General features: G+C 48.3%; 2 protein-coding genes and 1 pseudogene across 10 annotated transcripts in view; 1 reads left to right on the top strand and 2 right to left on the bottom strand.

The window, feature by feature from the left end:
• Positions 1–5436, top strand: part of INSYN1 (inhibitory synaptic factor 1) — a 28881-nt gene extending 23445 nt beyond the window's left edge. For 4 of the 7 annotated variants that reach the window (XR_003681924.2, XM_028495814.2, XM_028495813.2 and 1 more), the window contains exon 10: positions 4048–5426. The gene's annotated coding sequence lies outside the window, so the exon portion shown is untranslated. Of the gene's footprint in view, positions 1–4047 lie in introns of all 7 variants that reach the window. The other 3 variants (XR_003681925.2, XM_028495816.2, XM_028495817.2) reach the window with 2 other exon arrangements.
• Positions 5437–12855: 7419 nt separating this feature from the next.
• Positions 12856–42135, bottom strand: CD276 (CD276 molecule). Of its 3 annotated transcripts, XM_055088098.1 has the most exons (12): positions 42051–42135; positions 31192–31376; positions 25932–26058; positions 25380–25421; positions 23584–23931; positions 23087–23401; positions 22148–22486; positions 21668–21964; positions 17901–18035; positions 16782–16823; positions 15332–15367; positions 12856–13119 (listed from the first exon to the last, which is right to left on the bottom strand). In XM_055088098.1, exons 2-12 carry the CDS (start codon positions 31216–31218, stop codon positions 13097–13099), a joined length of 1731 nt encoding a protein of 576 aa, XP_054944073.1. In that variant the 5' UTR covers positions 31219–31376; positions 42051–42135; the 3' UTR covers positions 12856–13096. The 3 variants fall into 3 exon arrangements, with proteins under 3 accessions (XP_054944073.1, XP_054944074.1, XP_023984598.2); XM_055088099.1 differs by lacking the exon at positions 25380–25421; XM_024128830.3 differs by lacking the exon at positions 31192–31376 and having other exon boundaries at positions 42051–42123.
• Positions 42136–55231: 13096 nt separating this feature from the next.
• Positions 55232–55606, bottom strand: LOC102991417 (NADH dehydrogenase [ubiquinone] iron-sulfur protein 6, mitochondrial-like; annotated as a pseudogene).
• Positions 55607–71170: the final 15564 nt, after the last annotated feature.

Raw genomic sequence — 71170 nt, 5'->3', positions numbered from 1 at the left:
TAAAAATTAGCGATGTTGAGCATCTTTTCAAGCTCCTCTTGGCCATCTATATGTCTTCGTTGGAAAAATATCTATTTGTCTTCTGTCCATTTTTTGATTGGGTTGTTTGTTTTTTCAATATTAAGGTGCATGAGCTGTTTGTATATTTTGGATATTAACCCCTTATCAGTCACATTATTTGCAGATATTTTCTCCCATTCGTAGGTTGTTTTTTCATTTTGTTGATGGTTTCCTTTGCTGTGCAAAAGCCTTTAAGTTTGATTAGGCCCTGTTGGTTTATCTTTGATTTTATCTCTTTTGCGTTGGGAGACTGACCTAAGAAAATATTGCTACCATTTATGTCAGAGAATGTTTGGCCTATATTCTCTTCTAGGAGTTTTAAGGTGTCATGTCTTATATTTAGGTTTTTAGACCATTTTGAGTTTATTTTGGTATACAGTGTGAGGGAGTGTTCTAATTTCATTGATTAACATGAGGCTGTCCAGCTTTCCCAACACCATTTGTTGAAGAGACTGTCTTTTCTCCATTGTATATTCTTGCCTTGTTTGCCATAGGTTAATTGACCATAGGTGCATGTGTTTATTTCTGGGCTCTCTATTCTGTTCCACTGAGCTATATGTCTGTTTTTGTGCCAGTACCATCCATGCTGTTTTGATTACTGTTGCTTTGTAGCATAGTCTGAAGCAGTGCCTCCAGCTTTGTTCTTTTCCTTCAGGATTACTTTGGCAATTCTGGGCCTTTTGTGGTTTCATATAAATTTTAGGATTATTTGTTCTAGTTCTGTGAAAAATGTCATGGGTATTTTGATAGGGTTTGCATTAAATTTGTAGATGGCTTTGGGTAGTATGGCCATTTTAATATTAATTCTTCCAACCCAAGAGCAAATGGATATCTTTCCATTTCTTTGAGTCATCTTCAATTTCCTTCATCAATGTTTTATAGTTTTCAGCATATAGGTCTTTCATCTCCTTGGTTAAGTTTATTCCTAGGTTTATTCCTAGGTATTTTTTTAATGCAATTTTAAATGAGATTGTTTCCTTACTTTTTCTTTCTGATATTTCATTATTAGTGTAAAAAAATGCAAAATATTTCTGTATATTAATCTTATATCCTGCTACCTTGCTGAATTCATTGATTAGTTCTAATAGTTTTTGTGTGGAAAGTGTTCTCTATATAGAGTATTATATCATCTGCAAATAGTGACAGTTTTACTTCTTCCCTTCTGATCTGGATACCTTTTATTTCTTTATCCTGTCTGATTGCTCTGGCTAGGACTTCCAATACTATGTTGAATAGAAGTGGTGAGAGTGGGCATCCTTGTCTTGTTCCTGAATTTAGCAGGAAGGCTTTCAGCTTTTCACTGTTGAGTATTATGTTGGTTGTGGGTTTGTTGTAAAAGGCTTTTATTATGTTGAGATATGATCCTTCTATACCCACTTTGGTGAGATCAAGATTCTTAATTTACATCTGCAAAGTCTTCTTTACCATTGTAAGATAATATTCACAGGTTCCAGAAATTAGGATGGGGATATTGGGGGGGTGCATTATTCAGCCTACCACAATGCCTTTCTAAAGTGGCCAAGGTAACAGCCTCCTGGCTGGTCAGTTCTGTAGTATTCTGGGAGTCATTCCTGGAGACCCAGCCTCAAGCCTGCTCCTTCAGCCCTTCCAATGATTTTGTAAACACCCAGGACGCTGAGTTCAACCTCTTTCTGCTTAAAATACAGTAGCTTCTGTTTCCTATACCCAACCAAGACTAAAATACCAATTATCCTTCAAGTCTCAGTTCAAATGTCACCATCTTTGGTAAGCCTACCCCAATTCCTCCAAGGTTCCTTCTCCCTACTCTGGACCCCACAGGTCCTCCTAGATCAAACCTCCCTAGTGGATTATGGCCTGTCTATCCAGCTATAGCACGGGATCAAACATAAAGGAAGGCTTCATAGAGAAGTGAACCAGAGGCCATCAGCTGAGAGCAACTTCCTAAGCATTAAGCCTTGGATGTGGACTGAGGCAGGCATGGCCTGGGAAGGACTGGGATCAGCCAGGGTAGAGCCAGGCTACCTGGGAATCTAGCAACACAAGGAGGGAAGCCTGGGATAGGAACACCACCTCAACCCTGCAAAACTCCCGGGGCTCAGAAGAAAAACAAAAGGAATCGTCAGATACAGAAGCAAGCCAGCAGCTGGACACACGTGAAACAGTACATTTTTCAGCTCCAGGGCTGCTGTCCAGTCTGGGGCTTCATGGCCCTGAATCCAGAAATGCAGAAACAATGGCATGTGACAGAAGGGACAGGCCCTGATCCACAGGAGAATGTGGAGGGTCAAATCTAGAAAACAACCAATAAGCAGAAGCTGAATCTCCCTTGACAAGGCAGAAAAGGAAACAGGCCAAATGATGTCCTCAGTCTACGGCAGGCCCTGACCCTACCTCACCTGGGACAGGGCAAGCAGTCTGGCCCCAGAACCCAGAAGGGCATGCCCATGCCTGGGTGTAAATGGAGCAAGCAAACTGTTCCTTAAAAGTGTCAGGTGCATGCAACGCATCAAAGAAGACTCTGCATGCCACCTTAGATGACGTGAATATGAAGATGGGACAATAGGGAAAGACAGCCCTGCAGAAGACCATCTCCACTGGCAGGCAAGAGCTAAAGAATCCAAACTAGAAAATGCAGAGGTTCTGTCCTGCCTGTCGCTGTTGTGTGCTGCGACATCAGGCAGACCCCATGTCCTCCCTGGGTCTCAATCTCTTCCATCTGTACGGTGGGAACGGTAGACTCCATGCCGAAGGGTTTAGGGAAATAAGGAAAACAAGAGAGCTCTGTGCAAAGTAGGGGGTTAGGAAGGGCAGAGGAGTGGGAGATGCAGATCCTGCACCATGGCAGGACAGAGGATCTGCCTGAGGAGGGAGGTCTGGGAGGCCTGGGGTGTCACTAATGAGGTCCCAGAAGACAGGGCTGGGCATGAGTGAGCTTAAGGAACCAGCCCTCCTCCATTCTGACACTAGGCATACTTCAAATTAATAATTAAAATGCTTCCTGTCAGATTCCAGCCTGACACATAATTAGAGCAGCTCCAGGCTTTAGGCGATGGTGGTGAAAACAGTTCTTGTTAGAAAGAGGCTTTTCTGGGGATGAGCTGGGTGAGGATAGAACCCTCCTCCCCAGATTTTGCCATCACAGCCTCCCTCCATCCGCATTCCAAATAGATATAGACAGGGGTTTTCCTTCCAGCCTGGGGAGGGGTGGAGGTGTGAGAAGGAGCATCCATTTCCCCATCTGCCTGCACCGGGGGGTGGGGGTTGGACAAGGTGCATCTAGCTGACATGAGAGGATAGCGCAGGGGTCTGTGCAAGGAGGGCAGGTGGGGACTCCTTGGACTTTCAAAGTCCAGACAGAAGAATCTGGGGCCAGCTGCAAATCCCGAATGCCACCCCAACCTGTGTATACAAGGTATTGCTATCATATCCTGTCTTCCCAGGACTGCTGGAGAGTAGCTGAGCTCAGCCACCAACTCTTTAGTGGGCAAAGCATCCCAGGCCCCTCCCCACCCACCCATGGCATCCATCACTTCCTTCTAGAGCAGAGCCCTTCCTATCAACAAAGTGGGGCATGGACCCAGGAGTCCTAGCTCCCAGCCCCTGGACTTCTCAGCCCCCCAGGAGCAAAGCTTGGAGGGGCTGTCCATGGTTCCAGAGAAACTTCCAGTTTTCAGGCTCTTCCCCTATCAGGAGTTCTCCCAGAGCCTCACCCAGTCAACTCCTTCCTCCAGAGTCCAGTCCCTGAGCCCTATCAAACCGTCCTACCTCCTCACCTGCCACCAGGCCTGGCCCCCCAAGAGAGGGAAGGGACCATCACAGCTTAGCTCATTCAGGGAGAGCCATGAGTGCCAACCCTGGGGCTTCACCCTGAGGGGTCTGCCCTTAGGAGCTTAGCAATCAGCGCTCTTGCCAAAGCTACCTATTAGAAGAAGAAAATCATTTTAGAGTAATGTTGTATTGCTTCATTGAAGTTGCCTTCATAAATATTTTAAATGTGTTTATTAGGAAAACCGCAGGAGCAGAGAAGAGGCTGCTGAGGCTGGGAGGAGAGATGGCTTGTGAGGTCTCAGCCGCCACTGCCACCACCACCAATGAAACATCTACCCCCTCAGAGGGGCTGGCCCTGTGGGGCTTGCAAAGAGGAGAAGCCCACTTTGTTGGGCTGCCCTCCCCCCCTTGTGAAGGTGGCTGCTCTGATGCCATGTTCCTGTCCTCAGATTGAACCCCAGAAGGCAATATAACAGAGTCCTATGGACCCAGTGCTGAGCTGGGGCAAGAGCCCTCCTCTGAATGCTGCTCTGAGTTGCTGGGCAACTGCTCCCCTTCTCTGACTCAGTGGTACAGGGGAAAGAGCTGGGAGGTCCCTTCCTGGGCAGGCTGAGGTACCCAGATTTGTGGATGCTGTCCTTCACTCTCCTCCCCCCGACTCTTTCATCTACTCCCTTCTCCCCATGCACATACCCATCCAGAGCCACATCAGACCAGGAGCAACAGAGCCACAGCAGGTGCACAGAGCCAGACAACCATCCCCAGGAGCCCCTCAGCCCAGGCATCTCAGCCTAGCCTTGTCCCACTCCAGTGCGCAGGGAGACCCCAGCTCAGGGACCTGGGGAAGGGGTAAGAATGGTATCTCCTACCCCATTATCCCTCTGTGGGGGTGGGGCAGGGATGGAGGTGCCATGGCTGCCTCTGACACAGCTCCTCTCCTTGGGTAAGAGCCTCTTTCTCTTCCCCAAGCCAAAGCCAACAAGCCAATTAAACCCTGAGAAAGTAGAATCGATCTGCAGGCCAAGGGATTACATTGATCTGCAGTGCTGGTACCCAGGGGGCCATGGCTGCCTCCCCCTCGAGCCTGGTGCTCCTTCTACTGCCATCTTCAGCTGAGCAACGAGCAATCCTCCCCATGCTCACCTCTATCCTCCTGCACTCCTCCACCCCTGCCACACCCTGTCTGACCGCCTATCCCCTCTCTGTTGGTCTGGGCTGAGCCTGAGGCCATCTGTTCAGACCTATTCATTCACATCACATAAGTGCAGGTGAGGTGACACCATGAAGCCTCTGTCCTTTGGGCTATCTCTCTTCATCTCAGTCAACCAGGGAAGGGGGCTACTGCTCTTGACCTCAGTTTGCAGGACACAGAGTACCCAGCACCCCAAGGGTTAGCAGGTAGCATTCCCCACACAGAGGGTGGGAGTGGGTGAACATGGAGCTTAGGGAAACTTCTCTGGTAAATAAAAAAAGACATGACTTGCAATTACCATATCAATTGTTTCTGGGTAAATAGGTGCTGTCTAAGAGATTTTTAAAATAGATTATTCCTTTAAATAGGTTAAGTACCCTTTGGCAGCCTCATTTACATTATTCATTTGCTGGGAAATCCTTTTTTCAGGGATGGTGCAGAAATAAACTTCAGCCTCAGTCTGAATTCCATTCAGAGACTGGATTAATGTGGTTTGGGTACTTCCCTGCCTGCAATGTACCAGAGGACAGGGGCTGCTCTGTGCCCTGGGCTGGGTGGGGGAAATCCAGACCTGCTCTAGGGAGGATATGAACTCCCAGAGAGCAGCTAAGGAGCCAGTGCCTTATTATGGCTGTGAAACACCGAGATGCAGTCAGGGATCCAGGGGGATACACAGGAGGGAGTACATAGGATTTCCATAGACAGAGAAGAGAGAGGGCAGACCCAGTGGAGGAAGAGCTTGAGCAAAGGCTTTTATAAACAGGATTGAATATGATCCATACAACTTCTTCTGCTCCGTCAGTCACCTCTGTCCCCTTCTCCCTCATCACCCATCCTCCAGAAAGAGCAAAATGGACTCCTCTCCCAGTATTGCCAAGCCCACTCCACAAATGCCCCAGGTCTGGAGTCCCTGGCCACCAGCACATTGTCTTGTAGGGCTGGCCCAGATCCTTCCAGCTGCAGCGGACGGGCGGACACTCAGAAGGGCAGCCTGGGTGGAGATACCAAGGAAATCAGCACCCTGGCCATGACTCCCCGGTCACCAAAGCCCTCAGCGTGGTCACCCAAGGAGGCTGAGCTTGCTCTGCAACCTGGCCAGCTTCAGGTTCTCAGAATGTTTGCTGAAGCTGTCACCAGTGAGCACGTGGACTTCAAAGTAATTATGAAAGCTATAGGAGCAAGAAGTAATGCGTTCATTCATTAGCAACAAATTACACTATATTATCTTAGCAAATAAGGCAAAATGTTAGCTCAGTGGCTGGCAGAGACACATGTTGGTCCTTACTCCCAGCGCCCTGAGAATGGGGTCACATTCTGCAGGAACCGCTTAGGAGAGGATATTGAAACACAAGAGGCAGGAAGGGAATGGGATAGGGTGCAGACTAGGACCCTGGGAGCCTGACAGTCTGTGAATCATGCGACTAGACAACTAGACTCCAGAGAGGTAAGTTTTGAGACTGAGGAAGGACTAGAGGCCAGAGACCTTGCAGGAGGGTGGTGGAAGACAGTGGAGGAGGAAAGATTCTATACTATTGTCACTCCGGATAGAGCAGGTCTGCAGAACCACGGAGGCCACAGAATATCCTGGGGCAGAAGCAAGTTTGAGGCAGGGAGGAAAGAAATCAGGAAGAGCGTGAAGGGTGCTTCCTTGAGCCTGGCACACGCGCACAGACTGCTGGGCTGCAGCGAGCAGGACAGATGGTCCTTCCCTTCGTGGTGCTGGAGGGAGGGAGGGAGCCAGAACCTGCCATGTGACTGTGCACATCTGGAGGCCTGGGGGCGACAAGGGAGGGAGACAGAGGGAGGAGGGGAGGCAGTGGGTGGAAAAGGAGGGAACCCCCTTTCTCCTGTCCTCAGGTGAAGGGGGCTGAGTCATCATCCCTGACACCCCATCTTTTCTCACTTCCCTGGAGCCTGGGTGCCTGGTCTGACCAAGGGTAGGAACTCAGGGTTCCTGCTCTCCTCTGGGTCCCACAACACAGGGAATAGGGCCCCCCTCTTCTCCACACTAAACAAGATCACTTCCTTTAACCTTTCTCACACCTGTATTGTCTGTGATTCCTTCAGTGAGAAAACAAATACCCTTTGGTCTGATTCAGTCATCACTGAGAACAGCTGGCTTGTCTCATGTGCCTGGTCTCCAAAGCCTCGGCTCAGGGCTGTCTCTCTGAATCCTATTTCGCATTAACTTGTAAGCTAGGCAGGAGCCCCTGGGGTACGCACATCAAATATTTAGCAATGATCTCAACCAGCTGCCTCAGAACTTCTGCGGGGGAGGGGCCCAGGCACGACTCTTCATAAAACTTTCTTAAGTGATTCTAAGGTGCAGCCAGGGTTGAGAACCACTGGATGAATGTGATCTAGAGCTGTATCACTAGGAGCATGGTGCTCAAGGATCAAGGAGGTGAGAGGCTGATCTGCGAGCTGAAACATTTTGATCCATGGCAGGGCCTCCATCTGAAAGGGACAGTAATGAAACATGTCCAGAGGAGGGCAATAGGGGTGAAGAAATCATATCAGCTGAGGGAAGTTGAGGGGAGGGGGTTCTTTTGCTTCTCAGGTGCTGGGGAAAGGCTGGGGACAAAGGTCGCAGACCCTCTGTCTCTGAGGGCTGGGATGTGCACGCCCCATGAGACCCAGTGCTTCCTGTGCTCTAACGAGCACCACCTCATTAGTGGTGAAATAGTGTCACCATAATTACCTGGAGCTGGTGGAGCCAAATGGCCAGGTCATGAACACCCTCAGACACAAGTGCAGGGAATTTAACTTGCCCTGAGGCACCTGCATCCAGTGAGATGCTGATGAACGTGGCCCCATTCCTGTGGTCAGGTGTGGTGGGTACAGGATGCAGGGCTCAGCCCAAGGCCCAGCACACACTCAGACGGCTGCTCCCACCCCACCCAGCAAGAGGCAGACGCACTCACCTCCAAGACTGGGGTCCCAGAACCACGAAGACCGCTAGCTCCTGGGGAACTGAGGCAGGGCCACCACAAGGTAGGTGATGAAGGGGAAGGCGGTGCAGGGAGGGTGGGGGAGAAAGAGAGGCCCACAGGCCCCGTCTGCTGCTGAGTCGGGCTCCGCGGCAGAGTCCCTGAGAGCCTGGCTGGGGCGGCAGTTCCCAGCACCATTTTTGCCCTGTCTAGAATCCATTTTGCTAGTGGCCCTAAGTGTTCTTCATTTGCAAGTTCTTGCTGCCACAGGGACTGGCTACAAAGGCAACCCAGGGGCTTCCCTGGTGGTGCAGTGGTTAAGAATCCGCCTGCCAATGCAGGGGACACGGGTTTGAGCCCTGGTCCGGGGGATCCCACATGCTTCAGAGCAACTAAGCCCGCGCACCACAACTACTGAGCCTGCGCGCCCAGAGCCCGTGCTCCGCAACAAGAGAACCCACTGCAATGAGAAGCCCGCGTACCGCAACGAAGAGTAGCCCCCGCTTGCCACAACTAGAGAAAGCCTGCACACAGCAACGAAGACCCAGGGCAGCCAAAAATAAATAAATAAATTTATTTATTTTTTTAAAAAAGCAGCCCGACGCAGTGGTTGAGAATCCGCCTGCCGATGCAGGGGACACGGGTTCGTGCCCCGGTTCGGGAAGATCCCACATGCCGCGGAGCGGCTGGGCCCGTGAGCCATAGCCGCTGAGCCTGTGCTTCCGGAGCCTGTGCTCCGCAACGGGAGAGGCCACAACAGTGAGAGGCCCGCGTACAACAACAACAACAACAAAAAACCAAACAAACAAACAAAAAAGCAGCCCGAACAATTGGCAGCTCTACCAACTTTTAAAATCCACGGGCCTATGACACCATGATCCCACTTCTGGGGCTCCATACTGTAGAAACTGGAGCACAAGTCTGCATTATTTGTTTCCAAACTATAGAAACTGGCAAAATATATACTAGAACAGCCGTGCCATGAGATACTATGTAGCCATTTTAAAAGAATGAGGTAAGTCTCTTGCTAGGAGCTAGACACAAAATAGTATATACAGTAGGACTCCACTTACATGAAGTTCAGGAACAAACAAAACCAATCCATGGTAAGGGCAACCAGAGTAGTACCTCTGGGTGGGGCCATTGACTGGGCAGGGGCAGGAGGGAACTTTCTGGATTCTGAAAATATTCTATATCTTGATCTGGGTGATGTTTACATGGGTAAATACTTTTATAAAAATTCACGGAGCCATACCCTGAGGACTAGCATCTTTTTTTTTTTTTTTTTTTTTGCTGTACGCGGGCCTCTCACTGCTGTGGCCTCTCCCATTGCGGAGCACAGGCTCCGGACGCGCAGGCTCAGCAGCCACGGCTCACAGGCCCAGCCGCTCCACGGCATGTGGGATCTTCCCGGACCGGGGCACGAACCCGTGTCCCCTGCATCGGCAGGCGGACTCTCAACCGCTGCGCCACCAGGGAAGCCCTAGCTGGCGTCTGTTACACACTAGATGTATGAAACACCTCCATATAAAAAGTAAAGAAAGAGAACTGACTTGAGAAAATGGTAAAGAAAACAGGAAAAAAAAGTTGCAGAACTGTATGTACGATTTCATTTTTATAAATGCATAAGCCTGGGGAAAAGTCTGGGAGGATATCGAACCCTTAGCAGTGCTTCCCTCTGAGTGGGGGGACTGGAGGTGAAGACAACCACTCTGTACATTTCTGTATTGTTTGCGTTTGTGGTGTTTGAAGCCTCTGCCCCCCCGCCCCACTCTCTACGTTCCGGCTGCTCACTTCACGGCAGTTCCGCTCCTGCCCCTCTGTGAGTGCCCTGCACTTGGAGGCCTGGGTTTTGGACTCCTCGGAGCAAACTTTGGCTTCATGTCTCAGTTTAAGACTTGGGCTTTGCATCAAGATCTTTGGCCATTGCCCAGCTCAGAATCTGCCAGGTTCTCTGCTCATTGGCCCACATGTATCAGCAGCATCCCACTGGGCAACCACCTCCCGGGATGAGCAAGGTCAGGTGCCTCTCCGTGAACAGGCCCCATGGAAGGTGCCATCCCTGCCTGTGAGTGGAAGCAGAGCGCCAAGCAGGTAGAGAAAGGTAGGGCACCCCACACACACACCCAGTCCCCTCCTCCTGAGTAGTCAGGGCCACTAACTGGTCTTCACAGCCTTGGTTACATATGGTCCTGGAGGTGACTTCTGGTCACACCTCAAGCCAGGAAAATGAACCCTTGCTCTGTCCCCTCTTTAATATGGATGTGACACCTGCAGCCTACAGCTTGTCACACTGTGAGAATTATTTCTCCATTAAAACGCAGGAGTTGGAGTTTTGCCCAGGAAGGCAGCTAAAAGTACTGCTCTCTGGGGCCCCAGTCACCAGGGGACTCAGTGGCCACCTTCCTCACTCTTCAGCCCCCAGGGAAGTCCCACACCTGCCGGGTCCCTCCCTTGAGCATTTGATACAGCATCATGTCTGAGCCATATTCCAGCCCTGTCAGAGAGAAAAAGCACCGGTTAATGTGCCTGTTTTACTGGTGGGCAAACTGAGGTTCAGACAGCTTGCTCTGGGTCACTGTGCTCCATCTAAAAAATCACGGAGGGAGCAAGAGTGTGCAGCCCGACTGCGGGGAGGGAAAGATAAGCCGTCACGCGTGCCCCGCACTTTACAGTTTGTAGTGTCTTCTTCCTGCTTTGTCCGACCCTCGCAACGATCCTATGAAAAAAGAACTACTATTGTCCCCACCTTACAAGTGGGGTTGATGCCTGGTGAGGTGAGAACACGCTCAAGGGCACAGGGGGAGATAAGGGGCAAAGGCAGAGCCTCAGCACAAGGCTTTTGATTCTAAAACCCACCCAGAGGACCAGGGGTGGGACTTCTAGCAAAGGTGACCGGTCTCATTCCCAGGGTCATCGACTTTAGAAGAAGCACCCCAGTTTGTAAAGAATGCCACATACTTTTCAGAAGAGGACTCGTCACCCCTTCTTAATAGATAAGGAAATGAAGGTTTAGAGGGGTGAAGGACTTGGTCACAAGTTAGTAGCAGAGCTGGGAAAAAAGTGTCAAGTGTCCTGACCCCCAGGCCGGTCTCCTCCAGCTGCCCCAGGGCCTGCAGAGCTCGGGGACTGACTGGCTGGCCAGTTCTGAGACCCTGGCACCCGGGTCAAATGAGCACTGTGCAGGCTCCCACGTCCCTGAACCCAGTTCTCTGGAAACTGTTTGCCTGCCACATTCAACCCCTCTTCCCAGTCTTTGGAGCCAGAAGGTGGTGAAAACCTCGGGCCCATTTTTCATATAAGAAAACTAAGGCCCAGAGAAGCTAAATGCCCAGCTCAGGATCACAGGGTAGAACTAGGTCCTGGATCTGGACCTCTGACTCAGGCCTGGTGCCCATCCCACTGGGTCAGCCAAGAACAGCACACAGAGCTCCTTTCCTGTGTCAGCTTCTTATTGGGTCTCAGCTTCCCCATCCATGAAATGGGGGCATTAGCCCTTAAACAAGCCTGGGGTCTGAGTCTTCTGAGACAAAGCTCTTAGTCTTCTGAGATACAGCTATTTCGGGCTGGAGCCCCCAAAAGTGACCAAAGGGCCTGGCTTTCTGGACAGCCAACATCACTTTACCAAGGGGGACACTGAGGCTAGAGAGGGGGTCATGGAGACCCAGTGACTTAAGGACAGTGAGAGTAAGGAGATCCAGGTATCCCTACTCTGGCTTCAAACGCCTAGGAGGGAACCCTTCCCGCCAAGTCCTGCTGCCTGCCCTACTGCCACACATTTTGCAGAGAAAAAGCTTTCTACAAAGGCATTTATTTTTCCCAATATACACCCCCAGTTAACAAAGTTCCTCAGAGTCCCACATTTAAATTAGAAATCCCCACATCTTTCATTCCTGGTGAAGGGAGGGATGTCAACAGGAGGACATCAGATCATCAGAAGTTTACTCCACTGGAGGCTGGGGAACCAGCCAGAGACAAGCCAGGAAGTGGCTGCCCAGCCCCAGAATAGCACCATGGTGGGACAGGGGGCTGTCCCTGCCCGCAAGCTCCAGCCAGCGAGGAGAGGTCCCAGGCTTCCCCTATGCTGCGGCTCTCAGCTTCCCGGTGTCTGTCAGGCCTTGGCTGCCTGCCCCCCTGCTCATGCCTGGAAAGACACTCTGGAAACCATCAGATTCCCCAGTCGTGGTGAGAGGCTTTGTCCCTCTCTCCAGGTTTCGGCCCCCACCCTCTGTTCTCGGTAAGGATTAGGGATGGGATGGGAGTGAGGTATCCAGGGAAATGCGGTACAGGAGTACAGTAGGGAGCCAGGCAGGAGCCCCTCACAACCACTCTTTCCTCACGGGTTTCCCAGCTGAAGGGCAAGCTCCTTAGGGAGGGGATTGTCTTCTCACGCAGGGTCCCCAGCACCTAACACAGTGCTGACACCCCATAGATGCTCAGTGAACATTACTTGAGTGGATAAACGAAAGGGAAGTCAGGAAAAGCAGAGGGGACAGAAGCTGACCCCAAGGGGGCCCACGCAGCCGCCCAGAGGCCCAGTGTGACCAGCACGTGCTTCCCGTGGGGAGGGCGGGCAGAAGGTGGGGCTCCCAGGGCACAGCCCAGGGCGCCACGGAAGAGACGGGGCCAGGGGAGGTCCTCACGTGTTCCAGCACGTGCAGCTGCATGTCTGCATGCCTGGGGGAGGGGCCCTGTCTTCACTTAGTAGGACAGGGGAAAGGCCAACTTTAGGGACACAGCCGAAGGAGAAGCTCGAGGAAATGCTAAGGCTGCAGTGGCCCTGTCAGAGGACACAGAATTACGGGCAGGTGGGAGAAAAGGCTGAGAAGTGATCATTGGTGACTGTGTATCACATCTTTGAAGAAGAAAGGCAGCCTGCTGGTCCATGTAGCATATCCATTGGAGAAATAAGGCGGCAGGATGACTTATGTATCGTGTCACTGGAGAAATAAGGCAGCAGGATGACTTGGGAATCATGTCCATCGGAGAAATAAGGCTGCAGGGTGGTCTGTGTATCGTGTCCTTTGCAGAATGAGTAGACCCGCTAGAGTAGAAGCCATCTGTTAAGGGCAGAGAAGCCCCCAGCCCAGGGCTCACACTGAGACCCCAGTGCAGCCAGAGGTGGGAACCCCAGGGCAAGGCAGCAGCTCCCTGGTCCTCGTGGTCAGGCTATTTCTGGTCCATCATCTGCATTTCATGATGGGAAGGAGAAAAAGGGGGGAGAGCATTAAATGCAGGAGTTCTACTGTCGGGAGCATGCCAGAACCCCAGGGATGTGGTCACATACTCAAGGGGAAGAGTATGTGTGACAGGGCCCAGCAGTCTGACTAGCAGCCCCCTGCATCAAGCACTGCCCTCAAGGCTCAGACAGACAGACAGACACACACACACACACACACACACACACACACACACACACACACACACACACACACACACACAGCAGCTGGGCATCAGACAGGCCACGAGGGTGCCTGGGGGAGACTGCCCAATCCTCGCCAGCCTCTTTCTCAATCCCCAGGGGTTCACCCACCCTGCACACAACCCTCCCCTCTGTCTGGCACACTCTTCCCTTCCCAACTCTGCCCCCACACCCTCCCTGTCCTTTGATCCAACACACACACACACACACACACACACACACACAGCAGCTGGGCATCAGACAGGCCACGAGGGTGCCTGGGGGAGACTGCCCAATCCTCGCCAGCCTCTTTCTCAATCCCCAGGGGTTCACCCACCCTGCACACAACCCTCCCCTCTGTCTGGCACACTCTTCCCTTCCCAACTCTGCCCCCACACCCTCCCTGTCCTTTGATCCATCTTCTTCACCCCATAGATTCACACCCCTGGCCTCACTGCACTCCCTGACCTGAACGGAGAGTTTAGATGGTCCGGGGCATGTGTGACCCTGCCCCTCCCTCTCCCACCCTTTGGGCTCCGTCTGTCCCTGGAAGAGTAGCTCTCCCTTCTGGGGACTGCATCTGTGCTTGTCCCAGCCTGGCCAGAGACCAGAGGGCCCCCTGCTCCACACATCCAGGCTGACGTCTGATCTCCATCTGCTCGATCCTTCTATGCCTCATTTGGTTCAGGACAACAGGGAGGCGGATAATTTATCTCCATCCCTCCAGACGCCAACACAGGCCTCCACTCCTGCCATGGAACGTTCTACAGCATTTTGAAGGACTTGCATTACAGAGCACTTCTGCATTTGGCACCTTGGCATCTCGTAAGGGAGGTGTGACAGGATTTCACTCTATTCCACAGATGAGGAACCCCACTGGAAGGTTATGGGCAGAGACTTAAAGCGAGGTCTCCCCTAGGGGGCTCCTTCTTCTGCATGATGCTGCCTTTCTGAAGACCTCTCACCCAGCTTTTATCATGAATTCTGCACAGGTTTCTGAGGGCCCCACTGCCCCCCACCTCTGGGATTTTCCTGAGCACAGGGCCTATGTCCTTCCTTCCTTTCTTCCCAAAGAAAAGCTAAATGCAGGGATGAGCCTCCAGGGACTTGGTGAAAGTTTATTTCCTAACAGGGACAACAAGGCGACCTGAAAATTATTTAAGGCTCCATAACCTCTGGCCAAAAATTAAGGTCCCAAAACCTTTGATTTTCTAGCTGGAAGCCACTCATATTTAATGACAAGTCTGCATCAAGGAATAGTTTGTGCAAAATACACACGCGCACAGACACACACACACAGATACACATATATTTATACACAAATACACATACATAGGTGTGGCTCCTGGTTACTTTTAATAAGGAAAAATCTCAAACTAAACTAACCTCCAACCAACCACTTGCAAATATAACTGCTGATGTTACAGTAATCTAAATAATAATGATTGCTAACACTTACTAACCACTGACTATCGACCAGGAACGTGGCTGTCTAGCTGAAAACCACATTTCCTAGCCTCACTTGAGTTAGGAGTCATGTGACTAGGTTCTGACAAATGGATATAAACGGGAGTGACAGGAGCTATTTCTAGTCAAGCCCTAGAAGAAAATGTCCCCTCCCTCTCCTTTTCCCCCTTACTTCTGGAGGGCGTGTGGGAGCTGGAGCAGCTACTCTGGACCTGGGGCTGGAAGCTTTGAGTGGAAGAAGACAGAAACCAGGTAAGCGGAAGTTGGTTCCAGGGCACCAGTGGCCTTAAGACAACCTCGACTCCTGTCCTGGTTAAGCCTCTATCATATTTGCGTCCTGTTAGAGCAGCGGGGACCTTGGTTTCTCTGCCATTTCAACAGGGGTTAATCGAGGCTGCTCTTCTGGGGAGGGAGCCTCAGGGCAGCAGTGAAGGGTGATAATCACCCCAACCAACAACAACCCTCCCCAGCCTCCTACACACAGGTGCACAAACACACAGATACACAATCCCAAACACCACGTGTCTTTACCTTCTTTGCTTTCAGAGTGTTTCAGAGGCCGCAGGGCTGCAAAAAAAGGAAGGAGTACACAGTGAGGGGGGCACCGTGAAAAGTGGTGGGGTAGGGTGTTGGGCAGAGGCACAGGAGCCAAGGAAGAAATAAAGACTAGAAGAACTGGGAGGAGAAGGCAGGAGGGAGAGTGGAGAGGGTGAGGGCAACATCACAGCACCAGAAAAGGGGCCCTTGGCTGCTATCCCAAGTCCCAGCTCCACTCTGTGGCTTGTCACTCCTCCCCCGGGCCTCAGTTTTCTGCATCTCTACAATGGGAACAACTCCCCGGCCCTCCTATGAGCTGGAGATGGGAGAGTACGCTGAGCCGGCTCTACAAATAGGGTGAAGTGAGGCACTAAAGGAGGCTGCAAGTGTCCCCCGGTGGGCCTGGGATCGTGCAGAACTGGGACCCAGTGCTCTCTTAGCCTCCCTCTTCTCCCCACCCCCTCCCTTCTGCCAATTATACCTGCCTCCGAGCATGAAAAATGAGGCCTGACCCCAGGGCTGTCTCCACACTGGCCACACCCGGGGACACCAAAGGCAGAGAGTTAATTGACATAATTTACAGCAGTCCCCAGGGGTCAATTTTCTGCCCTTCCTTCTGCGGGTGTTGGGGGGAACCTGTGTCAACTGGCACCATCCCAAATGGCTCAGTGGGAACCTGCCTCCCCCCGCCAAGAAGCCCAGGGAAGAGAAGGCAGTGAGGCCTCCAGTGACCGTGGGGCACCAGTACCTTGGCACCCAGCCCCCGCTGGGCTCCAGGCTCGTGCCATGCCCTTTGCAAAGTCACTCGAGATAGCTTCAAAATGGCCCTCTGGTGCCATCAGGGCAGGATGACATTTTACAGATGAGAAACTGAAGCCCAGAGGAACAAAGCACTTTGACCAAAGTCACACAGCCTCTAACCAGAGTGGGACTGTGTCAAGCTGATAATACAGTCCTAACAACAGGACTGCAAAGTATGGAGCCCTTACAGGCGCCAGGTATGATACTAGGCCCTTTAGATACATGATCTCACTTAATGTAACCCACACAACCTATGAAGGGAGCAGTTAGGAGGAAACTGAGACCCAGAGAGGCAAAGTGACTTGCTCAAGGCCACTCAGCTTACATGAGCTGGAGCTGGAACTAAAACCCAGGCTGCCCTGTCTCCTGAGCCCTCACTCCACCCCTAGGAAGCCACCAGACTCCACAGTGCAGGTCCCTCAGGGTGGAGTGGCCTGGTAGGCGGGTAAAGGCAGAGGCAGGAGAAACGAATCAGCACCCGGGAGACCTGCCTGAGGTCTAACGCTGAGCAAAGACAGACGCACCTAGGTTGGGAGGCCTCAGGCCCCGGGACACACTTCATTCAAACCTTCAAGTGAACGTGGCCCCTCCAGACTCTGGAGTCCTCTCCCCTGTTCAGTGCCACCTCTTAGCTCAGACTTACCCGTCTTGGATCCTTCTCCATCCCCATCCTGGTCCTCAGCGCCTGGAAGAGTGAACCAAAACTTCCTCAGCCCCACTTTCTTCATTGAACTTCTGCTCCCGGGAGTGCGAGAGCAGGTAAATGGGGCTGAGCAGGCCTGGTCTATGGTCCAAATGCTGGACACAGGGTCAGAGCCCGAGACCAGCACAGAGCAGAGCGCTGTGGCAGGACGAAAGGGACCCCAGCCTGGAGCCCACCACCCACCTGGCCAAGGACCATCTACTTGCCCCTCCACCATCCACCAGCCCCATCACCCACCATCCACTCACTCACCAACCCAGTCAACCACCACCTCCAACGTGCATACCCACCCGTCTATGGTTCCTCATCCTTCCGCAGCCTGCCCAGCCACCTGCCACACAGGCAGCCACCCACCTGTTCCAACTGACCAGTCACCTCTCCGTTCACATACGCTCTGCTTCCTGACACCCAGTCATCTCCCACCCCTCACCACCTACTTTCATGTTCACCCACATACCACCCACCAGGGTCAACTCACCCACTCACCAATGTCCACTCACTCACCCACCACTCACTGGAGTCAACTTACCTATCAAGGTCAAACCACCTACCTATCGATGTCGACTCACCACCTACCAGTCACCAAAGTCAACTCCTACTGACCCCCCAGCCCAAGCAAACAGCAGCTGCTTCAGACTCTGCCCACTTGGAGGTAGACACACCCTCTCACGGTGACACGCAAACCCATGAAGCATTCACACTTGTGCTACTCGAGTTCCATGTGCTTTCACTCACAGACACTCCCATGTGACATAGGCTCTCCCAGTCAGGCTTGTTTGCACAGACACATCCATCCCCTTGTCGCACATCCACCACTCACTCCGAGTCACACTCATATCCACACTCATCCTGCCATGTCTGCACAACCACGGGCAGGCTCACACTTGTTTACAACACATGTTCGGCCTCAAGATCACACACACACACACAGTCTAGCTGCATTTGCACGCCCGCACTCATTCTGTCACTGGGAAGTGGCACTCGTGTTGATGTCACAGACACACTAACATACCCAGAGACACACGCATGCACACACGCACACCCCCCTCTCTCACTCACCTGCATTCTCCTCCTCACAGCTCTGTTTGATCTTTCTCCAGCACACGAAGGCCAGGGCCACCAACAGTGCGACGAGACAGACAGAGAGCCCCACGGTCACCCACAGGGCCTCAGGGGGGAATGTCATGGGCTGCCCTGGGAGGGGAGGTGGGGAGAATGGAGAGAGACTGTCATGCCTGGCCCCCAGTGGCCCTGAGGACAGCCCCTCTGCCTCCAAGGTGTGAACAGGGGCTCCTACCCTCACTGGGCCCCGACACCATGAAGAGAGCTTACTTAAGTTCCTGTGCCCCTTCCCTGCCCATCCATACACCCTCTAAACCCTGAGAGCCATGGCTGCCGTGGACATGCCTCAACCTGGGAGGGCTGAAGTGTCTGTGGTTGATGATGCTCAAGAACCTTCCATGGCTCCCTACTGACATGAGAATAGTGCTTCAATCTTCTTCTTTGTAATTCCACTGCTCCAGCCAAACTGGTGTCCTAACCATTCTCTGCAGAGGCTCCTTCCAGCCCCCTCACCATTGCTGTCAGTTTCCTCTACCTAAAAACTGCTCCCTAACTCTCCATCTAGCTTACGATTCCTCCTCGGGAAGCCCTCCCCGATTACCCCAGTCCCACCTGGTGACATCCCCCCATCTTATAGATCAGGAGTTGGCAAACTACAGCCCGTGAGCCAAATCTGACCTGTGGCCTGTTTTTGTAGAACCCTTGAGTTAATGATGGTTTTACGTTTGTAAAGGGTTACCAACAAAAGGAGAAGTGGCAGCAACAAAGACGGTATGTGGCCCACAAAACCTAAAATATACATTAGCCAGCCCTTGACAGAAGATGTTTGCAGATTCCCGTGTAAAGATGAGGGCGGACAGCGAGGGTGCCAGAGTGAAGGTTCTGGGTTTACCCAAGAGGAGGAGACTTGCCAGGGGAATGTTTCTGTGAAACACTGAGGGCCCCCCTGTTAGCTATCTCAGGGCAGAGGAAAGGAGTTGAGCCACCCTCGACTGGATCAGGGCCAGCAGCTGTTCTGAGCACACCATCCTCCAGCCCAGTCCCAGGACCCACGCAGGGTCCTGAGCGGAGGCCCTGGAGACAACAAATCTAACAAAAGCCAGGGAGAAGGCAGCTCCCGCAGAAGGTGCTGTCAGAGCAGACAGCAGTGCCATGAACCCTTGGGCAGTGGAGACCGTGACATAGATGCAGGGATTTGCAGCCGATGTCACTTTCAACGGGCATGGCTGGCAACGCTGCTGCTCTGGATATTGGCAGCAAAGGGACCCATCACCCTGGCGAGCAGGAGCAGGGAGGAGGACAGGAGCTGATACGAGGGGCCTGGAGGGTCAGTCCCTGAAGCTCATGGAAGGGACCTCTGGGAATCCCAGGGTGGGGCTCCTGCAGGAAAGCAGAGACACGGAAATACCCAGGAGGAGGGGCTCTTGCTATGTCCACCCTCAGGCTGGTGTTGGTGCCTGGAGCACAGGTCAGACTTGCCCTCATCCCACCAGTCAAGGACAGAGCGGGGCTCAGACCTGCATCTCCAGGCTCCATGTCCAGTGCTTGCCCCATAAAATCCCCTCCACATACAGCACCCCCAGGTGTGGGAGAGACCAGGCTGGAGGACTGAAAGTCTCAATCCCAGAGTGTTTAACAAGGCTCAAAGCTGCCTGAAGCAAAATACAGGCCAAGGGCTCCAAAGTAGGCCAGACCTGCTCTCACAAAAACAGGAGGCTGGGAGGTGGGGAGGAAAGGAAATTAGGCTGAGAGGCTAAAAGTCTGATTCTGGTTCTGGTTCAGCAGGCTGCCGGAGCCAAGGTCCACAGACCCCCGTGTGTGAGTTTAGATGGGCCACAAACCCTCAAAACTTAAATGCAAGTGACTGCATTTATCATGTATCCAATTTTCAAAGGGGTGTCTAATCACCAAAAGAGTCAGAGCCACTGAGCTAGCCTGTGGCCTTGGGAAAGTTCTCTCTTCTCTCTGGGTTTCAGTTTCCTCATCTGCGAAATGAAAGCACTTTAAATGTCAGCTACTAAAATTTTCAATTAAGATTTTTCTCTTAGGTGGGGTAAAGGTCCCCAGTGAGCAGGAACAGGAAAGGAGGATGGCAGCTGACACGAGGGGCCGGTCCATGAAGCACACTGAAGAAACCCCTGGGGATCCCAGGGTGGGGCTCCTGCAACAAAGCAGGGAGCAGAGCCACAGAAGTACCCAGGAGGAGGGGCTCTTGCTATGTCCACCTCTAGGCTGTTGTTGGTGCCTGGAGCACAGGTCAGCCTTGCCCTCATCCCACCAGTCAAGGACGGAGTAGGGCTCAGACCTGTATCTTCAGGTACATTGAGTATAATAACCACATTTATATTCACAAGCCCTTTCTACACAGTGTGGCGAATATCCAGTTCAGCCCAGTGTGCAAATTATCACAGCGTTCACCAATCCTTCAAGGTCCCCTCAACTCCCACCTGTCCCTGAGACTTCTCCTGAAACTCCAGCCCATTCTGACTACCCTGCCTTCTCTGAAAGCTTCACATTCTCTGTCAATCCTGCTCTAATATTTCTGATTCTCTCCTGTGGATACATCAGACCATATATTGTTCTCTAAAAGGTCAAAGAGACCCCTTGGGACATCCAACAGCCCAGGGCAGTGACTCCTCCATAGAAAGTACAGACCTGAGGGTCTCCAGAAAGAGGAGGGGATCAGCCTTGGGGAGGGGCTGGGCAGAGGGAACACAGCCTTGCCAGAAGGAAAGCCCTAAAAGAGAAGGAGGAATGAGCCTGAATTCCTAGAAGGCAAGTGTGATGGGCACTGCCTCTGAGCTTGCAGAAGTGAAGGCCACGTAATGTTCATGTAAGTGGGGGGAACAGGAAGATAGGAATAAGTCTGTGAATCCAGAGGCTTATGCAGAAACTGGCCACCAGGGGGATCAGGACTTGCATGGGCTTGTGGGTCGGGTGGAAGTCATGGAAGAGAAAATAGGAGAACCAGATGGACAGAACCTGCTGTCCTGACCCCAGAGAATGCAGGGAGACCCATGGGAAAGCTTAGTTGGCCCATGAGGAGGGACAGAGGAGCCAGAATGAGGTCCAAACAAGGATGAAGACTGCCTCCCCTGGCCTGAGTGTGGGTCTGAGCCCTCTTCACCTGAGTGCCACTCAGGTGGGCACTAAAGGAAGGGAAGTGTGTCTGGGCTAGAACCCCCAAACCAGAGATTGAGGCAACTGACAAAGGGGCGGCATTGATCTAGTGTTTGACCACATGGGGGCAGCAGAGAGAGCCAGGCTGTTCCAAAGGCTGCCTGGGTCCCGCTCAACTCCATCAGGATAACTGACATTGATGGGGTGAGGGGTATGGCCACCTAGAGAGGCCCAGCTGTCTCTCAGGGCCTCGCAGTCAGATGGTGCCCAGCATCAGATGGTGATGTAGCAACACCTTCCCAGCACTTGGAGAGGTTCCCGTAGGAAAGCACTCCAGAGCCATGCCTTCTGGCTGCTCCAGAACTCCCGCCCACACCTCCAGATCCAGGCAGGTACTCAGTCCCTGTACAAGAAGCACAAGTACCACCTAAGACACTCTTAGAAGGGCAAACACTACAAATGATTCCTATCAGCTCGATAAAGCAAGTCCCTTAAGGACTTCTTGGGGGAGAGTTTGAAACACCTGAAATGTATGAAAATGTTTTAAGTCTTCTGACCACCCAAGCCTACCTAAATTCCAGCTCAGGGTCGAAATAAAAAGCAATGGCCCCCTCTATCCTTCCCAGCTCTTCGTCTGCCCCTACCTGTGATGGTGACAGAGCCATGAGCGTCCTGCTGCAGCACGGGGTTGCGCACCAGGCAGCTGTAGGTGCCATTAGCGCCCAACACCACCCTCAGGACACTGCGCACGTCGAACAAGCCCTGCTCGTTAGCCATCTGCGACGTGGTTACGTTGCCGGTCAAGGGCGCACCCTGCCCATCCTGCCAGAACACTTCAGCCTCGGGGTAGCCCCGGTAGCTGGAGCACGTGATGGTCACCGTGTCCCCGGGCCGCAGGTCCTTGTTGGGCTCCAGGGTCATGCTGGGCTTTGAGTAGGGGGCTGGAGGAGAGCAGAGGGTAGAGGGCAGAGGTCAAGGTAAGGCAAAGGCAGTGAGACACAGTGGAGGGAAAAGGTGCCTGGGGCTGTGAGGACACGGGTTAGCACTGGGGCAGTGGGTAAAGGAGCTGCGGGAAGTATGAGGGGTGTGCCAAAGGGAGGGAACACCCCCTTCGCGGCTCTCACCTGCCACCTGCAGGCTGACCGCGGCGCTGCCGAAGTCCCGGATGCTCACGAAGCAGGTGAAGCTGCCCTCATCAGCCACGCGCACGCGCTGCAGCCTCAGGGACGCGTTGCCCTGAGCCAGCAGGTCTGGGAAGAGCGCGGTGCGATTGGCATAGGCGCTGCCCTGGTCGCGGCCCTCGGCGAAGCTGTGCACCAGCTGTTTGGTGTCTGTCAACTGCCAGATGAGGTTGAGCTGTGCCAGGCTGAAGCCGGGCTCGGGCGAGAAGGAGCAGCGCAGGGTGGCGTCAGTGCCCACGAGGGCTACCACGGGGTCTTCGGGAACCTGGACGTCCACAGCGCCTGAGGGCGAGGTTGGAGCGGCAGGTAGTGAGGAGGGGCGCCGACACTCTGGGCTACCACCCCACAGCATCCTGCTCCTCCTCCATCAACCCCCAGGTCCCGTTCCATCTTCCCATTTTCTCCCCAGACCTAAAAACAGATTAAGTCTCAGCACTTCCAGACGTGGAGTCTCCCTAATCTTCTGACAAGAATCACAGAAGTTTGGCCTTGGCCTGACAAGGTCCATCCCCGAGGGGGGGACCCGGCCTGGAGCAGCCTCCAGCCCTAGCAAAACTCCCCTTTCCGCCAGGATCCATTTCCCTCTCCTATCCTTCCGCTCTCTTGTGAGATATGAATGCTTCTCCATTCTCTCCAGAGGTTTCCAGAGCCCTGGAGTCAGGGGACCCAGAGAGCTGAGAGGACCTGTAATCATCACCCTCACGCACTCCCACCACGGTTAGATTGCCGCCTATGCACCCTGTGTATCTTTTCCGTTATTATTATTAGGCATCTCACTGTTCCGGGAGACTGAAGGTATGCAGCTAGATTCAGATACCGTGACCCCTGCACACAGGACCACCACCACCCCCAGGGGGACATTTAAGAAAACAAAACAAAAACCTGTGGGGCTTCTATGCGGTGTAATGGTGACAGAGCCATGAGCGTCCTGCTGCAGCACGGGGTTGCGCACCAGGCAGCTGTAGGTGCCATTAACGCCCAACACCACCCTCAGGACACTGCGCACGTCGAACAAGCCCTGCTCCTTAGCCGTCTGCGACGTGGTTACGTTGCCGGTCAAGGGCGCACCCTGCCCATCCTGCCAGAACACTTCGGCCTCGGGGTAGCCCCGGTAGCTGGAGCACGTGATGGTCACCGTGTCCCCGGGCCGCAGGTCCTTGTTGGGCTCCAGGGTCATGCTGGGCTTTGAGTAGGGGGCTGGAGGGGAGCAGGGGCAGAGGGCAGAGGTCAAGGTAAGGCAAAGGCAGCGGGACACAGTGGAGGGGAAAGGTGCCTGGGGCTGTGAGAACACGGGTTAGCACTGGGGCAGTGGGTAAAGGAGCTGCGGGAAGTATGGGGGGTGTGCCAAAGGGAGAGCACCCCCCCTTCGCGGCTCTCACCTGCCACCTGCAGGCTGACCGCGGCGCTGCCGCTGCCAAAGTCCCGGATGTTCAGAAAGCAGGTGAAGCTGCCCTCATCAGCCACGCGCACGCGCTGCAGCCTCAGGGACGCGTTGCCCTGAGCCAGCAGGTCTGGGAAGAGCGCAGTGCGATTGGCATAGGCGCTGCCCTGGTCGCGGCCCCAGGCGAAGCTGTGCACCAGCTGTTTGGTGTCTGTCAGCTGCCAGATGAGGTTGAGCTGTGCCAGGCTGAAGCCGGGCTCGGGCGAGAAGGAGCAGCGCAGGGTGGCGTCAGTGCCCAAGAGGGCTACCACGGGGTCTTCAGGGATCCGGACTTCCACTGCGGCGCCTGGGGATGCGGTTGGTGGGGTGGGACGGTGAGGAGGGGCCGGGACACTCCGGGCCTCCCTAGTCCCCCTCCCCTTCCGGGTTAACTTCAGGCCCTGTCCACCCCCCCCGTTTTTTTTTAAGGCCTAAGAGTTTATTACCTTTGGTTCTAATTCAATCGGCAGGAATATAGTAAGCACCCACTATGCCAGGGTTAAGAGTTAGGAATGCCACGGAGAACAACACCAGGGTCACACCCCTACAGAGCTTACGTTTTAGTGGGAGAGAGGGACAAACTAGCACACAAATTCTTATTAGTATGTGATTAGGGGTATGAAGGAAGAAAGCAAGACAATGGATAGAAAGCAAGGAGGTAGCTTTTCAAAACTCTGGCAGGTATTTTACACCTGTCTGTGCTGGTTGCATTTCCCAAATATATATTATCTTTATAAATTGTAAAAAGGGAGTCTTAAAAAAGTATGCACCAAAATGTTATTAGTGGTTTTCTCTGGATGAGAAAGACTCACAAATGTTTTTTCATTTTTCTTTTCCTAAATACACATGATTAGTTTTCATGCAAGAAAGAAAGAATGAATACCCATGCATTTAAATATGATGGTGAGCCATTTTCTCCATAAAGAGATATTAAGCTGAGATTGAAAGGGAATGAAAAAAGAGTACGACATAACCAGAGAAAAGCCCGGTGGGGCAGGTTCCCCCGCTCCTACCCCTGCCCTCTATCCTGTGGATTTACCCTGCAGCCTCCCACCCAGTCACCTCTGCCTCCAGTCCAGCTCTTCTTTTAGAGCCCTGGAAAGTTAAGTAGGGGTTCCTGATAGCTTTTCTTTTGGTGAGATGTGTCCCCTAGCCTGGCACTGCCATTCTTGGGTAATGATTAGTTTGTGTGCTTTGGGCACCAGCAAAGCAGGCACACTCAAAAAGTGTGAAGATCAAACAGTCTCGAAATAAAGCTCACTGAATACTGCACTCATTAAAGGTTTCTCACACTTAGAAAAATAGCATTTTATAGTTAGTATTTTCATCATGAATAACATACAGGGAGTAGGTGTCATCATCTTTGCAGCGTGTAGTGATCTCTAAAGGTCTTAAGGGGGCATTGGATCTCTTGCCACAATGCCAGGTGCCACAGGCCAGCTCTCCAGTTGGAGACCAACAGGGTGCCCCTTGTATCGGGCATTTGGGGGATGAAACCGGAGGAATCACCCAGACAAAGCCCTTTGTCTAAAGAAATCAAAGGATCAATAGCTCTGGGTAAAGCGGTGCTTCCTCTTTCCGACCACCAGATGGCACCAGACACTCAACTTTGTCTTCCCCTTGGCGGGAGAAGGCAAACTCTCCCTTAGAGCAGAAACTGATTAGGATTTGAATTATGATGATGTTGTTATTAAAGTAGCTGCCATTATTGAATGCTAACTCTGTGCCAAGAACTGTGTGGGAAGATTTACACACCTGCTGTGTGGCTGGCATCAATCTTGGTCCTGGGGATACATCCTGCTCTTGGAGCAGAGCAGGCAATAAACAAGCAAACATATAATATGTCAGGTGGAGACAAATGTTGGGAAGAAGCATGAATAAGGTCAGGGAAAGGGAGGGAAGATGAGCTATTTTATACAAGGTAGCCAGAAAAGCCTGGGGAAGGTGGCATTTGGGCAAAGGCCTGAATGAAATAAGGGATCAAGTCATGCAGACATTCAGGGGCAGAAAGTTTCAGGCAGAGGGAGCAGTATGTGCAAAGGCCCTGGGGAAGAAGCACACAGTTTGTTCGAGAAACAGCGTTATCACATTTAGTGCTCACATTACCATTTTACAGAAGAGAAAACAGAGTCTAAAAAATGTAAAGTAAGTTGCCTGTTGGATCCCAGAGGTAGGAATGAGGTGGACAGGGCAGAGGGGAGATTGGGAGGAGGTTAGCCAAAACCTCCCCAGCCCTGCTAGACAGAGAGGCTTGGTGGGAATGGTCCCCTCCTCCCCCACCTCCAGGCCCCACTCTGCTCCCCTCACCTGCGAGGCAGAACCACAGCACTCCCAGGGCAGTGGCCACACGCATGCCCGTGCTGCCCGGTCCGCACAGCATCTTCCCGTGAGGCAGCTGACAGCTGGGCTTTCCGTGATGGTAGGCTGCCCCTGCCTGCGAGGAAGAGGAAGTGGAAGTGAGGCCTTTGTCTCAAAATGTCCTCCCCAGGCCCTCTCTCACCTCATCTCCCCTGGACCAGCTTGGTGGAAGGCAGCAACTGCCCGCTGGGAGGTCCTCCCTCCTATACCCGCACAAGGCTCCCTGCTGAGGGATATCTTGAGAGATGCTGGCAGGAGGGAAGTGAGTCACTGGGGAGGCTGGATCAGGGGAGCAGGGCAGGGGGCAGCTGGGACCCACCCCTTCTAAGATGTTGCTATGCAAACAAAAGGAAGGAGAGGCAAGGCAGCTAGTAAAGGCAAGTCTGCCTGCTCAGGCCAAGGATGTACACGGATTGGTTTGGCTCAAGACAACAGCTGGTAGGGGAGAATAAGACTTAGAGATTGGCTAAGAGGTTGGAAGTTTATCCTAAAGGCAGCTGGGAGCCACTGAAGGTTCTGGAATAGAGGAAAGGATATGGTCAGAGCTGTGGTTCCTAAAGATTACTCTGACAGCATGTGCAGGATAAATGAAAAGAGCTGGACAGAAGAGACAAAGCAGGTCTGGGGGAAAGCGACAGCATGGTAGGACAGGGGAGAGAGAGAGGGAGCAGTCAGGGTGTCCATGGTTTTGAGCCCAGTGACCAGGTGGGGCACTCACGGAGACAGAGAATGTGGAAGGGTTCAGTGTAGGGCACGTACAGTGAGCAGTGTTTGTGCAGGAACTTCCAGGTGAGACTTCTAGAAGGAAGCCTGGTATATGAGTACAGGGCTGAAGGGAAAGGACACTGGCTAGTTTAACCTGTGTGTATTGAGTGCCCAAGACCAATCAGAAATGGACGAGGCCTGGACTGGGGCTGACCCCCCAAGCGGAGTCAGGACTGAGTGAGGTATTTCTGTGACTACACGTCAGACCTGAGCCAGGGAGGCCCAGACCTCCCTGGGTCCAGCCCTGCTCCTGGTCCTGGCTGTCCTCCTGCCCGCCCCCAGCCCCACCACCTTCTCCCTGTGTCCCACAGCTGCTGCCTGATTGTTCGTGCCACCTCCTGACCAAACCACGTCACCAGGGTCGATTCATGCTATCCAACACGATTTCACAAAAATATAAAAGGTTTCACATTCTCCAAACCACCCAGGGAGCTGGGCTGCCTGACTTGGTCCCATCCTGCAAGAAGAAAAATATTAAAGCCCAGATAAGGGAGGGGACTTCGTTAGTGTGATGTAATTTGCCAGAGAGCACAGATGAGAAGGGTTTGAGTTCCCCACCTCCTGACACACCTCTCTGCCCTTCCAGGGAGCAAATGTCATCAACAGCCATTAGCATCAATTCCAGTCACAGGCACCTAGCCTCAACCCTCCCAATCCCAGCCTAGCACCCCACTCCCCAACCCCCACACACACACCCAGCAGCTGAGCTGAGGGCGTCCCTTAACCAAGCCGGGTGCATCCTGCCCAGCACATCCTCCACCCCCAGCTGTCCGCGGCGGGGAAGCCCTGAGCAGCCACTTCCTTCCGGTCCAAACCTGGCGGCCGCCTGCTGAGTCAGCAGCCTTCGCGCTCCATTCATAAAGTCACCCTTGGCGGGCACCACATCCTGCCTACAAGGGCCACCACAGCCCAGAGGAAGTGCTGGCAGGCAGCGGCCTGCCATGCTTGCCTGACCACTGAAGGAATCACAGGGACTAAGGTTAAGAAGCCCCCAGATTCCAAGTCTCCCTTCCTTTCTTTCACCCCCCCAGACAGAACCAAGGCCTGTCCTTCCTGGGCCTCCCTCACCCTTCCCACTGCGGCCCATATGCCCACCGTCTCCCGCCCTGACCTGTGTGACCAGCACTCCTGTGATCCTCCTGGGACCCTCCAGTCCGTCCCTGACAACCCCACATTTCACATGTCTCCTCTTAGGACCTGAGGCAGGAATCTGCTCACATCCTTCCCCCACAGGCACCTCTCATGGTTCCCTATTTACCGCGGGAGTAAACCCACACGCCTCTGCCTGGCACTCAAGACCTTTCTCATGACTTCTCCTTCATCCATCAGGCTAATTCCTGCCACTGGGTTGTACTTGCCAGGGTCGTTTGGGACTGCCTGCCACCTCCACGAATGTGGGGAGGTCAGGGAGCACCTCTCTTCCGACCAGACCTATCAGGTTCCCCAAGGGCCGAGCTGTCCTTCCCTCCAGAGGGAGGATGAGAGGTTCCCAGGGCTGGGCATTGGATTTGCTCCCTTCAACTCCTTTCCTAGACTCTGGACTCAGGGAAGTTCCCACTCTCATGCTTTCCCTGGGGAGAAGCCCTTGACAGACCAGAACCGAGGACACCAAGAGACTCCCACCCCAATAGCTGGGCTCCCAGAGCTGAAGGCAGGAGGGAGAAACACATCTCAGAGACAAGGTGTTGCCAGGGAATGAGAGCATGGACTGTGACCAGTGGGACAGATGGGCTGCCTAGTACGCAGAGCCCCATGGAGACACACAGGCCTCACGCTGCATTCATACCACGTTGCCCACCTTTTCTGCAAAGGGGAATTGTCATCCCCAGGCAGGACCTGCCCTAGAGTCAGCAGGTACCGCCCCTCCCAGTGAGTCAGCAGACGGTTCTTCCTCCTCCTCCTCCTTCCCCCTCCCCAACCCCGTCTACCCCAGTTCCAGCCGAATGTGGGAACTCCACAGAACCCTTCCAGGAAAGACCACAGGGTGCCTTGGCTTTCCCAGAGGAGCAGGAGTGAGGGGGCCAGGCCACCCTTGGCCTGAGGGTACAGTAAGTACATCCAACCTCAGCAGAGGTGGAGCCACAGGGAAGCTCCCAAGAGATGACCCAAGATGTACCCCCATAAAGCCAAAACCAAAAATCAAGGGCTGAGGCTGGGCTCTTTACCAAGATGCCCCGGACCTGGGGATATCCAAGAGGAACTCCTTGCCCCTACCATGACCACCAATAGCACCCCATATTCGCTTAACCCCCTGCCTCTTCCCAATTCCTGCAGGGGCTGCTTGGACAACATTTCCCACAGAGAGGGCAAGAAGGATCAAGCCACATAACCAGTGTCAATCTTTGCTAGCCAGCATAGAAGCACAGCTTCTGAAAACAGCAGTTAAGCCCCTGGATCCAGCTATGCCTGAAGCAAGCTGCACACCTAGATTGCCCAGATACTTGAGCCAATCATTTTCTTCCCCCGTCAGCCCAGATTGAGCTAAGTTTCTATTACCTGCAATTGAAGGAGTCCTTGAATGTACATTCATTTGTGTATTTAGTTATTCACTTAACTATTCACCAAGTGCCTGGTAGGCAGGCACTGGGAACAGAGAGGACTAAGCTGCGTCTGTCTTGCATCAATAGGGAAGTGCACAGAAATCACCGCAGTTCCGTAAAGAGTGCTGTTTAAGATACAGTGAGGGCTATTTGGAGGCACCTCAGAGATATGATAACCCTAAAGGTGAGTGCTGACAAATGATGAGCAGCTCCGCAGGTAGACAGGCTGGGAAAGGTGGTCTCTCCCCAGCCCCAAGAGACCTGTCCTCCTGGCACTGCTTGTCTGCCTCTCAGCCAGATCTCTTTGAAACAGTAAAAAGTGAGCTCAAAGTTTGGGTTCTAGTCCCAGTTCTGACATTTTGCTGTGCAGTCTTAATAGGTGACTTCCCCTCTCTGAGCTCAATGTTCCCATCTATAAAAGAAAAAAATGCTTTACTGGATGCTAATGGAACTTCATTAGTACGTTAAGCCTTCATGTACTCTATCCTTAAGGTCTAGCCAATTAACTGCCATGCGGGTCACACTGAAATGTACAAAATGACTGTGGTAGAAACCACTAGTGTTCCCCTTACATCTATTCTCTTCCTCTTCTGTAGAATATTTTGTTAGGCACAGGGCCTCTTGGCTAAAGACTACAGATCCCAGCCTGCCTTGCAGCAGGGTATGGCCATGTGATCACTTTCTGGTTAATAGGATGTGGGAGGAACTGATGTGTACGACTTCTGGGGCATGCCTTTAAAGAGAAGGAGCATACCCTCTCTCTTCTCCTCTCCCTTCCCACTGGCTGGAACACAGATGTGGTGAGCCATCTAGGACCATGCTGCCAAAGGCAACACCCTGGGGACTGCAGAACAGCAGGACAGAAGGCCCCTGAGTGGCTGCAGTATCAGCCCTGGACATACCCGGACTGTCACTTGGGTGAGAATAAGCATCTATTCTAGCGTCACCGTTATTCTGGGTCTTTCTTACAGCCTCTGAAGTGACTAATTCAGGGACTCATCCCTCCCTTCCTCTCCCGCCTTCTCTTCCCCCTCTTCCCACCCCGTGAAAATTGCTACTGCTCAGAGCAGCAAAAGGAAACCACATCTAGAATAGGTGTTTCAGGGCTTCCCTGGTGGCGCAGTGGTTGGGAGTCCGCCTGCCGATGCAGGGGACACAGGTTCGTGCCCCGGTCCAGCAGTCACTTAATGATACCTGGGCACAGCTTAGGAGATATTTCAAGGGTAGACATGACTGGTCTTAGGGATTTTGTATGCGAGGGGTTGAAAGAGCCAAGGACGTACTGAAGGTTTCAACCAATGGGTGCGTGTGTCACACATAGAAGATGGGGAGACCTGGAAATGAGGGGGAAGAACAATTCTGATTGGGCTTGGAATGGATCATCCATGACAAAATGTCTGATGGATTCCTGGACACACAGAGCTGGAACTCAGAACAGGACGGGGGAGCTATTCATGGAAGCCAAAGTTGGGATCACTGAGGGAGCTCATGGAATGAGAAGAGCCCCCCCCCCCCAACAAATTCTGAAGAAGATGCAGAAGTTAATGGTCAGGTCGCAGAACGGGGAACCTTTCTCTGGCCACTCCCACAACCTCCGTTTGCTCCCTCTAGTGATGGGTACCCACTACCTCCCAAAGAAATCCACTGGCTTTTGAGCAGCTCTCATTGGTGGAAAGCTCTACCTTTTACTGAGCCAAAGTCTGTCAGCCCGTATCATTCCTCATTCGACCCCTTGGACCATGCAGAACAAGTCTGCCCCCTCCCTTATAACAGCCCTGCAAGTATTGGATCTTCCTCTCCCTGGTAGAGGTCATATTGGGCAGCCGTGCCACATTTTTCACCAAAACAACCCCAAATAATAGACTGTCAAATCTGTGGCCAACAACCAGAAGTCATCTGCTCACATTGCTGCAGATCCACATCTCTGCCATCCTCTTCTGAAAAATTCAGGGAAGGTGTGAGAGGTGTTTTGCCTCCTCCGGTTCTGATGCCCTGACTTCAGTGTGGAGAGGGTGCCTCGGTGGGGATGGTCTGGCTTGGGGAGGCCAGGGGCTCTGCTCTGTCCTGTTCTCCTTCTTCCTTGTTCTTCCTATAAGCCATAAGGGAAGCAAGCTGCGGATGCCAGCCCCACTCTGCTGGGCTGGCGCTGATGACACACTGCTGTCTTGACTCACACAGAAATCACTTGGAGAGGAAGAATTGATTTCTTCTCTTGGGTGGGATCGCCGGGGTGGGGAGCAGTGCCCAGTGGACAGCCTTGAACCCCAAAGGCCCAAACTGACTCATTATCAGGAAAAAGGCCAACAGGATTTCCAGGGAACTCTGGAGATCCCCTCAACTCTTTCTCCAGACTCCATTTATACAGCACCTATACTAACTAGGACAGTTTAGATAATTTTGCTCAGTTGAGTCCTATAATCATCCTATGAGGGTAGAGTTTAAATTCCTATTGCACAAATGAGCAAACGGAGACTCAGAGAGGATGTTTTCCCAAAGTCGCATGGCTAGGAAGTGGCAGAGTCTGGATTTGAACCTCTATCTCCGACTCCAGAGTCATCTTCTAAAACACCAGGGCTCACTCCTTCCGTGAAGCTTCTCGTGACTACACCAGCCCAGCATGTGATCGTGGTCATAGCACAGGAAGGAGGCGAGGACCTTCCTTTGAGGGTTAAGGAGATGAAGACCCTGAGAGGCAATGGGCTTGCTCTAGGGAGCCTAGCAAGCCAGTGATAGAGCCTGGTCCAAAACCCACATAAATCTTTATGTTGCTGTTTTCCTTTTTCATTTGTTAATACAAAAGAATTACATGCTCGTCAAAGTTACAGAAGTACATCAACTAGAAGGTGGAAGTAGACCTTTACCTTCGTCCCCATGCCCCAGCGTTGGGCTCACTATCACACTTCCAGACCCATTTTCTATATACAAACATTCATCCATCCATCTATCTATCTAAACACACAGGCATTCATTCATTCATTCATTCATTCATTGAACAGTGCTTTGAACACTCATTATGTGCCAAGCCTTTGGTAGAACTAAGGATCCAATAGTAAATAAAGCAGATGCGGTTCCTGCTCAGGGAGGTCCCAGTATGACACGAGGTAAACAAACTGCAACGCAGAACAGGGACATCCTTAGAGTGGCAGACCTCTAACCCAGCTTTTCTGCCAAGGTGACCCTCAGGATGTCATCCAGGAAGAAGGAACTGTGTTTGCAAAAACGCTGTGAGGTAGGGCAGAGGGTCTCATTGTAAGAGACCCTGATGAGAGGTCAGTGGGAGGAGGTGAGGCGGGGGAGGTGGGCAGGGCTGGACCAGGCAGGGCCCTGTATGCCATGGAGGAGCTGATTAGATATTGAAAGTGATGACATGATGCACTTTTGTTTTTACAGCAGTTTTTCTGGTTGCTGTGTAGAGTCTAGATGGGAGTATAGAACTGGGTTCGGGGACAAGAGAGAAAGTGGGGGACCAGTGAGGAGGCTTTTGTAGTCATGCAGGCAAGAGATGATGGCGACTTGGCAGACCAGAGAGAGAAGCAGAGGTGGAGGGGAATAGAGAGAGTAAAGATATATCGGGTTGCCAAACTTTTTCTGTAAAGGGCCAGAAAGTAAATAGTTTAGGCTTTGTGACTATTGCGACTACTCAGTTCTACTGTTGTAGTGGAAAAGCAGCCACAGACAATATGTGAATGAATGAAGTGTGGCTGTGTGCCAATGAACCTTTATTTACGGATACTGAAGTTTGAATTTCATGTGATTTCCATGTGTCATGAAATAGTCTTCTTCTTTTGATTTTCTAACCATTTAAAAAGGTAAACCTTGTCTTAACTGGTGAACTGAACAAAAGCAGGTGGTGAGCTGGATTTGGTGCTGGGGCTGTAGTTGGCAGACCCTTGAGATATATCTTGGGGTCAGGGATGGCTGTTCTTGGTGATGGATTGTAACGGTGTGAGAAATCAGGTTTCTGGCTTGATCAGAGGGGGTGGAAGATGGTGCCTTTACGAAGTGGGAAGGTCTGGGGAGGAACAGGTTTGGGGGAGAAATCAAGAGTTTGAAGAGGGACATGTTAAGAGGGAGATGCCAGTGAGTCATTGGAACACAGATATTTAGGAGACAGTTGGGTTTAAGTTTGGAGCTCAGATGAGAGGTGTGGACTTGGAGAAGTAAATCTGGGAGTTGCCAGCATATAAATGATATTTAAAGCCATGGGAGTGGATGAAATCATCTAGGAAAAAATAGTAGAGAGAATTAAGGAGAGGGCCTAGGAGCAAGTTCCAGGGGGTTCAGGGCCAGAGAAGGAAGGGCCTCCACTGAAATATAGGAGACGGAGCGAGAGGTAGGTGACTAGATCTGGGACCATGGGACCATTTATTAATATAGAAATTAGGTCATATAACTCACAATATTCTTTATTCACATGACCTATGTCATGGGCTTATTTCCATGTAAGTACACCTTCTTTTGAAAGGCAGTATGCTATTCCATTATATAGATGCACCATAATTAATGTACCAGTTCCCTGTTGTTTTCCATTTTTGCTGCTGCCTGGGTGTCTTTGAGAATGGAGCTAGTGTTTCTGTAAACCAGTCCCTGCCAACTATGGCCCCTGGGCCAAATCTTTTGCTGCTTGTTTTTGTACAGCCCAGAAGCTAAGAATGGTTTTTACATTTCTAATGGTTGAAAAAAAATCACGTGATTCATGAAAATTATATGCAATTCAGTTCCGAGTGTCCATAAATAAAGTTCTATTGGAACACAGCTCTGCTCATGCATTTATGCACTGTCTCTGGCTGCTTTCCTGCTGTAAGGGCCGATTTGAGCACTTGTGGCAGATATGGGAGGGCCTGCAAAACCTAAAACATTTGCTATCTGGACCTTCACAGAAGAAATTTGCTGACCCTTGCCTGACTCGATTCTACATCCAGAACCAGCAGTAGGTCCACACACAGGCTGAGCAGGGTATTTTGAGCATCTCCGGGAGGACACGATCTAGAGAAAAAATTCTTTGATGCCCGAAATTCTGCCATCAGCTCTTATTTTGAGTAAACCATTGCCCTTTTAAAACGTCATCCTTTAAAATTCAAACCTCCATCTGCAAGGTTAACATTATATATGCATCAATTAATCAAAGGTTGGGCCTACCTATGGCAACAATATTACTCCTCTACTTAAAACCCTTTCTTTCTTATCACCTACAAGCTAAATCCAAACATGACCTCCTGTTCCAGCCCTGGCTTTTGCCCTTTAGCTTCTCCTCCTCCTGTGACCACCATCTTACGTCTCCTGTCCGCCCACATGGAAGGGCCTGCATTCCTCCAGCCTCCCATGCTGCTTCCTACCTCACTGCCTTTGCCTGGGTTTCTCCCAGTGCCTGGAATGGCCTTTCCCAGCCTGACCACCTGGGGAGCTTCAGGTCAATTTTAAGGGTTCACCTTTAAGGTTATCATGTCTCTGAGGTACCTCCAAGTGGTCCTCACTGCATCTTTTTTTTTTTTTTTTTTTTTTGTGGTACGCGGGCCTCTCACTGCTGTGGCCTCTCCCGTTGCGGAGCACAGGCTCCGGACGCGCAGGCTCAGCGGCCATGGCCCACGGGCCCAGCCGCTCCGTGGCACGTGGGATCTTCCCGGACCAGGGCACGAACCCGTGTCCCCTGCATCAGCAGGCGGACTCTCAACCATTGCGCCACCAGGGAAGCCCCTCACTGCATCTTAAATAGTACACTGTACTGAACTGCAGTGATTTCTGTGCACTCCCCTATTGTAATGCAGACTCCTTGAGGACAGAGACAGCTTAGTCCTCTCTCTGTCCCCACTGCCTGCCTAACGGGCAGTCAGTGAAGAGTTAAGTGAATAGCTAAATACACGAATGAATGTATATTCAAGGACTCCTTCGGTTGTAGATAATAGAAACCTGGCTCAAACTGGCTTAAGGAAAAAAAAAGATTAGTCATGTATCTGGGCAGTCTAGTGCAGCTTGCTTCAGGCATAATGGCTGAAATGTTGTTTTTGGGGCTCAGTATCCCTCCTGCCTTCACCTCTGCCTCTGTATTTGTTTGGATCAATTCTTTAGGTTATTGCTAGCTGATAGATTCATTGCCAACAGCCCCAGACCACATCCTTCTTAGCAACCTCAGCAAGAAAGAGTGTTTTCTGAGAGCGCCAGCAGCAAAGCCCTGGGAGGTCTCTGATTGGGTGTGGCTTGGCTCACAGGCTCATTCCCAAGCAAATCACTGAGTGGGGGCAGGGCAGGCATTCTCCAGTTAGCTGGGTCTGGTCACACGCTGAGGCCTGAGGCTGGGGATCAGCCCCACCAGCACCAAATGGACTGGGTTCCCTGCAGGAAAGTGGAGCCCTGTTATCACAAGGAGCCAGCCTAGAACGAGAGAGGGGCACTCTAGAAGAAAGGATGAGGAACAAAATAAGAGTATCAAGACTGACTAGTGAAGGCAGAGGAAGGTCTGCGCAGCATCTATTTTGCTTCTGTATCAAGGAAAGAAGGGACAGAAGCTGTTAAGAAGGAACCAAAGTTCAGGCCAGGAGGGGAGGTGATAATCTGCTTTAAATGGATTTGTCTTCTGGCCCCTAGGATTGCTGAGTGAATTTGGAGGTAAGATCTCTGAGAAGCTATCAGGGATATTTCAGGACAACTGGGGTAGACAGTGGGGGCAGGGGAGGGGGAAGGTGTGGGTCACAGCATTCCAGTTTCCCACTGTGTACAGAATCAATCCAGGGTCCCTAACCGACCCCTGAGCACCTCCCTTGCCTCATCTCCTGACTGGCTCTCCTCAGAGTCTCCATCTTCCCAGAATATGCTGTGGGTGCTTGCTCCTCTGTGACTTTGCTGGTGCTGCGCGCTGTGCCAGACAGCTGAAATGTCCCCTCCTCTATGAGGTCCAACTAAACCTCCCCACTCCTCCATGAAGTGCTTGACCCTCCATTCCCGTAATACCTGCTATAAACCTGCATCATGTTTGTTGTGTGAATGGATAAATGAATGCTGGAAGACTTAAGATGGGCAAATAACCAGTTTTATGGGGAATAAGGTAGATTATGGGAAGAACAGATTGGTGACCTTAATCCCTGACAAAACCCTGGAACTAACTGTCAATTGAGCACTTGAGGAAGAGTCCAGCTTCTTCAAATGAGCCTGTTTTTCTAGTTCTTCTCCACTTGAGTGGTCCCCCACCAGAAGCAGTGACACTTTGGGGATGAGATAGATGGGCAGCTGGGTGAGTGGCAGCACAAGTAGGAAAACTTGTAACCCCAAAGCCCTGAATAGTGGATGGACGTTGATCCTGGGGCAGACCCTAGTGCTGTAGGGCTTTCCTGTTCCTGTCCTCTCCCTGAGGACCTTGATGACACAAGAAACAAAGAGTGGGGAGAGGAGGGCAACCGTTTTAGATAAATTCATTTGTTCTCTTCTTCATCCACCAAGAAATTATTGAGCACCTTCTATGCACCAGGTACTGTCAAAACAGTACTTCAAAAATGGCATCATTACATAACATCGTGGCATGGTTACATAACACTGTGAATGCACTTAATGCCACCAAATTGTTCACTTAAAAATGGTTAAAATGGGAATTCCCTGGGGGTCAAGTTGTTAGGACTACACGCTTTCACTGCCGAGGGCCCAGGTTTGATCCCTGGTTGGGGAACTAAGATCCTACAAGCCATGGGGTGAGGCAAAAAAGAAGAAAAAAAGGTTCATATGGTAAACTTCATGTTGTGTGTATTTTGCCATAATTAAAAAATATATATCATGGCAGTTGGAGTGAGGGACTCAGCTTAACTGAATGAAATGTAATAGTAACAAATGAAACATCCTATAAAGCTCCACACCCTCTCACACCCTCTTCTGGCTAAGGGGCCACCACAAAATGAGTTTGCATATTCCAGGGTTCAATAGCCACTTGACAAGGCACTGTGACACCATCTCAGAACTGGAAGTGTGTGCAGAGGCTATACACGCACATGGGTGCACACGGGAGGTACACACACACCCACACCCACACACACATCCCATCAGAAACACAGAACCCTGAAAAAAATTGACTGAAAAAAATTGAAAGCTACACTTAGCTCAGAAGAGGTCTGGCCAGAAGAAAAGGATTCAAAGGAGGGGAGTGGAGAGAGGAAGGGAAGGCATGAGAGAGCGTAAGACCAAATCAGAGGGCAGATCCCAGGTCAAGCCCTGGCAGGCCTGTGACACATATATCTGCATTCACTCAACTTCTGCTGAGTCCTGTTAAGTGCCTACCTAGACATGTCTGGAAACCCCATTCCTTCTAGAAGCCTTTCCAGACTTCACTCAAGGAAGGGTCCACTTACTCCAGATGTGTTCTACCTAAACACCTCCCTGCCTTCACATTCTTTAGGTTTCTACCCTGAAAGAGGTTCACCCTGGCAAAACAATGCTGCAGACCTCTCTCCACCTAAGCACCAGCCCCTCTGGATCTCCAGGGATTCCTCCTCATGAGTGTAGCAGGTGCCACTAGTCCTCAGAGCTTGAAGGCTCCTTGGAGTTCACCTGTCCAGTGCCCATTTCCATGCCCATCATAGAGCTGGGAATCTGAGCCTAGAGAAACGAGTGTAGGCTGCCACGCTCAGTCATCAATCACCATGAGAGGTGACTAAGGGCCTGCTCACAAGTGGCCCTGGGCCTCAATTCCTCACCTGTTAAATGGCATCATCAGACTGCCTTGCCTGCCCCAGGGTACAGTTTGAGCTCAGGTACAGCTGGCAGGCCTAGGTTCAGATTCTAACTCGGAAGCCTTGCTAGACACATGATCAAGTTTAAATGACTTAACCTCTTTGATATTTGATTCCACATCCCTAAAAAGCGGGTAACAATCCCTACCCCACAGAACTGCTGTAAGAATAAAATAACATACAGAGCGGACTTAAAGCCCCTAGCACTCAAACAGTGGTAACAATTATTACTACTTTTGTTATTATTGCCATGGGCATGGGGAAAAGTCCTCCTGGGGTCCTCTGCACTGAGCCACCTCTGTCAGGCTATACATCTATACATCTAGGTCCCTGGGAACAGTACTCTTTCTCTGACCCCCTTTGCTCCTAGGACCCCACCAGCAGCCAAGCTCCAAAGCAGCAAATCACAGTTCAGCTCCATCTCTGTGTCTGGCTCATCCCTGGTGGTCCTTTCTCCCTTCCTCCTCCCAGTGGGCTCAAACCCCTACTGCCCCTGCTGCCACCACATCCCCCAGTACAGGGCCATCCCCATAAGCACACATTCCAGTGTCTCCCCCATGGGAGGCCCAGTTCCTAGGAGCCTACACTGATTTAGGGTGACCTGGGAGCCCTGCCTCCCAGAGGTAGTATCTCTCCCTGCTCCAAGGCTCCCAACAAAAGATGTTTCTCAAACCCCACTCCCAGCGGGTTCCCTCCAACATACCCCCCCTAAGCCTCAGGAAGGCCAAAGGTCCAAAGGCATTAGGGGTGTGGAGGAGGCATTCATTCTCTGGACCACAAAGAGAATGAGGAAAAATGGGGGCACCTGGCTGGGAGCACTGGTCAGAACTGGAGGGTGTAAGAGGGACTCCTGAAAGGCACGAGTGTGCTGAGGACCAGGCCTCTCGAAGAGTAAGAACTCAGCAATGGTTCCAACTGGGCTACAAGGACAACTAGTCTGGGATACCCAGGTCAGGCCTGCCCTCTCCCCACCTCCCCAGATGAATCCTCTGCCTTGCTGTGGGGACCCTTAGCACATCTTACCAGGCTCCAGAATGAGGGGTAAAGACTGTGTCTGCCTCCAGAGTGGCAGAAAGAGCTAGTTCTGGAGGGAGACAGCATCCCAGCCCCAGAATTTGCCAACTGCATGTCTTTGGGCACGGGACTTCTTTCTGGGCCTCAGTTTACCCATCTATACAATGGAGCTAATGATAGCCTACCTCATAGGACTGCATCCATCACAGCCCCACCCCCCAAACCTGAAAATTCAATGCGCCTATCTGGAATCTCTTACTGCAGGGGTGGCAGGACTGGGGTTGGCAGGCAAGGGTTACATAAAGCACACATGGCCCTCTCCCAGATGTTTGATCCATTCTGAGCCAACGAGACCAAAAGAAATTTCTCAAAGATCACATGGACCGGTTCCCACCCTCTTTGCCCTCCTCCCCCAGGCCCTGACTATGCCTTCCCTCTTTTGCCAGTGGACCTCCCTGTCATTCCTGCCCTGGGGGTGTGGGAAAAGGACAGCAATAGAAGTGGCCACCCACTCAGAGGATAAGCTCATGGGCAGTGACATCATCCTGCCTGCCCTTCTTCCTCCTCCCCTGACCCCATGACTCAGGGCCACGCGTTCAGGCTCTGTTGATCTCAGAGGCTGCTTGGATTTGGGTCATTTTTCTTCACATAGCACAAGCCCTGTATGTCCAACCGAGAAGCAGCCTGCAATAAGCCAGACACTTGTTCTAAAACACTTTCTAGGAGTCTCTTTGGGTGCTGTGGAATCCCAACTTACAGCTCTATGATCGTACTCAGTCTCTGACCCCAAACAGTATTGCTCAGCTCAGCATCAAACTCAAATCCTACTCCAAAGAAGGAAGATTGACGACTCCAGAGAAGGTTACAATTTAAGGATAGAAGAATTCCCACCGGAACTTTCAGAAGTCCACCTCAGCAGAATAAGGACACAGGCTCTACAGAAGGGACAACACTTCTATAACTGTCCTTTCCACAAACATTCAAGCACCTGACCCAGTTATCAGTCATCTGAGTATCTCAGACATTCAGCCAACCTGCTTCCACTGGGCGCCCAGACAGGTGCAGAGGGCTGAGGACAGGAAGGAAAAGCGGTCCTCAAATCCCAGAACCCCTTCTCATCCTTGGGCTTGCTTTAATGTAGGCTTCCCATCTCTAACAAGCTGGATTGTCTGATTTCTTGGAACACAGGAGTCTGGAATGAATTGGAAAGCTCACTGAAAGCAGGCAGGAGAAACCACCAGTGATGTCATTGAAGAGAGAAAAGAATTCCAAAGTCAGTCATGGGACCAATACAAGCATCACTGAAGCCACTTAGTGCAAAGCTCACTCCCTCAAGAGTCCCCTTGCTATACAAGTCCTTAGTGCAAAAACTGATGTTCATTGTGCTGATCTGAAGTCATGAAGGAAAATTTCACTGACATCAGGAGTGTCCTGATGTCAGACTGTGATATGTGTTATACAGCGGAGAAAGATTTCCATGCTTAATGGTTAACGTAAGTGTTAATGCTTAATCTCAGGAACTCCAGATATCAGGGAATATACTCACCCAAAATATTCCCATTTCCAAAAGAGCTGGAAATATGAGCCACCACTCATACCCACAGCCTCAGAGCCCTGCCACTCAGATCAGCCCAACCCATTGGACATGTTTAGAGTTAAAATTCAAGTTTAGACTTCAATTTCTCTCAGCCTCCAAAAGCAGCCACCTGTGTGCAGGCCCCCAAACTACAAGGAAGGCTGCACAGCATCAGATTTCCTAGGGACTTCTGGGAGGCGAGAGGGAGTCAGAGAGGAGGCTGAACTAAATAAAGAACTCTCTTAAAAACAGAACAGCTTCACTACTTTCTAACATAGAAGCTAACTGCTAAAGACAAGCATGTAAGAAAAGGACCTAGAGCCTTCATTTAATGATGAAATCAGACTCATTTACAATTATCCACATCCAATTTGAAGGTAAATAGTTTTTCTCAATTAAGTCAAACAAACCCTCCCAACTCCCCAATGGTTTTTGCCTTCCTATTTGCTTAACGTTTTCCTCAATGATAGATCCCATATCTGAGTCATCCATACACATTTCTCATTAGGGCAGGTTTGGCTTAGAAAGAAATCCCCTTTTCTGGCGTTTCACTGCCTTAGGCCCCCAAACCTGCCAATTCGCTAGCTAAGCAGCAATAGAGGACCTGGGACACTGGGATTCAATCCCCTCCCCTCTAGTGTATCCCCACCCTGGGTCCCCACCTTTCCTCCACCCCCTCTCCATCCTACCCCACCCACCATCTCCCTGAGACTTCCCAAGCCCAAATGGCCCCACCCCTGCTCCCTCGTGCTCTGCCTCCCACCCCCCAACAACTATGCATCCCTTCACCCAGGCCAGCTGTCCCTGCCCGTCCTTCTCAGAATCTGTCCCCTCGCGCCCACTGCTGCCCGTGGAAGCCCTCCAGTCGCCCACTCCTTCATCCTTCTGGGCCAGGCAGAATGGACCCCCCTCCCCGATCCAGCCCCTCGCCCTCCTCTCCCTGGCACCTCCCCCTCCTCAGAACTAGTGGTCAGGTTAGGGTGTTTTCCTCTGCAGGGACTCCGGGAGACTCTACTTCCCTCCTAGCTCCAGCTAGCGGCTTCGTGAAGCTTTCCAGAATCATCAACACAATGACAGATCTGCTTCTATTCCGCATGCACACCCAGGGCCTCCGCGATCACAGCCACCCGCCCAGCCTCCTCCAGCGGCTTCCCGGGGGAGGGCAGGTCCCACACTGCCCCAGGCCCCGCCGGCCAGGGAGGGGAGGCAAGGTTGGGGGCGGGGCTGGACTCTGGTAGCCCCCTGCCGCCTCCGGGACCCAGAGCCGGGGCCCACCGTGCTCCCCACGCGGAGGCCAGCCCGATCCCGGGGAGAGGGCTGGGGTGGGGGCGCCCTGCGAGAGAGGGGGCTCATCGCCCGCTCTAGCAGCCCTGCAGCAGGCACGCTGCCCGGCAGCCCGGGGCAGGGCTCGGCCGCAAACAAAGGCCGCCCGGACGCGCGCCGAGCCCGCCACGCAAGCACTCACCGCGCCGCGCCTGACTCCCGGGACTCGGGGACGCGGCGGAGCGCTGCCGAGTCGCCGCCGCCGCCGCCGCCGCCGCGAGGCCGGGCGCGAAAGGGGTCCGGGGGCGGCCCCGGGAGTCCGAGGGGCGGGGCGGGCTGGAGGAAGCTGCAGGCCCGGAAAGGCGGCCCGGGTGCGCCCCAGAGGCGGGATTGGCCCCGCGGCGAAGGTTTGAGGCAGAGGCCTGAGCCCGCCCGCTGGGCAGGGCACCCGGCCAGGACCCGCCCGTGACCCGGGTCCAGACCCACGCGGGGGCCCTAGTAAAGGGGCGCTGGTCTGATCTCTGCCCATCTCCCACCCTGTCCCACCCTCCCAAGATCTGAAGTTTATTTTCTGCTAGGGGGACAGGTGAATGGCCACTGACCACCCCGGCTCCCCCTCCAGGCCGCTGGCAGCAGAGCCGGAGCTCGGATCTGGCTGTCTGACCCCCAGTCCAGTGTTCTCCGCCACCAGGCTGGTACCGTGGCCTGGAAAGGGCTAATTCGACTGTGAGGCATTGAGAGCTGCTGGGAGTTCTCTATAAATACAGTGTGCCGTGGGCGCCTGAGCCAACCGCAGGGTAATTTCCACCTAGCTGGTTTTCCACTTTTCCTTCCACCCTCGGCCACCCGGCCAGCCCTGCCCCCAGCCCCATGCCAGGCTAGTGGCTACCCCAGGCCCCCAAAGGGGGAGCAGCTCTGACACCGCCCCAACCCCCTCCCCATGACCTGGGGCTCTGTCTTTATAGGAACCAGTTCCAGCCTGGGAGGAGATGGGGGGGTCAGGCTTGAACCTCCAGCCTGGGGAGAGATGGGGGTCAGGCCTCTGCCTTGGCACATCCGGCCCCTGCACCTATTCTCTGACCTGTTCTCCATTAGTTACAGACAGCAACAGCTCAAGTGTAGCAGGCTTCTGTGGGCCAGGGTAGAGGCTAAGAGCTGTCCATGTGGGGCCTCTTTAAATCCTCACAACAGCTGGACCATGTAGATAATATTATCCCCATTTTACAGGTGAGAAAACTGAGGCTCACAGAGATAAAGGGACTCCAATTTGTCTTATGGCCAGACCCACCACCAAGTGTCAGCAGCAATATGAGAGAGGGCTTAGGAAATATGCATGAATACATGCTCATCTCTGTGTGTCAGCCACTATTTTAAGCTCTTTACCATTTTCTCTCATTTCATCTTTCCAGCAATGCAATGAGGTAATGCTATTATTATCCTCATTTTCACAAATAAGGAAATTAAGACACAAGGAAATAGGTAACTTACTTAAGGATATCCAACCATTAAGTGGAGGAACCAAGATTTGCCCCCTTGCATGTAAGTACTGAATTCAAACTTAATTGTAGGGTGTTTGTGTGTGGCAGTGAGGCATGGGTGTCTGTATTTGTGAACACCTGTGAGTAACTCTCTGCATCTAAGTGCACATGTGTTTCTGAATGTAAGTTTGATAGCGGCTGTGTCTGTGTGGCTGCTCCTAGGGATGGGGCAGAGAGTGGAGGGATCAAGGCCAGGCCATCTGGTCCAGAGTTCCTGAAGGTCATCAGCCTCCCCTCTAATCCACACTGCTTCTCTCTGCTCTGTCCAGCCTGGGCCTGGCCTCACAGTTCTCAGTATGAGTAGCCCCGAACAGGCCTCAAGAGCTGGGGGAGAAGCATCCCAGGGAGAGGTGCCCCTGAGCTGAGAGATCCAGGAGCCCCACAGCAGGACTTAAAACTAATCTAGAGGAATTTGCTTTCCTCTCCTCCACTAGGAGTCAGTCCTGTGCTTTGTGCCCCAAGGTGGTGACACAGGTCCTGTCCCAGAGGACTTACAGTCTGGCAGGGAAGGCACAATTCAGCCATGATGGACAGTGAAGGAACACCACAGGGTAGTTTATAGCATAAACTGTATAGTATATAGTTTATGGCAGAGGCTGGGGGAAGACTTTTATCATAATTGCTAGAGAGATCAAGTCAGGAGGGAAGGAAATGAGTACTGGCTGTCATTCCTGGAAGCAGTGGCTTAATAGGGTGCTGATACCCCCCCAGAAAGGGCAAACACTGTGGGCAGGGGATAGGTAGAGTGTCTGTAGGACAGGCTCAGCTGCAACTCAGACATTTGGCCCTGGATACAAACAGCTAGACCATCCCAGCACACAGGAATCTCCTCAGGTCAGAGAATGTTTGTTCTATGCCTAGTTGAAAATACAGTCTTCCTCAGACTCCCTTGTGGCTAGAGGCAGTCACATGATCTAATGTGGCCAATGAGATGGAAGTGAAATTCACTGGTTGGGGCTTCAGGGAAAGCCCTTTGTTAAAGGAGTTTGTTGACACTGTGGTAAACATCATGGTGGTTCCTCCAAAAACTAAAGATAGAACTACCATAGGATCCAACAATTATACTTCTGGGTGTATCCAAAAGAATTGAAATTAGTGTCTCAGAGATATTTGTACATCCATATTCATAGCAGCATTATTCACAATAGCCAAAAGGTGGAAGCAACGCAAGTGTCCATCAATAAAATGGAATATTATTCAGCCTTAAAAAGGAAGGAAATTCTGACACATGATAGAACATGGATGAACCTTGAGGACATTATGCTAATTGAAAAAAGCCAGCCACAGAAACACAAATATTGTATGATTCCACTGATGTGAGGTACTAATGTAGTCAAATTCATAAGAGACAGAAAGTAGAATGGTGGTTGCCAGGGACTGGGAGAGGGAGAATGGGGAGTTATTGTTTAATGGGTACAGAGTTTCCGTTTTGCTGAAAAGTGACTGGAGATTGATTGCACAACAATGTGAATGCACTTACTACTGAAATATACACTTAAAAGTGGCTAAGATAAATTTTATGTTGTGTTTATTTTTCCACAATTAAAAAAATAGAAAAGAGCAGGCTTAGCTGGCATGAGCCTTGCCTTTTGCCTTTCACTCCCTTTTCTCTTTGTGCCTGAAGTGCAGACACAAAACCAGACAGTAGGGCTTCCCTGGTGGCACAGTGGTTGGGGGTCTGCCTGCCGATGCAGGGGACGCGGGTTCGTGCCCCGGTCCGGGAGGATCCCGCGTGCTGCGGAGCAGCTGGGCCCGTGAGCCATGGCCGCTGAGCCTGCGCGTCCGGAGCCTGTGCTCCGCAACGGGAGAGGCCACAGCGGTGAGAGGCCCGCGTACCGCAAAAAAAATAAAAAATAAATAAAAAATAAAAAAAACCAGACAGTAAAGCAGCCATCTTGCAACCATTAGGACAAAAGCTAAGTAAGGGAGGCAGGGGAGAAAGTCAGAAGGAACCCGGTTCCTGAAGGCATTGTGGAGCTGCCACCCTGGCCCCGGATTGCTTCCAGCCCTTGGCCTGGTCCTCGAATTGCCATTGCTCACTCAGGATTGATGAGGGAGGAATGGTGACTCTTCATAGTCTTGTCCTCCCCAGGCTACCTATAAGGAACATCAGACCACCATTCTGGCAAAGGCAAGGGGTGTTCTGACCCTCTTATTATTCTCCCCAGGACAGAAATTCTGAGTTCACGGTGAAATTCAAAGACAATTTCCTTTGGCCTCCTTTGACATACAAAAGGACAAGTGTCTCCCTCATCTGTTTGAATACTCTTAAATCCAGCCACTGGATTCCTTAACCTAGCTTTAAAGTTGAGGCTATACAGATGTTTTTGGCTCTCTAGAGCAGCTAAGCAGTCCATCTTTCAGAAAGCAGCTTAGAGACATTGACATGCCTCACCTAAGGACAATACTCAAAATCTTTCATGGCTGTAAGAAAGAAAAATCAATTCTTGGTAGCATTGGGGGTTTTAGGCCCAATTTGAGCATTTTTTCCGAGGATCCCTGTGACACCAGTATCTTGGCATTGGCCTACCTCCACTCAGGCTGGTTGCTGCAAATCACCTCCTGAGTTGTCTGCATTTTCAGGCCTCAAGTCCTTAATGTCTTGGCAAAGGCCACATCCCCCAACCTGCCCCGCTCGCTCATTTAGGGCTCCCAGGGCTGCCGATCTGGATCCAGCCAGCCAGCCCAGACTGTCTATGTCAACTCCGTTTCCCTGAATGAATGGATCCAGTGTAGAGTTGAATACAGTGTAGAGTGACTACTGCAGGTTCCTGCTAGAAAGTTTCTTATTTCTGGCACTTGAGCGTTGGAGTAGACTTCAGGTGTCTCGATCCAAATACTTCCAGCTGGAAGCTTCTGGCTGGCAAAATAAAATAATAACATTTATTATTAAATGATTATTAAAATAATTATCCTCCTGGGAGGATCATCTGGGACTTCACCCCCAAAACACACACACACACACACACACACACACACACACACACACACACTACAAAATAACAAAACACCCCCTAACCCCTAACCAGGCTTGTATAACTAGCTACCTCTATCCGACCCACCATCCCTTCTTCATTATCTGTCCCAGGTGGAGCCATTCAGCCCCCTCCCCCTTGCTTCCTCCTTCTCCATAACTCAGGCTTACAATGCTCCCAGTCCTAGGAATCAATCTCAGAGCCTGTACCCTTCCTGCTGCTGGAGGGTCAGGGTCGTCCTCCCAATAGGAGGGTTGGGCCAGAATTAAAGAACAAAACGAGAACATAAAAACTGCACCATAATGCCACGGGAAATCTGTCATCACAATGGGAGTTGGGTTTTTTCTAATGACTTCTAATCACGTGAAAGTAGTTGAGTTATTAGCACTTGCAGGGCCCTGAGAGGAGCACCTCCTTCAAGTTTGCATCATAGATGCCTCATTTACGGCACCCTCACCCTAGTCCTGCTCTTAAGTTTGGCCTATGACAGACTCAGAAAAGAGAGCACATAACAGGATGACAAAGAGTTCCAGCTAGAAGAATAAGGCACGGAGAACAAGGGGTCCAGCATCTGAAGTCGGCAGTGGAGATCCTTGTAAGGAAGACAGTGGATACACCTCTTGAAATCCAGAAATCCCAATCTCAATCCAGGTGCTAAATCTTAAGTACTAATATTGCTGTTTTCAGTCACATGTTCTCAGTATGGTCATTTGGTTTTAGCTGGGCTTGAGAAAGTGTGCCTGGACATCTTCAGGACATCTTACCATAGTCCCAGTCCTGGTAGGGACACAAGGGAAGGCTTTACTGCCCCAGTGCTGAGAACAATTTATTCAGTCCTCCCTTATGGGTCATTCTTAACCTGCCAGTTCTTTATGTCAATCTCTAATTTCTGGGGCAGGACCACCAATTGCCAGTCCTGGCCCCCTTTCCCTCCCTGTCTTCTCTCAGGCCACTGTCCCTCTCTTTGGAAGAAATACAGTGTGCGATGGAAGTGAGCTCTCTCGGACCATGTCTTGGCCACTGCCAGGTCTCTACTTGGATCCCTGCTGCTGGGGAAGATGACCCGAGACAAGCTGTGTGAGCTGCAGCATCTCCAGTCAGTGACCAAAGGCTCAGTCCTCTTACAGGGCACCTCCCTCCCTGCTTCTTCCCACCAGCTGGAAACCAGGCTTTCTTCCCACTGGCCCACTTCACCCAAGGTTCCCGCATCAGATGTGGGGTATTATGCCTCATTGGCTTAACTGCTTTTTCCACGTTTGTGGCTGGCAGTTGCTAATGAATACAATCTTGCATTTGTTTTCTTAAAACAGGACTTTCAGGGCTTCCCTGGTGGCACAGTGGTTGAGAGTCCGCCTGCCGATGCAGGGGACGCGGGTTTGTGCCCCGGTCCGGGAAGATCCCACATGCCGCGGAGCGGCTGGGCCCGTGAGCCATGGCCGCTGAGCCTGCGCGTCCGGAGCCTGTGTTCCGCAACGGGAGAGGCCACGACAGTGAGAGGCCCGCGTACTGCAAAAAAACAAAACAAAACAAAACAAAACAAAACACAGGACTTTCAGCACAATAACATATTTGGCACCTCTCCTCATTTCCCATGATGAGATCATCACAAACACAACTTCTAAAGAAATCTCTACAACCAGACTTTCCGAGGAAACCCGACACCTCCACAGACAAATCGTGATGGGCCTCGGGTCTCTGAGAGGGAACCTTAGCAGTAGCAATGACTGTCCACTAGAGAGATGTGTGGCCACCTCTGAGGAATGACCCCAACCACCAAGTTTCTCTCCTCACCCTAGAAATTTCCCCATCAGCCCTTCACCATTCTGTTGGGGTCAGCATTGCTGTCAAAATGTGGTTCCTCTCCATCACTCCACACCCTCCGCCCTCGGTAGATATTCACACAGCTCCATCCCCTCCCCTCAGGGAAAGGGAGTCTATCAGAAGTGGTTCTCTCAAACTGGACAAATCGGTTACTTCCTTCCCTAAGTCCGCCTCAGGGTGCAGGTGCCTACTTCAACCCTGATCTGATCTGACATGTGCTGTCAACCGTGTTCTCTGCTTGTCTCATGCCTTATCTCCATAGGCATTTTGAGAGCTCCCTTGGGGCAGGAACCCAGGGTCATTCTCCTCCAGGTTCCTCACCCATGCTTCCCACATGTTGTAACTGAAAGAAAACTTGACCTCTGGAGGGAATGCCTTAACCCAGGCTGGCGGGACTGCAGTATAGACAGTACAGTAGGCTGGAAGCCAGGACATCAGGGCTCACCTCCCAGCCCTGCCAAGGACTGGCCATGTGGTGGGGGGGAAGTGGGTCAGCTGTTGAGGGTCTCTGCCTCCTTTTCCTCCAAAAGAATCCACCCCACGCTCTCCTGCAGCCGGCCATTTCTCACTGAGAGCACCAGAAGGATGTCCCCCTCGGCCCTGTAGGCGGCAGGACTAATGAAGCAAACTACCACCATGGACAAGTGGTCTGCAAAGCCAGGGAGGGAGTAAATTCGCCTCCAAATTCCATGCTTGTTTTCCCCAAGTTCCTTCCTTCCATGGTTGACATAAGCACTTGCTGCCGTGAGCCCCCTCCTGGTGATAAGTGGAAAGGCAGCTGAATAGGGCTTCCATTCCCCACCTCACCCTAGGGCCACCAGAATGCTCCTCAATGCTTGGAGCTGGAGGAGGAAGTGGGAGGAGAGAAGAGGGGAAAGCAGAGTGGACTGGGGCTGTGGAGGTCGGGGAAGGGTTCCCAGGGGAGGTGGGCTTCTAGCTGACCTTGAGGGAAGGGACTAATTTGACAAGTGAACAGCATCAGGGTCCTGCCCAGGTCTAGCATTTCTCTAAGACAATGCACAGGTTGGGAAGACCTTGATCTGATTACCCCAGTTGTGTGCCTCATGGGTCTGAGAGGAGGAAAGGGGTCAGGTGATGGAGGCAGAAGGGGGAAAACCCTTGAGAAGAGCAGAGCTGGGAGGGGAGACAGAGCCCCTGGGCCCACATACTCTGCCTGCCACACACCCTGCCCCCACCGCCAGTGCTCTGGGTGAAAGGTGGGTGTTGAGGCTGGCCCTCCTCTTGTGCTCTCTCTCCTACTCAAGGGCATCACCACTCCAGCCATTCTGCCTTTCTCCTGATAATCAATCTGTTCACTCTCTCCCCTGATTCATTCCCTCTCTTTCTTGTAACACTTCCAGCTTCTAGAACACTCCCCTCTCTTGCTTTTCTTCTCACCTGACTTGTTGCTCCTTCTAGTCTCCTATGCTGGGTCCCTCTCTTCTCCCCAACCCCTGAATGTTGGGGAACCCCAGGACTTGGTACTCAGAACTCTTTTCTTCTGGGTCTACAGCCACTCCCTTGGTCATCTCATCACTTTAAATACTATCTATGTGCCAATAACTCTCCAAAGAAAATCTCCAGCTTGGACTGTGTTTTGAATTCTATATTTCCAACTGCCTACTTGACATCTCCATTTGTCTCCAATAAGAATCATGATTTCCATTCCCCCCCTCCCCACTGCCAATGAAACAAAACAAAACAAAAACCATTTCTCCTGCAGCTGTCTGCACCTCAGGCGATGGCAATTCTTCCAGTAGCTCAGGCTAAAAATCTTGCAGTCACCCTTAATTTTTCTCTTTCTTGCACACCCCATATCACCAATCCTACTGGATCTACCTTCAGACCAGATGAACTCTCTCCATCTCCACTGCTACCACCCATCTCCATCACTTGCCTGTATTGCAATAGCCTCCTAATTGGTCTCTTTGCTTCTCTCTTTCTCTCTGTAGTTTATTTTCGGTACAGAAGCTAGAGTAATCTTTTTAAGCACAGGCAAATTAAGTCATTCCTCTGCTTAGAATTCTCCAGGGTAAAAGCTGAGTCTTTATGTTGGCCTACAAAGTCCTACATGACCGGGCTCCCTGCTATCCTTCTGATCTCTTCTCCTACCATGTTCCCTGTTGCTTCCTTTACTCCGTCATCCTTTCCTTGCTGTTCCTTGAACACACAAGGTATGTTTGCCTCAGAACCTTTGCATTTATTATTCCCCCTGACTGAGACATTCTTCCCCCAGATGTCCATATAACTTATTCCCTTACTTTCTCCAGGTCTCTGTTCAAATGTTACCTTACGAGGGAGGCCTTCCTTGACCACCCTATATAAAATGATAACCACCAACCCCCCATCCCCAGTCATTCTTTAATTCCTTTACTCTGCTTGATTTTTTCCACTTAGCATTTATTTACCTTCTGACAGTATTATAATATTACTCATTTACACATTTATTTTCTATCTCCCCCCATAGAATATAATTTTCCATGAGAATCAGGATTTTCTTTTGTTCGCTGCTGTATTCCTACACCCAGAATAGTGCCTGGCACATAGTAGGTGTTCAGTTAAAGTTTGTTGAGTGAATGGATGCGTGAATGGAAGGACCAGTAGTTGAAGAACACATGGATGAGAAAAGATTGCAGTTTTTTCAAGACATGAGAGACCTGAGCATGTTTATGTGCCTGTGGGAAGGTACCAAGAGAGAAGAAGTCCCATGAGGCAGAAGAGGTATGATACTTGGCACATAGCGATCTCTGAGAAGGCGGAAAGGCACAGGATTCGGAGCCTAGGAGACCCACTCCTTCTTTGGGCTGGAGGGAAGGAGCTGATGATGGGGTTAATAAGGATGAGATGGGAAATCAATGGAGGCCCCACGAAAGGCTTCATTTTTTTTCCCTGTGAAGTAGAAGGCAGGATCATCTGCTAAGAGCAAGGGAAGTAAGTGGATGGAAGCTGAGGAAAGGGTAAAGATTTGGGTTAGCGGCAATGAGAATGAGAGAGATTGATCCTCTAGGACACACAGCATGGTTTTTAAATAGTCATGAAAGATCACAGTTTGGAACAGCAATAATCGCATGTCCTCTTCCCCCCATCTGTTTGGGGGGCTGCAGGCAAGATCACAGTAGGGCAGATAGCTGCTCTGTGGAGGCAGGAATCTAGGTCTCCAGGTTCAGAGTCTGTGCCCTACCTCCTGAGCCATCTCTTTTCAGGGCTTCCCCTCCATGACTGAAGCCACCTGACCCCAGCTCCATCCCAAGGTCTAGCTTCCTCATGACTGTAATTCAACCCAAGTGTGGCAGGACAGGTTACTGGGAAGCAGACTTGAAGATGGAGATTAGCATGCAGGAAGTTTATTAGGGATGCTCTTGGCCTCAACGCCTTAGGAAGAAAAGAACTGGGCAGAGAGAGACTTCGGGCCACAATACAGTTGCAGAAATGGCCTGAGCCAACCCCATGTGGCACTCTGAAGCTGGGATGACCTCTTTAGCATTGTCCTGTGTTAGAGTCAGGGCTAGCCTTTTGTACCCAAGCACTGTTCCACCATTGGATGTGGGTCTCCTGGGAAGGGGGAATGGCCTGATCCAGGTTACTTTCTTTGGCAGAGTAGTTTCCAAAGAAGACTTACAGCTGAGAGCCATCTTCCTGCAGTACTGCTAGAAGCTGGGGGAACAAGTTCTTCAGTCACGAAGGGGGATCCCAGCAGCACACCACAGCATCCACCGTACAATTAGTAGTAATACATGTTTAATTAGCCCTTGCTCTATGCCTGACCCAGGGTATCCCTCAAACTCAGTGGGGTCCGAGAAGTTTCAGGAACTTACCTGAGGAAACTGGGTACAGGTACTAGACTCCTGCATGGGAATAAGAGGCCTTGGGTTCTAATTCTAAGTCAGCTGTTGACTCACTATGTGACATCAGGCAAGTCTCTGACCTCTCTTAGCCTGAATTTCCCATATGTATATGAGGCTTGAGCTGAGGTCCTTGATCAATAGTCTATGGCCTTATGATGCCTAAAATCATGGATGGCATGGAGTGCCTTGGATGGCACAGTGCCTATGCCTCATTCTTGGACCTCAAAGGCCATACCACCACCCTATCCCTCTCACTTCTAGAGCTGTCAGACTCAGGTGTTTATGGGCAGGGACCACAGGCTGAATAATCAAATACAAGTCCAAGGTTAGATTTAGGAGACAGTGAGCATCCTGGTGCTCTTTCCAACTCCCCCAAAAGCCTTCTCAGAGTGAAAGTGGATCTTAGCTCTTCCCAGAAGTATTCATGGTCTCTGCCCCTACAAAGAGACACCACAGAGTATTTGATAGGTGAGACACTTGGAGGTCATTCAGGTTACCACCCTGTTTTCTGGCATCACAGGCCACACAGAGACACCCCTATCTCCTAGGAGGTTATGATCTCACATTAGTCATTAGCAGCTCCTGGGGGTGACAGGGCCTTTGAAAGACCAGAGGACAAGATAAAATTAATTTGGAAGTCTGCTTTTGCTTTGGGAATGATAAGAAATCCTTAAATTATCCCCCACTCCATACACCCCAGCCCCTGCCACCAGGTTTACATTTCTCAGGATAGTCCTCAGTTCACCTAGCTCAGCTGCTCATTTTTGGAATTGTTTTTGTAGATGGTTTATGCTTTTCTTCTAACAGGAAACTGTATTCATTTCTCGGCTCTCCATTTTGTTCTCTGACTACTCATGACCAGAATGAGGTCAGGGAGAATGTGGCACCTCCACCCACATTTTTAAACTAATGTGGAATGTAAAGAAGAAAATGAGCCAAACAACAGCTGGGCCTGATCCTTGGAGTCATAGCACATGAGAGGAGGAAGGCCTCAAACACCATCTCGTCCGTTTGCTCCCGTGTTACAGATGGGAAAGCTAGGGAGAAGGAAGATGAGACCCCAGCTTCTCACCAAGTAGGAGATCCTTCAAAAGAAGAGGAGGAAGGCTTTCAGAACACGGTCTTGCATTTGAAATGACAGAACAGATATATAATCAATTTTTTAAATAACCAATACATAACAGAAATAGGAAATAAGATGAAGAGCCATTGGCAGGCCAGAAATACTGGGAAATTTCTAGATAATGGAAAGCAGATGGAGGTTTCAGAGTCCCATCTTGATGCTGAATTAAGTAGACTGAAGATTCCCTCCCCCAAACTCAACCCCGAAGACACTGTATTAGTGAGAGACGGGTGATGTATCCCAGAACCTAACTCTGGAGAAACAGAAGCCAGACAGATCCCAGTCTGGGAGAATACTGCAGATCAGAGGTGGGGAAAGTCAGATATCATGGATGGATGAGAATCTGGGGGAAGGCTTTCTAGTTGTGGATTTTCTCTCCTCCATAATTCTCCAGATATATGGTAGCCTGCCCTTTCATGTCTGTGGGCAGAAAACATCAACATAGCACCAGCTGGAAATGGCAAGGTAACCTCAAGGCAGTTTTGGAGCCAGCTAGGATGAGAAATAGATTCAACAAACAAAGGCAGGCAGCCAGCCAGCCACCAAGCAGTCTCTCCTTCCACACCTTGATTGGGATAAATGACTACACAGAGCAAGGCAGCTCTTAGAAAAGAGGAGCGACTAGGGCAAAGCTCAGAGATGTTCCCTGGAAGGCAGGGTTCTCTGGCTTCTCTGTGGTCATTGACAAACAGGGAACAGATGCTCAGAGGCTCTACACCCTGAGGCACTCCCCTCATAACTTCACCAGGAAGAGCCAAAGCTGGAACCTGGTCTTTAATCTCACTCCTCCTCCCAAAGTACACATTATTGGCCAAGAGAGCTGACACTTCCAAGGGAACATGAGCTCAGAGCCAAAAATAACCAACAAAAGAATGACTATAGCAGAAGTGAAGTGAACAGACTGGGCAGAAGAAGAATTTACATTAAGGACAACACATGTCTCCCTTCAAGACATAAGGGAGGACATTGTAAATATAAAGCAAGAAAAGCAATTTAAAAAAAAAACTAGAAATGTTGGGAATGACAAATATAATCATTGAAACAAGTAACTTGGTAGATGGGGGTAAATAGCAGAATGTATTCAGTCCAAGAACAGATGAGAGAATTGGAAGATTAGGCAGAGGACAAAAACCAACATAAAAAATATCAGGAAGGATATAGAGATGGAAAAGATAAAGAAAAGTTAAGAGGTATGGATGACAAAAGTGGAGTGGATGACATGAATTTAACTGGAGTCTCAGAAAAAGAAAAAGAAGAAACAGAAGATAAAGTATTTTAAAATACAATGTCCAATTATTTTCCATAGTTAAAGATATGGGGCCTTTGATTGAAAAGAACCCTCAAGCGTAGGCAGTCTTCTTTCACAGAATATTTGCTATGTGCTTGAGTGGCACAGGAGGCTAGGGGGAGGTGTGTGTAACAGGGAGGGTGCAGAATAACAAAGTGAAATTTCCCATAGACTCACAGTACTTAGGAGACAAAGTCCTGCTAGAGGGAGGAAGGTTTGTGTCAAACACATAGCTGGTCTCCCTCTCATGATATTTGCCAAATTTTGAAGCTGTATTGATTGGGAGGCTAAAGAGCTAAGTTCAAACATCTGAAAGGCATAAATGCATTTTATGGTTAAGGAAGTAGAGACTTGACTAGCTCTCAACCAAACCAGATGGAGACTGAGTCAAAAAGAACTACAACCCAACCTCAATCTAGATCATTTTCTAATCACATTGTTGTGACTGGCCCTGTATTTTATCTGCCTAATATAGGAAGGGTAAAACCTATCTAGGGAAAATTCTTCAGTCTCAGTTCATGTATATACAATCTCCAGTATACAATAAAGAATTATAAGGCATGTGAAAAGGCAGGAAAATGTGATCATATATTCTCAGAAAAAAATAGAAGAAGACCCACAGTTGACCCATATTTTCCAGTTAGCAGACAGGAGTTTTTATTTTATTATTTTTATTTTATTATTACTTTTTTTTCCTTGAGAACACCCTTTATTCAGCACTAGTGATGCAATACGTACAGCACCAGGGTCTCCTGATTTTCACTCCATCACTGAAATGCTCCCATGTATCCCCCTAGGGATGGTGCTGTCTGAACTGTAGTCCACAGTAGCCACATGTCGCCATCTTTGTTTCTTTGTCCTAGTTTATGTACACTTTGAGGTGGCCTTGGACCCCCCCACCCCTGTCACATGATATCACTTGACTCCCGACTTCGCTCACAGGCTACTCTGCTATTAGATCGACGGTGAAGTTTTCATTCACCTCTTTCTGACAACCTACAAATTGAACTTTCCTGTAGTCTTTATGGTCATAGGCCTGGCCAGTGTGCGTGACCTTCTCACCAGCTGGCAAGGACCACACCCCGAAGCACCTGGCTCCCCTGGGCAGGCTCCAAACTGCCAGGCCGCCCTGGGCCAGCAGCTGGAGGAAGGTCACCACTGCTGCCATCTTGCCAGACAAGATTTTTAACATTAAAAAAAATGTTTGGGGCTTCCCTGGTGGCACAGTGGTTGAGAGTCCGCCTGCCGATGCAGGGGACACAGGTTCGTGCCCCGGTCCAGGAAGACCCCACATGCCGCAGAGCGGCTGGGCCCGTGAGCCATGGCCGCTGAGCCTGCGCGTCCGGAGCCTGTGCTCTGCAACGGGAGAGACCACGACAGTGAGAGGCCCGCGTACTGCAAAAAAAAGAAAGTTTATTTTATTGAAATATAGTAGATTTACAATGTTGTGTTAATTTCTGCTGTACAGCAAAGTGGTTCAGTTATACATATGTGTATTCTTTTTCATATTCTTTTCCAGTATGGTTTCTCACAGGATATTGAATATAGTTCCCTGTGCTATACAGTAGGACCTTGTTGTTTATCCATTCTATATGTAATAGTTTGCATCTGCTAATCCCAAACTCCCAATCCATCCCTCCCCCACCCTCTCTCCCCCTTGGCAACCACAAGTCTGTTCTGTATGTCTGTAAGTCTGTTCTGTAGATAAGTTCATTTGTGTCGTATTTCAGATTCCACATATAAGTGATATCATATATGGTATTTGTCTTTCTCTTTCTGACTTACTTCACTTAGTATAATAATCTCTAGTTGCATCCATGTTGCTGCAAATGGCATTATTTTATTCTTTTTTATGGCTGAGTAGTATTCTATTGTATATATCCATTCATCTGTTGATGGACATTTAGCTTGTTTCCGTGTCTTGGCTATTGTGAATAGTGCTGCTATGAACATAGGGGTGCATATATATTTTTGAATTATAGTTTTGTCTGGATTTATGCCCAGGAGTGGGATTGTTGGATCATATGGCAACTCTATTTTTAGTTTTTTTAAGAACCTCTATACTGTTTTCCATAGTGGCTGTACCAATTTACATTCTCACCAATAGTGTAGGAGGGTTCCCTTTTCTCCACACCCTCTCCAGCATTTATTATTTGTAAACTTTTTTAATGATGGCCATTCTGACTGGTGTGAGGTGTTGCCTCACTGTAGTTGTTTATTTTGTTTGTTTGTTTGTTTGTTTTTTGCGGTACGCGGGCCTCTCACTGTTGTGGCCTCTCCCATTGCGGAACACAGGCTCCGGACGCGCAGGCTCAGCAGCAATGGCTCACGGACCTAGCCGCTCCGCGGCATGTGGGATCTTCCCAGACCGGGGCACGAACCCGTGTCCCCTGCATCGGCAGGTGGACTCTCAACCACTGTGCCACCAGGGAAGCCCCTCACTGTAGTTTTGATTTGCATTTCTCTAATAATTAGCGATGTTGAGCATCTTTTCAGGTGCCTGTTGGAGAAATGTCTATTTAGGTCTTCTGCCTATTTTTTGATTGGGTTGTTTGTTTTTTTGTTATTGAGTTGTATGAGGTGTTTGTATATTTTGGAGATTAAGCCCTTGTCAGTCACGTCATTTGTAAATATTTTCTCCCATTCCATAAGTTGTCTTTTTGTTTTTGTTGTTTTTTTTATGGTTTCCTTTGCCATGCAAAAGCTTGTAAATTTGATTAGGTCCCATTTGACTATTTTTGCTTTTATTTCGATTGCCTCAGACAAGGCATTTTAAATACCTATTACAAGTATGTTAAAGAGGAAAATGGAAAATATGACAAAATTGTTAAAAAGAATACTTGAGCAGATAATTGTAATCTATAAAAATATCAAATGGATTTTCTGGAACTGCAAAGTACAATATCTGAAATTACACATTCACTGGATGGGTTTAAAAGAAACAGACAGAATTGGTAAACCCAAAGGTCAATATAAATTATCCAAACTGGGACTTCCCTGGTGGTCCAGTGGTTAAGACTCTGTGCTCCCAATGCAAGGGGCCCAGGTTCGATCCCTGGTCAGGGAACTAGAGCCCACATGCCACACTAAAGATTCCGCATGCCACAGTGAAGATCCCATATGCTGCAACTAAGACCTGGCCCAACCAAATAAATAAATAAATAAATAAATAAAAAATAAAAGAATAAATTATCCAAGCTGAAGCCCACAGAGAAAAAAGAATGGAAAGAAGAGAGCACTAAAGACATCTGAGACACGATCAAAGGTTTATGTGCAATTGGAGTCCACGCAGAAAGGAGAGAGAGAATGAGATAGAAGCAAAGTTGGAAGAGAGAAAGTTTAAGAACTTTCCAAAACTGATCAAAGATATCAATGTACAGATTCAAGATACTTGGTGAAAGCATAGATACAAATTGGATAGATACAAAGAAAATAACGCCTAAACACTTAATAATCAAATAGCTGAACACCAAAGCTAAGAAGCAAAAAGCAGCCTGAGAATAAGGACACATATGTACTTTCAAAGGAGCAACAATAAGATTTGATAATTTTGCATCAAAATTTTGGAAGCTGTGGAAATTGAATGACATTTTAAGGTGCTGAAAGAAAAAAAAACTGCAAACATAATTCTATCTCCAGCAAAAATAATTCTATCATAATTCTATCTCTTCAAGATATGAAAGCAAAATAATGACATTTTTCAGATCAAAAAAATCCAAACCAAAACTGCAGCCAAGATAATGTACTATTGGAGGAAGGATAGTCAAATAAACCAACAAAATCAAATAGGGAGTCCAGATATAGACCCACATATATACAGTCAAATGATTTTTTGATTAAAATGTCAAAGAAATTCAATGGAGAAAGGAAAATATCCTCAATTAATGGTGCTGGAAAAATTGAATATCCATATGAGAAATAGAGGAGCTCAACCCCTACCCCACACTATACACAAAAACCAATTTGAGAAGGATCACAGGCTGAAACATAAGAGCTAAAATAATAAAGCTATTAGAAGTACTAGGAGAATATTTTTGTGACCTCTGAGCACGCAAAGATTTCTCAGGGAGGATTCAGAAAGTATAAACCATAAAAAAAAGACTAATTAGTTGGACTTCATCAAAATTAAAAATTTCTATTCATCAGAAAGCACCATCAAGAAAATAGGCAAGCCAGATTGAGAGTAATATTCACAACACATCTATCTGATGAAGGGCTTGTATCCACAATATATAAAAAGCTCTTGCAACACAATGATAAAAATAAAAACAACAACAAAAAATTTTAAATGGGCAAAAAACTCAAACATTTCACAAAAGAAGATATACAAATCGTCAATACATAGATGAAAAAAAAAGGGCTCAAAAGGTTAGTCATCATGGAAATGCTAATTAAAACAATTAGGCACCATTACAATAAGGACAATAAGGACAATACATACCTGACATAGCCAGTAAAAATGGAATAGATTTACAACAATTTATAATACTAAATGTTGTATAAGATGTGGAGCAACTGGATCCCTCACATGTTGCTGGTGGAAGTATAAAATGAAACAATCATATTGGAAAACTGGTGGTTTCTTAAAAAGTTATATATGCAACTACACTATGACTCAACAATTCCACTCCTAGAGAAATAAAAACATATGTCCACAAAAAGCCTTGTGTAAGAATGTTCATAGCAGTTTTATTCATAATAGTCCCAAACTGGAAATAACCCAGATGCCCATCAAAAGGAGAATAAACAAAATGTGGTATAGTCATACAATGAAATACTACTAAGCAGTAAAAAGGAACACACTATTGATACAAGTGACAACATAGATGAATCTCTAAAATATTATCCTGATTGAAAGAAACCAGGCATATAAAAATACATTCTGCTATAATTCCATTCACATGAAATTCTAGAATAGGCAAAATTAACATAATTATAAAAAGTAGAATAGTGGTTGCTTCTGGAGAGGGGAGAGGTTGTAAAGGAGCACAAGGGGGCATTCTGAGGTGAAGCAAATGTCTGTGTCCACCAAAGCTGATTAAATAGTTCATTGAAGATCTATGATTTTCGCTGAATATAACTTACACCTCAAAAAACATCATGCTTAATGAAGGTATTAAAATTATGAACAAGCCAAGGATAAATAATATCCCCACCACTATTCAATCTTAGCATTATAATAATAAAAATTAAAAAGTGAGGAAAGAAATTTAAGGTTTGGAGAAGAAGAGAAGAAAATGTAATTATTTTCAAATGATAAATGTGATCATATGAATAGAAAACTCAAGAGAATATCAGATAATTTTTTAGATTAGTAAGCCCAGTTGCAATATTAACAAAATTTAAAAATCAATAGCCTTCCTCTACATCATTTATTAACAACCAGAAAATGTAATATAAACTCAGATACCATTCACAGTAGCAATAAAAAAAAACTATATAATATATAGAAATTAACCTATCAAAGAATATACTAGAAAAGCTTTAAATATCTAATAAAAGACATAAATGAAGACCAGGATATATGGAAAGATACACCATGTTAAAGAATGGGAAATTTTAACATCACAAAGATGTAAATTATCCTTCAAATTAATTGATACTCTTAGTAGAATTTCTATCAAAAGTAATCTAGAAACTTTACAAATTGATTCTGAAATGTACAGGGAAGAATAGACGATAACTGATCACTAAAAAAACTTCGAAGAAAAGCAAAGATTCTCCCTGATATATAGTAACACATTCTACAAAACCATAGTGCTAAAACTAGTGTAGAACTGGAGTTGAAACAAATAAATAGGTCAATGGAACAGAAACAGATGTTAATGAACTTGAAATATGATAAACATGGAATCAGAAATCAGTGGAAAAATAATGAATTTTATAGTTGATGATATTGAGAATATTGGCTCATTGTAAGGATTACAATAAAAGATCTCTACACCTTTTAAAAAGTGAACGCTTGGACTTCCCTGGTGGCGCAGTGGTTGAGAATCCGCCTGCCAACGAAGGGGACATGGGTTCAAGCCCTGATCTGGGAAGATCCCACATGCGGCAGAGCAACTAAGCCCGTGTACCACAACTACTGACCCTGCGCTCTACAGCCCATGAGCCACAACTACTGAGCCCGCGGGCCACAGCTACTGAAGCCCAAGCGCCTAGAGCCCGTGCTTAGCAACAAGAGAAGCCACTGCAATGAGAAACCCATGCACTGCAATGAAGAGTAGCCCCCGCTCGCCGCAACTAGAGAAAGCCCGCACACCGCAACGAAGACCCAATGTAGCCATAAATAAATAAATAAATAAATGTGAACTCTAGATATATATAAAATCTAAATGTGAAAAGTATAATATGGAGTTAACAGAAGAAAGTATACGATCACATCTTGTGACCTAGCACAGGCTCCAGACGCGCAGGCTCAGCGGCCATGGCTCATGGGCCTAGCCACTCTGCGGCATGTGGGATCTTCCCGGACCGGGGCACAAACCCGTGTCCCCTGCATCGGCAGGCAGACTCTCAACCACTGCGCCACCAGGGAAGCCCGGAAAGGATTTCTTAAACAAGAACCCCAACGCAGAAAATTTCATCTGGAAAAAATTGATGACTTGATCTACGTCAACATAAAGGATTTCTGCTCAGTGAAGGACACCATAGACAAAGTTAACAGATCAGTGGCAGAGAGAAGATAATTTCAACACTGAAAACTGCTGAGGGAGCAATACCTTCTAGACCCTACAAGGAACTCTAACAAGTAACAAGAAAATGACAGGAGCCACAATAAAAATGGAGCCACAATAAAAATGGACAAAGTATGTGAGACTGGTAGTCATTAGTTCCATTCCCCCAATATCTCTGATTCTCCTCCTGGATATGTGATAGGATTACACTTTCCTGTCTCCATGAAGTTAGAAGTGCCATAAAACTTGCTTAGTCGGTGAAATTTCAGTGGAAGTGACAAGTGACACTTCTAAGCAGAAGCTTAAAGTTCTTAAATGGTTCTGCAGAAGCAGAGCCATTGTGCAACTTACCACATTTTTTTCCCTTTGGTGTAGTGAGACGCAATGTTAACGATGGTGGTGACTCCATTAGCCTGGGTTTCTGAGTGGCTCTGATAAGTGGAGACTCCTGCTGACTCACAGTGACCCAGAAATACTCCTTTGTAGGTTTGAGCCGTTAAGATTTCATGGTCATCTGTCACCCTAGCATAATTTAGTCTATCCTGACTGATAGAGAAGTGGGGTCCTACCAAACAATATTATCTAAAATTTGTGGCAGTGATTAGGAGCTGGTCATCAGGCGGTGAGAAAACTGTGAGCAGTTGTTGGAAGGACAGCAATTCATGTTATGCAGTGGCAAAATATTGGATAAAATTGCTACCTGCAATAACCCTAGGGGAGAAGAAGATAGTAGCGAGAATTAGTTTCTGTTGACTGCATTTGAAATAAGTTCAGAAAATAACTGGCACATTTCCAAGTAGGAATGGAAGGAAATTGAGAGGGACCAGAAAACTGGGGTCTTGCACAGTTGGAAGTGATAACTGCTTCTCGACCCTAACAAGTGAAAGGAAAAATGAGAAGGACTTGAAAGATCAAAAGCCAATTAAAATCTCAGCCTTTTTTCAAGGATCAAGTCAAGTTTGTGGCTATTTCATCCAGTGATAAAAACTTTTGAATGGATTAAGCTGTCTCAAAGTGAGAGTCCAGCTGAAGGTGAGATATTCAGTAATTCCTTTTAATTTGACAAAAGAGATCTTGGGATAGAGTCTAAATGTGCAGCTCTTCCACAAAAGCTGAATACCTTACCTGCAACTAAGTGAAAGGGAAGGGGTTGGGAATAGGATGAGAAAGAAATGTAGCAAATCCAAGAAGTTCATTTAGAAAATAACTGTGGATGAGCTCTGTCATATGGAACTGACTGGAATCAAATAAATAAGACTAGTAAGTTTTTGAAGAGCATTATATTGCCAAAGAAATTTTAAGTGTAAACTTTAAAAGTCTGTGACCCTTTGAGCCGTTAAAGGACTCTAGGGTCCCCAACCATCAATGGGCAGGAAATATGGTAATGCCTACATCAGATAAGGCCAAAGAGGATGATGGAGAGTAAACAATCTTCCAGAAAGTAGAGCCAGGGGTTGCAAAGGATAAAGGACAAGGTAGCTACTCCCAGGGAAGGAAATCAGGGTCAAAGCAAGGAATATATGCATCCCCGGGATAGAAGGTGGGGATGACTGTATGGAATATACAGAAAACCAAAATATGTTACCCCAAAATATGACACTTTGGCATAAGGACTATATTGAGCTGAAGTCAATTGAGAAGAAGCAAATACAAGAAAAGCTCCCTGCTCTCTTCCTATTTGCCTTAAAGCAGTACATAAATTTTCAAAAGTGTCCCCCTTCCCTTCTCTACTAGAAAGGACAAAAGTTAATCACCAGAGGTAACTTTAGACCCTATCAGCCTGGAAACACCAGAGGAATCTACATAACAAATTTACTAACTGTCCTCTATCTACCATTAGTTCCCTATATATTTACCTTCCCACAGTTTGCCCATGGAAGCCTAAAAAAATGGAAGCCTAAAATAATATTTCCTTTGTCCTGTCATTTCTCTATGAATTTATTGTCATCTGTTGAAGATGCTATATAAACCAGAGTTCTAAGCACCCTCCTTGAGTTACTCTTCCCTGAGTTTCTTCCATGTATATATGAAATATTCATGTGAATAACCTTCTGTTTTTTTTCTCTTGTTAATCTGGTTTTTGTTATAGGGGCCCCAGCAGAGAACCTAGAAGAGTAAAAGGAAAAAATTTCCTTCCCCTACAATGTTTAGACAACTCCCTTAGGTAGGAAGTTGTCTTAGTACATAAATAAAGTAAATAATAAAATAAATAATAAATTTTAAAAAAAATAAATAAAAATAATATTTATTTATTTTCCTTTTTTTTTGGCTGCATCAGGACTTAGTTGCGGCACACGGGACCTTTGTTGAGGCATGTGGGATATCTTTGTTAAGGCATGCGGTCTGCTTGGGTTTCTCTCTAGCTGTGGCCTGAGGGCTTTCTCTCTCTAGTTGTGGCACGCAGGCTTCAGGGTGTGTGGGCTCTGTAGTTGTGGCGCACAAGCTCAACAGTTGTGGCGTGCGGGTTTAGTTGCCCTGCAGCATGTGGGATCTTAGTTCCCCTACCAGGGATTGAACCCACATCCCCTGCATTGGAAGGTGGATTCTTTACCACTGGACCACCAGGGAAATCCCGGGGTGTATTTTTTTTATGAGGGGAAAAAAACAACTGAATATTTATTGACTAGAAGGACAGATGATGGTTGTTCACCAAATATTTTCAGTTCTCCTCCTTCTGGACAGTAGGATTGTACTTTCCCATATTCTTGAAGTTAAATGTGGCCATATAACTAGCTATGGCAATGAAATGTGAGTGGAAATGATTTGTGTCGTTTCTGGGTGGAAGCTCCAGAGCCAATGCATGATTCATCATGTTCTTTTTTCCTCTGGGATAATGACTGGCAGTGTCCAAGATTATGGCTGCTTCATCATCCTGGGTCCCTGAGTGGCTAAAGACTAGAGCCCCTCTGACAAGCCACTATGGACATGTAGCAAGAACAAAAAATAAACATTTCTTTTTTTTAAGGCAACAAAATTTTTTGGTTGTTAAAGTAGCATAATCTAGCATATGCCAACAGGCAATTTGCAGATGGGGAAATCCAAGTGGTTAACATGTAGCTAGGAAGAGATGCTCAGGAAATATAAATTAAAACAATGAAATACTACTTCATGTCCCTCAGATGGGCAAAAATTAGAAAGCAGAAAAACAGCAAGTGTTGAAATATATGGGGAAATAAGAATTCCTATGAAGTGTTTGTGGGAGTATAGAGTTGGAGGTAAGCTAGGTATCCAACACCAGAGAATAAATAAATAAATAAATGTAGTGGAGGATTATAATGGACTACCAGATTCCATTCTAAAGTATTAATTGTATATTTATAGAATATTGTGGATATATATTTAAAACACCATGTTGACTAAAAAAAGAAACAAATCTTTTAGTACCATTTATATAAATTAAAAACACAAACACACATGAAGTAAAAATACATTCTTCCTATAAAGAAGACTAAGAGTTGAAATGGTGCATGAAGACCAAAATAAATAATAGTAATAGTAGTACCAATAATGATGATGATAATGACGATGGAGCACTGTAGACTGATGATAATTGATTACTGTGAACTGAGGATTAATTCAATCCAATGCACCAGAGGTCCACAAAAGCAAAGATCAATTAATGAAGATGACATGCAATTGATGGAGAAAGCACAGCAGAGCAAACTGCATCCTAAACAAATATAGCAGAGATTTGAAACATATATTAGAGATGCTTTTTCTTGAAGAGCTTCAAGGAGTTAACAAGGGCAGGGAGCACGAGTGGACCGTGGATAACTAATTAAAGGTCTGCCCTGGAGGACTGAGCCAGTCATCATCTCCTCTATATATAGAGCAGCTGGCTGCAATGTTTGGCCCCAGGATAAAGCCATGATTACCACTCTCATCAAATTGGAAAATCTGCCTGAGGGGGACTCTCAGTCAGGTCTTGGGATCAGACAATCAGGATAGGTCAAAGACAATTCTTTAAATTCACAACATAAATGCAGGAAAAGAAGAAAGAAAATTTAAAATGCAGCCCACTCATGAGTAAAATAAAGGACTCACCTTTAACGTCTTCCCTTTTTTAGCCACTGTATGAGCTTTTCTGACTGTTCCTGACCTAGAGCCTTTCATCAATCCTGCAATAAAGCAGAGAAATCAGTCGTGGAAATGGAGCTTTAAGTATTAAGAGAATGAATATAAGCCATATATCAACCTAGTCTTGCATTCCAAAATATAAATGGGCAATTAAGAATCATCAGACATTAGGAAAACCAAGATGAACAAATAGGACATTCAACCCTAGAGGAAACAAAGTTAATTCAGGAAACAGGACTTAAAAGATCTTAAGTGAATTAGTGTTCCTGAAGATAATCAAGCAAACTGCATCTATAAAGTAAGAATATGCTGCTATGAAAAAGGTAGCAATAGGAGAACAAAACAAATATTGACATTTATATAAAAGGAGAAAAAATATTGGACAGGCATCCAACAGTGTTTTCCATATAAAATATTATTTTATCTCTAAGAAACAGAAACTGGCTTAAGCAATAAGGAAACGGAAAGTCCAGATGTAGGGGTTCCAGAATTAGTTGATTCATTAACTCTGTGACACCATCTGGAGCCCAGGTTCTTTTTTTCTTTTTTGCGGTACGCGGGCCTCTCACTGTTGTGGCCTCTCCCGTTGCGGAGCACAGGCTCGGGAAGCACAGGCTCAGCGGCCATGGCTCACGGGCCCAGCCGCTCCGCGGCATGTGGGATCCTCCCGGACCGCGGCACGAACCCGTGTCCCCTGCATCGGCAGGCGGACTCTCAACCACTGCGCCACCAGGGAAGCCCTGGAGCCCAGGTTCTTTCCTTATCTGTCTTCTGTCATCTCTTAGCATTGGCTTCGGCCTCAAGCTGATAGCAAGATGGCTCCCACAATCTTAGGTGTAATATCTACATTTGACAATGTCCAAAAGAAGAAAAAGGGCTGTGTTTTCTGTGTTTCTTCCCTCTTGCGAACAAGAAAACCTTTACCAGAAGCCCTTTGCTAATTTATCTTGTGTCTCATTACCCAGAATTGAGCCACATTTCTGAGCCAATCACTAGCAAAGTGAATGGGATTATCATTGTTGACCTAGACTGATTATCTGGGTGGGATGTGATTTGGGGAATCTACCAGTGTTCACTACAATACTTCCTATAGTGTTCACCAGGGTAGAGGAGTCTTACTAAGACCACACAGTGACAGATCTAGAAGCCAACCACTTCATATTAGAATAACAGATCAAGAGGATAGAATGTATTCCACAAGAAAAGTAGAATAGATTTCAAGCAAAAATGGTAGATAAGAAGCTGGAAGAGCTTAGTGCTATGGCCATATTTGTTCTCTCAATAAGAGAGGAAGGTAATTAGAAATTCTAGGAAAGGGTTTCGCTGGTGGCGCAGTGGTTGAGAGTCCGCCTGCCGATGCAGCGGATACGGGTTTGTGGCCCGGTCCGGGAAGACCCCACATGCCGCAGAGCGGCTGGGCCCGTGAGCCTTGGCCGCTGAGCCTGCGCGTCCGGAGCCTGTGCTCCGCAACGGGAGAGGCCACAACAGTGAGAGGCCCGCGTACCGCAAAAAAAAAAAAAAAAAAAAAAACGAAGAAATTCTAGAAAAGAATCTGTATAAGAAAGCCATGGTCCAACTAGGAAGCAAAAGATAATCTATTTGACCTGGACTCTTTCAAGCATCTCAGGGTCATATCATTGATCTTGTAAAGAAGGAAATGTGAGTTGAACACAGAGAACAGGACTGAGAGAAGGGAAACAAATATTGTGAATCCTAAAATTGCCCCAGCTTACTGCCTTGAGGAAGTTTTCCGGGTGCAGGGAGGGAGAACTCAACCAGAATTTGTATTGCTAAGTTGAGGAGACAGAGACTGGAATTTGGAGAGGCTGTTATGGCTAGAACTTGTGGGGCACTATACTGAAAGGAGGAAAAGCTGTGCAAAAACAGAAAGCTCTAGAGATCAGCAGAACGATCTAGTCTTTGGCTGAGTCTAATCTGCACATGATTGGGGTGAAACTCCAGGAGGTTGGGGAAAGAACCACTGGAAAACACTAGGCTGAATAGTTCCTGGAACTCACACACAGCTGGGACTAGTTCTTGTTCCCACCAGCCAGAGTGAAAAGACTGTAATATGAGGGGCATACTCAGGAGAACACCTTAATAAAAGGTTTAAATAAGCCTGAGAAAACAGCTGCTCTTATGCTATGACAACACAGAAAAGCAAGCCTCAAACTGGTCCACAATAATTTAACTGCATGCCAAAACAAAGCCCAACACTCTTAAAAGAAATACAACAAAATGCAACATACAACAAGTTACCATGTAAAGCATGCAATGAAAATGACCGGCCATGCAAATTAGCAGGAAAACATGACACAAAGCCAGGAGAAAAATTGATCAGTGGAAACAAACCCAGAAAAGACAGAGATGATGGAATTAGCAGGCAAGGACCTTAAAATAGCTATTCTAAATCTTATCAATATGTTCAACATGGAAAGGAAAATATAAAATAGAGACAAATGAAAAATATAGAAAGATCCAAATGAAACTTCTGGAGATGAAAAACACAATGATCTGAAATGAAATCTGTCCAGGATTGGATTAAGAGCAGATTAAACACTGCAGAAAAAAAAAGAGATCAGCAAATGTGACGAGAAAGCAACAAAAGCTATCCAAAATGAAGCATATAGAGAAAAGAAAAGACTGGGGGAAAAAATAAACAGAGCCTAGTAATCCTATGAGACACTATAAGTGATCTAAAATAGGTATAATTTGAGCTGCACAGAGGGGAGGGACAGAAACGTATTAGAATAAATAATGGCTTATTTTCCAAATTTGATGAAAATATAAACCTACAGATCCAAGAAGCTCAATGATCTCCAAGTATAAGAAACAAAGCCACAAACAGCAGCACAGATTATAATTGAATTGCTGGAAAAAACAGTGATAAAGAGAAAATTTTTATAGCATCCAGAAACAAAAAGACACATTATGTTTAGAGGGAAAATAGCAAGAATTACAGATTTCTCATCAGAAACTATGCAAACTAGAACATATGCAATGACATCTTTCATTAATTGGAAAAAAATCTGTCAATTTGGAATTTTGTACCTGACAAAAATAACTTCCAAAGGAGACAAACAAAAGCCTGGGAAATTCATCACCAGCAAACCAGCACTGTAACAAATGATAAAGAAATTTATTAGGCAGAAAGAAAATGATACCAGATGGAAATTTGAATTTATACATAAGAATGAAGCTTTCTAGAAGTGGTAAATATGTGAGTATACATATAATAAATAATTTTTCTTATTTTTAAAACTTTTAAAAATGTAATAGACTACTCAAACATAATATTTTAAACTTCCATTATACTTTCTTCTTGTGTTACTTTAGAAGTATGGTGTTCAATTTGCAATTATTTGGAGAATTTTCCAGATATCTTTCTCTCATCGATTTGTAGTATATTCCTTTGCGGTCAGAGAACATACTTTGTATGATTTCAATACTTTTAAATTTGTTGAGATGTGTTTTATAGCCCCAAACATAGGCTATCTTAGTGAATGTTCCATGTGTACTTGGAAAGAATACATATTCTGCTATTATTAGGTATAGTGTCCTATGAAAACCATTAGGTCCAGTAGATGGATAGGGTTATGCAAGTCTTCTATATCCTTACAGATTTTTCTATTGTTCTATCAATCACTGAAAGAGAAGTGTTAAAATCTCTAACTATAATTGTGGACTTTCACTTTTCAGTTTTATCAGATTTTGTTTCATGTATTATAAAGCTCTGTTTTCACATACACACCATTTCAAATTATGTGCTCTTGGTGAATGGATCCCATTATCATTATGCAATGTTTCCATTATTCCCTGCTAATATTTATTCTTCTTAAATCTATTTTGTCTGATATTAATATAGCCATTCTAGTTTTCCTTTAATTCATGTCTACATTGTATACTTTTTCAATTCTTTTACTTTAAACCTATCTGTATCTTTATTTTTGAAGTGGCTTTCTTATGGACAGCATATAGTTGGGTCTTGTTTTTTGTTTTATCTGATCTGATAATCTCTGTCTTCTAATTGGAGTGCATAACCTATTTACCTTTAATATAACTGTTAATTTGATTGGGTTTTAATCTATCATGTTACTATTTGTTTTATCCTTGACCCATTTTTTTTGTTAATTTTCCCTCTTTCTTGCTTCTTTTGAATTAATTGAGTACATTTTAAGAGTCCATTTTCACTCTCGTTTATTAACTCTACCTCTTTGCTTTTAGTAGTTGGTCCATGAAATCTTTAGGTGACCACATATTTCCTCCAAACAATATTATATCACTTCACGTATAAAGTGTAAGAACCTTAAATCAGTATACTCATCATTCCCAACTCATGCCCTTTATACTATTGTTGTCATACATTTCACTTCTTCATAGGTAATAAACCCCATAATACATTATTATTTTTGCTTTAAACAGTCAGTTATGTTTTATTTATTTATGGCTGTGTTGGGTCTTCATTGCTGCATGTGGGCTTTCTCTAGTTGCAGGGAGCAGGGCTGCTCTTCGTTGCCGTGCGCGGGCTTCTCATTGCGGTGGCTTGTCTCTGTTGTGGAGCACGGGCTCTAGGCGAGCAGGCTTCAGTAGTTGTGGCACATGGGCTCAATAGCTGTGGCTCACGGGTTCTAGAGCACAGGCTCCATAGCTGTGGCACATGGGCTTAGTTGCTCTGCAGCAGGTGGGATCTTCCCCGACCAGGGCTTGAACCCGTGTCCCCTGCATTGGCAGACGGATTCTTAACCACTGCACCACCAGGGAAGTACAATTACGTTTTAAAGATAGTTAAAAATGAGAAAAAGTTTTAAAAAATATTTACTCACATATTTATTATTTCCAAAGGACTTTCTCTATCTTATTTTAAGACTTGGGGAATACATTTATAGTAGTTGAGACATGGTTTGGTAGAAGGCTAGACATATAGATCAATGGAACAGAATAGAATCCAGAAATAGACAACACATATATGGACAACTGATTCACAACAAAATTGCCAAGGTAATTCAATGGGGATAGAATAGTATTTTCAACAACTGGCATAAAAAAAAAAAGAAGAAATCTTGACCCTTACCTCCTACTATATACAAAAATTAACTCTGAATGGATCATAGACATAAATGCAAGAGCTAAAACTTAAAGCTTCCAGAACAAAACATAAAAAGAATAAGTTGATAAATGGATTTGATCAAAATTAAAACTTTTACTCTTTAAAAGGCACTATTGTGAAAATGAAAAGCGGGGCACAGAATGGAAGAAAATACTTGTAAAACATATATCTGATAAAGATTTATATTTAGAATATATAAAGGACTCTTACCACTCAATAATAAGACAACTCAATTAAAAATGGGCAAAAGGGGCTTCCCTGGTGGCGCAGTGGTTAAGAATCTGCCTGCCAATGCAGGGGGCATGGGTTCGAGCCCTGGTCCAGGAAGATCCCACGTGCTGCAGAGCAACTAAGCCTGTGAGCCACAACTACTGAGCTCGCGTGCCACAACTACTGAAGCCCACGTGCCTAGAGCCCGTGCTCCACAACAAGAGAAGCCACTGCAATGAGAAGCTTGCGCACCGCAACAAAGAGTAGGCCCCGCTCGCCGCAACTAGAGAAAGCCCGCACACCGCAATGAAGAACCAATGCAGACAAAAAAAATTAAAAATGGGTAAAAGATGTTAATAGATATTTCACCAAAGAAGATGTATGGGTTGTCAATAAGTACATAAAAATATGTTCATTATCATTAATCATGTGAAATGCAAATTAAAACCACATGGTTTATCACATACCTATTAGAATGACTAAAATGTAAAAGACTGACCTTGCCACGTGTTAGTGTGAAAGAACCAGAAGGTCCAAATGTCACAGGGAACGTAGTGGTATAACCAACTTTGGAAAGCAGTTTGGCATTTTCTTAAAAGTTAATCACATGCCTAGCATATGACCCAGTCATTCCACACCCAGGCATTTACCCAAGAGAAAT

Source organism: Physeter macrocephalus, chromosome 11 (genome assembly GCF_002837175.3).
Source record: "Physeter macrocephalus isolate SW-GA chromosome 11, ASM283717v5, whole genome shotgun sequence".
In the NCBI taxonomy this organism is placed as follows: Eukaryota; Metazoa; Chordata; class Mammalia; order Artiodactyla; family Physeteridae; genus Physeter; species Physeter macrocephalus.
Note: the sequence above shows the minus strand (reverse complement) of the source record. Positions and strands in the feature narration are given on the sequence as shown.

Excerpts from the sequence above, each read along its gene's own strand:
- CD276 (XM_055088098.1), bottom strand. The coding sequence starts at position 31,218 with ATGGCAGAGATGTGGATCTGCAGCAAT. Across the intron at positions 22,487-23,086 it reads ACCGCATAGAAGCCCCACAG|GCGCTGTGGACGTCCAGGTT; the intron begins GTTTTTGTTTTG and ends CCTCGCCCTCAG. Across the intron at positions 21,965-22,147 it reads GGTCAGCCTGCAGGTGGCAG|CCCCCTACTCAAAGCCCAGC; the intron begins GTGAGAGCCGCG and ends GCTCTCCTCCAG.